Consider the following 60948-nt stretch of genomic DNA (forward strand, 5'->3'; position numbering starts at 1 on the left):
TCAAACATAGAAAAGCAATATGCTATAAATATAAGGAAAAGTAAATGACAGCATGAAAATTATAAAAAAAAATACATGTTAGTTTACTGTAGCCTATTTTCTACATTTAAAAAAAAAGTACATTTATAATCATCATGGGTGCCCCCTGCCGCCACAGCTGGAAAAAATCCTAGAGGAAACACTGAGGTATATAAAAAGTTTAAAAATAATTGTGTTGATAAATATATAACATGTAACAGTTTGCAGGTTGGGTTGTTTCACAATATTATTTTTCTGATTTTATCTAAATAATTAATTAGGGTCTACATAAAACATGCATTAATAAATCCATATTAATATATCCCCAACAACCTGATACTTAACCTGTATGCGTAACCACCACCATGGAAAAAAGACCACCATCACTACCCCAACTACAATACAGTTCTTCTTTTCACCACATTAGGGGGGTGCACCGTTCCCAGAAATATTGCAATACCGGGTCGATGCGTGGAGTGGACGGAGCAAGCCCCTATTCCATCTCCCAATTCCAAAAATCAATTTAATATATGGTCCCCGGGTAGGGGACGTATCAGATATTAAACTGATAAGAACAGATACTACACTTGATCTTAGCCAAAAGGCCGAGAAGCGATACCCACAAATGGTCCGAAGTAGGAACCACACTCTTTGACACAGTAAATAGAAGGACGGTATGGTACTATTACTATTTTCCATTATTTCCATCTTAAATTATTATTTCACAAAATGTGATCACGTGTGATCTAGACTTTCCTATTAACACTTGGAAGATACATTTAAGTTTAAAAAGGCCAGAAGTTTCTTTAATAAAGACTAGAAGGCTGTATGGACACTAAAATGTCAATGCTTCTCCAGACAGAGACACAATTCTCCCAGTGTTATACAAAATTTACCTAAAGTCATCACAAAACATTTACAAGGAAGAAACACTTTGAATGGAATGGTGATACAATGCATCAAAACTATAGCAAATGGACAAATAAGTAGTTGCAATAAAACCTAGTTTTTAATCAACTTAGCTGGCCAATGCAATACCAACCAACTAAGTTAGTTTAAGAAATGTCAATTAATTGAATAATATGTAATGACATACAATTTAAAGTGTTTAATAATTTTTGTATTTTTGTTAATAACAGTGAAATTCAGGGAATTTTGATTTAGCAATGTTTTTATTGAGACCATAAGCTTACATAGGTTTAAAACAATTACATAACCTGACTAACTATTAGAATTATCTATTGTGTCATCTATAAAGGTAATCTAAAATTTAGGACTCAAAGTGGATTAATGTGAAGTTATCCATCAATGTTAAAAAAGAACTAAATAAAAAATACAAAAAATAAGGAAATAAACAAGCCAAAGCTTCAAAGTGGGGGTTTAGGGGAAGCTTGTGTTTATAAAAATAAAGAATCTAAATACACTAATTAAATTACGAAGTAAAAACGTTGCTTGTTAAAAACATACAAAATCTAAGCACAGACTTCATGGGCTAAAAAAGCTCCTGCATAGTTCAAATCTGTATTTAAACAACAAAATCAGGGGAGAGCGCGAACGCAGTCCCCCACTACCACAAATTATGCAGTCGAGATTCCCACATTTGGGGAATTCGCAAAGGTCAACACAGCCGGAGTGCAATGGCTGAGCCTCGCCCTGGGTGAACCACCTTCATGATCATGGTGTCTCCCCTGCCAGGTAAGTATGAGTTGTACATCGACCCTGAAAGGGAGTCACTTAAGGGAACATCAGTTTCAATGATAAGGCGATATGATGAGCCCTACATTTCATTTATACACATTTTAGGGGGCAGTCCCCTAAATGGAAAACCAAGCATTCAACTTTAACAAAGCATTGAAAGAAAGTAACCCTGCCACTCCCAATCCTTCAGTTTTACCAACCTTTAAACCCATCAACATCTCACCCATTGTCTCACTTAGTCCATTTCATTATCATTGAAATGGGTTCACACCATAGGCTTGCCATTCACCTTTGACTCAGACCCAAGGCCCAAACATAAGCAAATGGCCACCAACTCGCACAATGGAACAAAACACAGAAACTTGCAGGAATCCACTTTTATTATCAATTGGTTGGCAACGTTGCTTGTTTTAGCTCTAAGAAATTATAAACATGTAAACATGTAAACAATAAAATAATAACAATGACTTAAAATTATAATTCAACCATACCGTTTCCGATAATTCCTCAAAACTTTGACTATAGACTAGCTTTAACCACCAGTGTTTTACCGCTGCATGTGTCATCAAAACAAAAAGCAGCATATAGGTGACAGCAGCATGTAGGCGACAAAGCAGCAATGAGTTTTATGACAAGGCCGGTGAAGATGAGAATGGGAAAAATCGTAAATTTCTGTGCCAACTTTGCCCGCCGGCTTTCAAGCTGACAATCCATAATGTAGTCACATTCACGGCAAACCTGAAATGGCACAGTGAACTAAAGAGGGTCGCACACCAGAGGAGAAGCGCCGCATCGCGCCATGTATTTAAAACGTCTCTAGACATACACTTTTCACATGCAGCTCTTCATCGTGTTTCTTAAATGTGCATTTATAAGAGAGTGACTAGCCCTTTGCAGTAGCATAGGCTAAAACATCTGCATTTTCATACTGATTTTAAATACGCAATTGCGTGAGAGCGAGAGAGAGTACGCGGTGGGCAAGTTGTGCAGACACGTGTGCCCGCAAGACGGACATGGAAAGTGAAAGTATACCCCGCTACCTTTCACTCTAAATACTGACTCACATGCGTCCTTTCCATATGGATCACAAATCAACAACTATTCATCACGGTACTTTCAAAAGTTCATCCAAATCGATACGGAAGGCGCTGTATCGATGCGTGCATCGTCAGGCGCTTATGACAATGTATCGTCGTATCAATATTTTGAACAGAGCATTAACGTGCGGTGTGTGATACATGCGAGTTGTCCTACACGTGCTGCCGCACAGCACTTCTTGCCTGGTGTGCGACCCCCTTAAAGCACCCGGCTAGCCTTTCAAGGTCGCAGCAGCAGCAGCAGCAGCAGCAGCAGCAGCAGCAGCAAAGAAGTCCACTTAGTATCTTTCAATAGCAGGGGACTATTTTCGGGCACTACATAATATCATTGTTACATTGCCATGTTACAGCAGCAAAGTCCTTAATTTTTATGCCAGAATGAGAGTATAGTTCCTAGCCATATCTGCCTAAAAAACCCCCACAACTTTAATTTTCCGCGGGTCTTATGCTGCGTTCCAGGCAGGTTTTTAAACCCGTGAATTACGACTTCAAAACCACGACTCACGACTCTATGCGTTCCAGGCAGCCTGTAACCCATGTTTTTACAAAACTTCTACCTGTGAAAGTGCACTGAAACGGCAGTCAAACTCGTGACTTCCCACCCGTGAACTCGTACTAGATCGATGTACTCGCAGTTCAGAGTCGTGAGTCGTGGTTTTGAAGTCGTGATTCACGGGTTACCGGTTGCCTGGAACGCAGCATTAGTACACGATGTAACTACAGAAGAGTCAAGTTTTAAATAGGAAACATATCGAAACTCTTAGGTTTGTTTTTAGGTGCTATGCTAATGGTCTAATCAGATTCTATGGATTATGCTAAGCTATGCAAAAAGTGGTAGCGCTAGATCAATTAAATGTATTCCAAAAACACTTGGAAGATACATTTAAGTAAAAAAATGCCAGAAGTGTCTTTGATAAAGACTAGAAAGCTGTATAGACACTAAAATGACAATGTTTCTCCAAAGACAGGCACAATTATTTTCCTGAGAAGCACCTGGCTGCAGCAATCAGATTTGGATAGGGGTGCATTTGCAGCCCCACCCACACTGCTTTTCATTGGTAAGAGGCAAAGTGATGACATCGATCGAGGCGGGGCTGCACGTCTATTCCCATCAACATCTCTTCTAATTAGTTAGTGGCATGATGTCGATTTTAACAAGTTTCCGCTGTTTATCGCTGCATGGTGAGTACAGGCAAGCTACTGTTTTTTGTTCTTATTTTATTTACAATTTTTAATTTTGAAGCGGCGTTTAGTGTGATGTTAAAATTGTTTAAAAATAAGATTGTGGAACTTTACTCACCATATCACACAAATAACTAGGGTAGCGCATGTGCATGCGTGCATTCGTGGTTTGGTGGGATTAGAATATATAGGTTATGGTCGAATAATTAGAATATCATCAAAAAGTTGAAATGTGCATGTGTGAGATACGGCAATGTGTGCAAGGTTTTCAGGAACGTTGTCAGCAAGCCCAAATTCTCGATGGCGAAAGGTCGGAAGACCAAATTATATCCACCGAGGAAATGTTTTTTTCGTGTTGTTACAGTAATACTTGTTTACAGTTTTGCGCTGCTCAGCCTGGGTTAGCATACAACGCGTCCGATTCGCGAACTGACTCCTTTGAACGGATTCGTTTGAATGAACGGTTGAAACAACAGATCTGTCCCAACACTAAACTCACAAGATATCACTGTCAGCACAATCAGTCAATTATAGCACATCAGAAATGAGAATGTAAATGTGTTTAGAAAGATTTGCCCTAAATAACAGTCTCAAATAAAAACATAGACATTTACTATGTTAACTTTATGATGAAAAAATAATTTATCAGGTCTACCAAATAAGGATTTTAACCTACAAAGCAATAAAAGCCATGGTAAACTGATCAAAGATGATGACAGCAGAGTGTCAGGTAATATCGGTGTCTGATAAATGCATGGTGCAGAGGAGGTTGTAAAACTCTTCAGAAAGACCAGTCATAATTTTTTTAAATACTTTGACTTAGTGACTTTTACATTTAAAATATCTGCTAATGATGAGAACATTTTGATTATTATGTACATATAGAAAATCGGCCAAACATATCGGCCATCGGCTGCCCTGATTTCTAAATATTGGCATCGGCCAGAGAAAAAGCCATATCGGTCGACCTCCATCTCAAACTGATACATATGGTTGCTAAGGGTGTTGCTAAGGGCGCAGTGATATATAGAACTGTGATCTTAGCAGTGTTTTATTGTGAATAAAGCACAGCTATTGACCAATCAGAATCAAGGATTGGAACTAACCGTTTTATAATTGCTATTAACCGTATTTTTCGGACTACAAGTTGCACTTTTTTCATAGTTTGGCTGGTCCTGCGACTTATGGTCAGGTGCGACTTATGTCAAAATTAAGTCATACTGACTAACATGAACCAAAAGAAAACATTACTGTCTACAGCCACGAGACGGCACTATATGTTCCTCCTGTAGCCTACCCCTGAAAAAACTGTTAACTGAAACATTAACTTAAATACAACAGAGAAAGACTTAAACAAAATGCCCCCAAAAAGAATAATAATTTTCTAAATAAATGTGACTTATAGTCCAGTGCGACTTAAATATGTTTTTTCCTCTTCATGACGCATTTTTTGACTGATGCGACTTATACTCCGGAGCGACTTATAGTCTGGAAAATACGGTAAGTCATTGTAACACTGCCAATTAATGCATTTTATTGGTTTTCTAGTGTTTACTATATTGTATGTTTATGTCTTTTAAAGGTAATGTAGCTTTGGTCTGTGTTAAATAATCCAGAAAATAAATGGAAAATTTCACAAAGGCCTAATCATTGAGTGGAATCCATATTATATCTTCAAAATTAGTGAGAACCTCACTCCTTCAAGTCTGGTTAAGCGCACAGTCAGAGAATGACAATCTTGATGTTTGCGGGACAAAGAATGATCAGAGAGTTGTGCGCACTCTTTCTATCTCCAAACTATTTCTCTGCTCTCGCACACGTGCGCGCATTTCAACTTTTTGATGACATTCTAATTATATGATCAGTACCTATATCTTCTCAGTGCAACATGTGTTGAAATGTTGTGATGTATCTGGACTTAGGTGTTATTTCAAACTGATGTTAACTTGAGTTAAGATCTAGTTTTGAGAACATCACTGCTCCATTGAGATGTCATCTACTGGTGAAATGTGTCTCTCTCTGAGTACAGCTTGGTTCGCAGTTGCATGTCATCACAAATGCCCATCTTCTCTGAATTCTTGGGCTTGGGCATTGCTATGATGGGTGAGACCCATGGTGTTGGGCCTTTTTCTATAATGCCTTGATCCTCAATAAGCTGTAGTTCTTTCTCCACTTTTTGTGGCTTGATGATAGGTTTGACTGTATCATCGATGTGTAGCTTAACTTGAATGTTTTTCAATCTTCCAATGCCTTTTGTGATGTTTGGGTATTTTCACATGAGCTGGTCAGTGACAGAAAGGGTAGACTGAACTCAATTAAATCCTAACCGAGAAAACGATGTACGAAGAACAGATACCTGGTCTATTGCTGAGCTTTAACTTATCTGTATTGTTCTCACTAGGGGTGTCCATGGTTAACTGATTAAACGATTAACCGTTAAAAATTGCGTAACCAGGTGAAACATTTTGCTCGGTTAAGTGGCGTCAATGCCGTGCATTGAATTTAGTTGTAATACATTTTTGCACCACCAGAAACCGCCATAGCGCTCCTAGACATTTGTAATGTCCACAAGTAGTTATGACCTACCCTGGTCCAATCAGACTCTCGTACAAGCGGAAGCACGTAGGAGGGCGGAGCAAGGCTAGTCAAAACCAGTTTTCTAATATGAAGCGGGCAAAGAAAAGCACAGCGTGGGAGCACTTTAAAATCGAGAATGACGGGGCAAAATGCAAGTATTGCAATGCAGTGCTTAGAAAAACCGCAAGTACAACCTCATTGTTGTACCATCTTAACAGCCAACACCTAGGCATCATTAGAGAGGCGGCCGCAGAGCCTGCAAGTACCTTCGCCCAGCCTACCATCCCGCGATGCTAGCGCAAAACATGTGCAGTGGTGCTAAAGCTGAATCCATAACACAGGGAATTTCCAGAATGATTGAAAAGGACATGATGCCAATTAGAATGGTGGAGGGCGAAGGCTTTAAAGAACTGATGAATATTGTTCAACCCCAATACAGCATTCCCGCGCGTTCAGCAATCACACTCCGCATTAAAAAACGATGAGACGCAAAGAGATTTGCTCAAAGAAGATCTACAGTCACCTGATGTAGTTGCCATCACTACGGATTGCTGGACTGCTCTAAACACGGAAAGTTACATAACTATTACGAGCCGTTACATTGACAAAGACTGGGTTTTAAAATCATTCGTCCTTTTAACCGAAGTCCTGCCCGTTCGCCATACAGCTGATAACCTGGCAGAGAAGTTAAGGGAGTCTGTGGTAAAGTGGGCTCTTACGAGACGAGTGATTGCCTGTGTGCATAACAACGCAAAAAACATTGTGGTAGCTAACAAAGGCGTTGATTGGCATTCTGTGTCATGCTTTGTGCATTCGCTTCAGCTAGCTATAAATGATGGATTTTCTCTTTTTTCGCTATAATTTGACTGCATTAAATTCTAGGGCCTTGTTCACAGGCTGCGAATGCAAAAGTCAGTGTGACATACTTTAACTGCTCTGTCCTTACCACTGCGTTTTATTTCTATAAATGAATTTAGTTTCAAATGTGGTCCAACCAGTTATTAAAAAGGTGTTAAAAATGAACTACCCCTTTCTCGTGTGTGTGCATCTCTGGGTTGCGGCGCGCACAATATGGTTATCAGAGTATTACCCGCTAAGGGTGTCAGTTAACGGTTAATGAAAAACTTGAAAACCTTTGACGTGTTACAGTACGTCGTTTTTGTTGTGATTTTGTATTTGTTCTCTGGTCTTGTTCGTTGAAACATCAATGTGCAGAAATTGCAGAATTTGCATGACAGACCGCTTGCTGGATGTTGACTGTTGTTTTCTTTGCACAGTTTTCTGTTGTTAGCTTTTACTTATCTTTATTTTTTAAGTTTGTCTATGGTATCACTGCAACACTGTCAACATTACTCAATATAATTCTAACACTGTAATTTTCAATGCTGCTTGCATTTCTGATGTTTCAAATGCTCTAGCGAGATCCAGAAGTTGTTTTAATGTCAGGTTTCTGTCTGTAAGTGGGTCCGTGTAACGCTTTGCAGTCATTATTTCAATTTGCACCATTGAAATGATTCAAATGAAAAATTGGTTTCAAACATTCATTTTACTTGTTTCATGAGTATTTCACAAATGGATAATTGTTTCCGTTTAATTTTCAATTATGCACTTTTGGGTTGTTATTTTAGATTTTTTAAATGTGGATTGTGGATTTTTAATTTTAAACAAACACAAAAAGTGACTCAATTTTTCAAGATTAAATGTTATGGTCTCGCTTGTGGTTGCGTACCATTACGCAAGAAGTGGGGGAGTAGCCCACAGGGAACCAAAAGGCTTTCGCATTATGTATAGGACTATCGTCTACTGACCATAATTTATCACCATCATATATGCCATCTATTATTAAATCTATAGTCAATAATACTGTTATTTGTACTTATTTATCCCCGTCTCGGTGGCAGTTCTGGTTACAGTCAGTAGGGGGCGTGCTACAGTATGCCCTTACCAACAGACAGCACGTGTAGTAGACTTGAAAGTTCAGCAAGCACATCAGCTATGATGGATGACCTGTATCAGCCGCAGTTCAGCCTGTATCATGCCACGAAATGGTTAACCATGTTAGCCCAAGATATAACGAGGGACCAGCTGATGTCTATTTTTAAGGTGATTACGTGGTTTATTTAATGCATATGTGTTCAATGTGCATTTCTTCGTTTTCATTTGTAAGATGTAACTGGTAGGCCACAGCATAAGAATGCCCCCGTGACACCTAGCTAACTTTACGCTTACAAAAATAACAATGGTTTTAGTACAAAAAAAGACTAAAAAGCAATGATTACTAAATCCTTGCCATGGTAGCACAAGATTACAGATGTTTTGATGGTAATCAATAAACCAAACCCATGGATAATTTGCGTGAGGGTAACCTAACCAGCATTAATCCATCTTTATTGTTGTCTTCTTTAGGTTGAGCCAGATAGTCTTTATTTAGAGGATGATATTATGCGCAAGACATTTTTCCAGACCAACCAGGACAATTTCAAACCACCCTGATGCGTGATAGGGGATCATATTCCGTGTCTGGAACAAGCAAACAAAGAACAACATGTTTTGACACCAGTTGCAGGTCCTTCAACCACCATCCTGTCATCCAAGAGGAAGCACTGCCTTCCTACACACATCAAACACTTTCCAAAATTCTCTCCGGAGGACTAAATCAGTAAGAAAACAAATATGCGTTGTAGACGTCGAGGACAGCGGAAAAATATCCTCATACAGTATGTATTCGTAGTAAAAAAAAATTTTTAGCTCGCAATATATGCATTATGAATATAATTGCTATGTTAAACTGGATTATAATTTTTTTCTATCATAGCTACAGTGCATGTCACAATACCTAAAGGCCAGGGTGTGCTGGTGGTAGGACAAACAGTACAGGAGTATTTAAAATCTGCTGACAGCTACTCTATATGTCAGGGGTTTTCAAACTTTTTGTGTGTGTGGACCACTATTTGTAATCAAGAATTTTCGCGGACCACCTTATATTACTAATAATATTTTATAATAATAAAATGTGTCCACACAAAGTCCTGAATTAATCTGCACATCTAAATAGTCTTACTAGCACTAAAACTATAACTGGACATCACATCAGTACAACAGGTTTCTTAACCTTATATCATTATTATTTATAAACATATTCTTAGTGTTGGGAAAGTTCACTTTCTACATGAACTAGTTTAGTTCACAGTTCACAAATTTTAAAATGAACTAGTTCAGTTCATAGTTCATATTTGAAAATGTTAAACTAGGTCACAGTTCCAAAAATGAACTAATTTATAGTTATTTTTTTCCCATATTATTTTTTTAAATGATTGCCATTATAGCCCATATAGAACCACCACAGACAGCAATTATTTGATCAGTTTTAACACTGAAGCTAAATGCGTCAGATTCCATCTTTATGTCCAACTTTAAATCCTTATCCAACCAGGGTTTACATTAGCATTGACTGTCTTTAAATTTTTGTATTTGCTTACACATACCTTAAGAAGGCTAGTCGGGTGGGGGTCGCACCCCGGGTGAGCGCTGCGAGGCATTGCGTGTATGACAACTCGCAGGTATTGCACACCACACGTGCACGTTAAATAGCATGAGCTTAGTCAAAGTCTAATTCAAGATCCGGAATATGCGTTAGCAGCCTATGTTAATCGTTAACGATTTAGGACAAATATGATGTTATTTAATGTTAAACTATTTGAGTTGCACGGCAGGAATTTCAGGAGCGTCTGTGTTGTTGTGATGACGCATGCAGCGTGACTGGTGAACACCGAGTGGTGGCGGTGTTGCCAGATTGGGTGTTTTTTCCGCTACACATTAAGGCCTGTTTACAGTGTGTTTTAGTCGGGTTTTCGCCGGGAAGAATATACAAATCTGGCACCCTATTGAACGACGTTAAACTGAGAGAGCGTGCCGTTCACAGGCACCAGAATGAATGAGTTCACAGTAACGTTTATTAGGCAGCAGTACACGTTCGCCCAAAATATGAACGAGTTTGTATATTGAAATATACATATTCTTATTTTGCCTTTTCATGGACCACCTGCAGTACCCTCACGGACCACTAGTGGTCCGCGGACCACAGTTTGGGAATGGCCGCTATATTGGCGCTTTTCCATTGCATAGTACCCCACGGTTTAGTTTAGTTTGGGTCGGGTCAGCTTACTTTTGGGAGCTTTTCCATTGGGTGCAGTACGTAGTACCTGATACTTTTTTTCGTACCACCTCGGTTGGGGTTCCAAGCGACCCGAGCTGATACCAAACGTGACACGAAAACACTGTAGATCCCTGATTGGTCTGAGAGAAGCGTCATCGCTATAATGTAAATATTAGCTTTAGCTTACTGCTAGCTTGCGCTGTCTCAAGCAAACATGTTGTTATCTGTGTTCTGCTATAAGTTTCCAAACACCCTTTTAGCGATGAAAAACATCCGCAGGTTGAGAATCCGGGACACCATAACAAAGACTTGCAGTTTGTGGCAGCACATTCGCGACGTGCACGTCCGCATTATATATGCTTAAATACAACTTGAATGAGGCTCATTGGAGCGTCGTCGACTGACGCCACGGGTCGGGTGTTTGAACAGAAACTGTCATGTGAGACAGAGGTAGTGATAAACGCGATGTGCAAACATCTATTTGTGGTGGCCAATTTTAATTTTGTGGCGGAGTGAGAAATAAATGAATGTATGGGAACAACGCTCTCATGTGTATGATGTCACAGCAGTAGGCAGCATAAATATAACGACACGCCTATAATCCCTCCCACTCCGAAGTGATACTAAACTCGATGGAAAAGCTAACCACGCCAAAGTGAGGTGAGCTGACCCGACCCAAACTAAACTAAACCGTGGGGTACTATGCAATGGAAAAGCGCCATATGTGATGCTAAAGGTCTGGCAATTGCAGATACATCAGAGACCAAAGGTATTTCACTGCATACATTCACATGCTTATCCCCTAAACTACCATACATGTTTACCATCCACTAAAAGTATTCTCTTTTTAAGAGAGAAAACATTGGTCACCCTTCTTAATCATGTTTTTGTGTTAGTTATTTGTGCAAGTCACCAAAATCAAACCTTATATTATTTTAGTCAAATCAATATAAATATCATTCAAATGATAGCTACAAAATGATATACAATATCAGGGGAAATAATATATTTTTTGTCTTAATTGTGCAGCCCTTTAAAAAATATCTAACAATATGCACTGTGTGGTGCTCTCTGAAGACTCTCCTGTCCCCCAGTAGTCATCATTTACGTTGGGGTGGTCAGCTTGTAAGGTGACTTTGAGCTGTTCAAGCAAGGGACGAATGTCTTTTCTGTTGCGACGGTATTTCTTGCCTTTGACTAGCAGTATGTATGACCGGTCACTGAGCTGATCAATGCAGAAGCCAAGCGCCCATGTACGGTTGGGTTCTTGGGGTTAAGAAAGACCCGTACTGTCTGCCCTTGAATTATGCTTGGGATGTCACGTGCTGTTGTGTCATAGCGTTGCTTCACTGCTGGTCACTTGGCTATTTTTCTTGTGACAACATCTTGCACCACTTTTGGATGTAGAAGGGCCTCTCCAGTAAGCAGTGTGGTGGGTGTTCTCCTTGACATACGCCTTTGAATTGGAGAGCTATCGAGGCCTTCCTTTGGGGAGTTTCTCCATGCAAGAACTGCTTTCCAGAGGTCTCCTCCCAAAGCGAACTTTTTATCAGTGTTTTTGCTATTTTTACAGCTGACTCTGCTTTAAAGGAGACATATCATGCTAAATCCACTTTCTTGGCTCTTAAATGCATTTTGTTGTATATTTGTAGTGTTTATAAGTACATAAAAGTTGAAATTAGTCTCTTCAGGTGCTTTGTTGATATCTTTATATTCTGTTTTGGTCATATTTTCCAACCGGTTCTGATTTTTCTATTATCTATTACGTTTTTTGAACAATTACGTCACAGTATTTGCAGCGGAACTGCTAAATAAGGACATCGACTTCCAGCCCAACACTACGAGCAATCCGCCATTTTATATTTCTCGCTGCGATATTGTAGTCCAAGCTCAAGGATGCAGAAGTTACGAGAGCGTAAGAAATGTACTCACATCTGTGGGTAAAGTCATTTTTGTGTGCCCGAGGCACTTTAAGGATAACTACTTCACCAATCTCCGCCAGTATAAAGAAGGATTTGCCGATAGACTTCGTCTGATTGAGGGGTCAATTACTTCTTTCTTTGGAGACGACGAGCAGAGCACTTCGTTAAGCAGTTTATAACTTAAAGTAAAAAAGTAAAGTACACGGTGGTCATGGTTTAGCAGTGCTGTTTCTCACTCCGAAGGCTGCAGCCTGCGGAGATCGCTTTTGGGCATCAAGCCTGGTTTAAGTTAACTGAGCATCACATTTGCAAGTCATGAGCATATTACAACAACTTACGATTAACTAAGAATAATAGTAAACTTTATAATTGTTAATATTCTGAAATAAGACCGTCTTGATGACGTATGCAGCCTAGATATGCCACCTCCGGAGGCTGCAGCCTCACACCATTGCGATACCTCCATATGAAGACGTTGTTCTGCAGGTTCGTCGTCTTCATTTTCCTCTCATTCCGTTTCCGACTCTGGCGCGAACATATAAGGCTGGATGGACAAGTCTTCCGTTGTTGACATTTTGTGAATAACGAGTAAATAAAAAGTTTCTGTGCAGCTAGATAATCGTATCTCTGCTATAAAACTACAAAAATGGCCGAACGCGGTGGAGTTTAACCGAGTGTCACCTCTGCAACCTGGAGAGGGGGCAGGGTATGACGTGCATTTAAAAAGACAGTACCAAAACGAGTTGCTCTCAGATGCACATCAGAAAAGGGGTAGAAAGGGGGCCTGTGGGGCTATAATAATGAGGAATTCAGACCCAAGCATTGCAGTTTCGCTTTACATAGACCACAAATAGATGATTTATATGTAAAAAGGACAGATTTAAAAGCATGATATGTCTGCTTTAACATTGCTCTGGCTGTGATATGGTGATGATGTGACATGGTTAAAGTCCCATTCCTTTGCAAATTCTTGAATTCATGCCACTGAATGGTGGTCCGTTGTCTGTGAAAACCTCAAGGGGATGCCAGGTCTGCTGAACGGTCATTTGCAGCATTCAGTGACTGTGGATGATGTGTAATCTGGAATTCTGTCTATCTCCCAGTAGTCAGAATAGTAATCCACCATAATTAGGAACATGGAGTCGTTTGCATTAAATAGATCCATTCCTATTTTAGACCATGGAAGGGGAGGTATTTTGTGTGAAATCAATGTTTCTTTTTGCTGTTTCACATGGATAGTGTTGCAAGTGGCACAACTGCTGACAAAGTTTTTGACTTCATCCGTGATGCCAGGCCAGAAAACTGCCTGAATTCCAGAGTGTCCAGTGTGGATTTTTTCCAAAAAAACAGGCCGCAGAGCTTCAGGAATGGGAATCCTCGGTCCTTTGAATATTAAACCCGTCACTGGCTAGTTCCTCCTTAAAAGTCCAGAATGGTCGCAATAAACTTGACAGCACATTTATGGTTGGGCTACCCGGTTTTAATGCAAGCGTGTAGCATTTGGAACAGCGTGTCTTTGGCATTGTGTTTTGATGGTTTCCAGTGTCTTTGTGAAGATATTGATATCGCTGGAATGGTTAACTTGTTCAAAGTCATGTGAGGTAAGACCCATTGCGTATACTGAGGCTGGCGTCTGCATTTGTGAGTGTGTCATGCTCATCTGAGGCGCTCTAGAAAGGAAGTCAGCGACATGCAAATCCTTGCCTGGTTTGTACTGCAGGTGTATCTGGTATCTCTGTAGCCTTAATAGCATCATCTGTAAACGCTTGGGAGCTGTCAGCAAAGGTTTTTTGAAGATCGCTTCAAGTGACCTGTGATCCCTATGTACAGTGATGTGCTCTCTTCCATGCAGATACTGGCCAAATTTATCACACGTAAAGACAATGGCAAGGCATTCTTTCTCAATCCGAGCATATTGTTGTTGTTTTCTTGGGGTCATTGTCCTGGACGCAAAAGCTACAGGTTGTCCATTCTGCAGAAGGGCTGCCCCTAAGCCTTTCATGCTGGCATCACATTGCAGTGTGACCTCCTCTTTGATGTCATAGTAAATCTTTGATTTTCTCCAGAGCAGCATCATGCTTTTGTAGCCACGTACATTCAACATCCTTGTCTGTCAGTCGTCTGAGAGGTTCACATATATCAGACAGACAGGGCAGGAACTTTGATAAGTAGTTTACAAACCCCAAAAGCCTTTGGAGGGATTTAACGTTGGTCGGATGTTCTGAATTGCAGTTATTTTCTGCGGGTCTGGGCGTAAGCCTTCATTTGTGAGGAGGTGACCCATGTACGTCACACTAGGGAGCTTCAGACGAAGTTTCTTTCCGTTCAGCTTCAAGTTCACTTCTCTAGCTCTCTGTTGTAAAGCTGAGATGTTACTGTCATGATCTGCCATTGCGTCTTTTGTAGTGTTGCCGCACCCATAGACCAGAATGTCATCTGCAATCACACTGACTCCTCTGAGGCCTTGAAATGATTCATGCTGTCTCCTTTGGTACTCTTCAGCTGCCGGTTTTATACTGAATGGCATCCGTAGCCACCTGTACCTTCCTTCAGGTGTCCAAAATGTGGTGAGGTAGCTGCTGGCCTCATCCAGCTTTATTTGCCAGTAGCCATCCTTAGCATCAAGAACTGTGAATATTTTTGCATTGGTTATTTCTGAAAGGATTTCTTCAATTTTAGGAATCTGGAAGTGTGATCTGAGCAAAGCTTTGTTCAATGGGGCAGGATTGATGCATATGTGCAGCTTATCATTCTTTTCTATAACAACTATGTTGCTTATCCACGGAGTCGGTTCTGTAACTTTGGAAATGACCCCTTTTTGCTCCATTTCCTGAATGGCTTTGATAATTTTTGATTTGATGGGAACAGGAATCTGTCTTGGTAACTTCTGCACAGGCTGGGAGGCATCCTAATCCTTCAAACACATCATCATACATGGAGATGATTTCATCCGTTGTGTTGGGAGCCCTTGACACCTCTTTCGTGTCAATATTGTGTATTACATGGTTGATGTTTATTTGAAGTAAATTGAGTTTTTGGCAGGCTTCAGCTGAAAGCAGGGTTATGTGTGATGTCTCCATTACTTGAAATCTGAGGATGTATTTTTGCCCTTCATGGACTGTTTTGAGGTCACATTCACCCTTAGGCTTAATAAGTGTGCCATCATACAGCTTGAGTGTGGCTTTGCTGGGCATTAAAGCTGGATTCCAGTCTTGCAGTAAGCGTTGGAGGTCACGAAAACCAATTACATTGACTGTGGAGCCTGTGTCGAGCTGGCACTTCAGGGTATGATGAGAATCTGCATTAAATGATTTGGCATTATGTGGGGTCAGCTTCAGATTTATAAACCATTTACTTTGGTTGGCTTGCATGCAGTTTACATGTGAGATGTACCACATTGCATCTGCTTGTTCTTCAGATCGGATGTCATCCTCTACTAAATTCAGCTGTGGTTTGTGTTGTATTTGTTTGCACACTCGTGCGAAATGATTTCGCTTGCCACATGTTTTACAGGTTACACCATAAGCGGGGCATTAAGCTTTTGCATGCAGTGATACACAGTAATGGCGTGAGTTGTTATGTTGCCTTTTTTGTGATCTTCAGATACATTTGTCTGTTTGTACCCCTGTTTGGCGTGTTCAGAGTAGTTTTCTCAGGAAGTAAAGTTGATGACGTCATCTCGCTCCGCTTATTTTCTGTATTTGCGCCGGTTCACTTGCGCGACACATGTCTATGGCCGTGTTTAGTGTGAGCTTTGGTTCACGTAACATCCGTGATTGTGCACTTGAATCTTTTGAACCTATGACCAGCCGGTCAGGGATAAGCTCTTCTCATAATTCACCAAATTCACATGTCTCTGCTTATTTTCAGATCCTCCCTGTCTGCCGAATGCATGTGTAGATGGCGTTGAAGTTGATGGCATTCTTTTCCCATCACTGTCAGTAGCATAGCAACTCGAATTGTGTTGTTTTTTTATCCAGGCCCGTAGCAAACTCATAATTGTCCCATTGTGCTTGAAAAAATGCCCAGTTGCTGTATGTATCACCTTTCATGTCCATGGGTTCTGGAACCGGGATGCTGTATGCTATGGCTGGTCGCTGCTGATCTGACTTGACTGAATGAGTAACTTAATTAACGTTGTCCGTCAGTACGTCTACTATTTACTTGCTAGTTCGGCTTGAGCGGTCTTTGTTGGTTCTGACTTCTGACACCATGTTTCATGTTCAATAAAGAGACTTGTGATGGGTCAAACAACACTGGCTTTTATTCAGCTCACTTGCTCTGGCTACACTGCTGTATATGCCTTTAGTAACACTTCAGTATGGGGAACACTTATTGATTATTAATTATGACTTTTGCCTCAGTAAACTCCGTATATACGACACACGACGTATATATACACACAACACACCGATTGGTTATGAGCTACGTACAGGCGCATTTGATAGACTTTTGAAGCACCCAAAAAATGGCTCTGGGCATTCGTAAACCACGCCTCAAATACGAGAAAATGAACACACAGAATGAGACAAGTGGTCTGGGAACCATGAGACTGTTGTCAGCCAGGCTACCTTTATACAGGTTTGTAGCAACATGAGAGTGGGTAAATAATTTTCATTTTTATATTGCGATTTGTTCTTTTTGCAGAGGACACAAATTTTTTTAGTTCTGGAAAAAATAATATAATACTACTGACAAAAGTTCAAAGTGAAATTATATTAATTCAGAAATGGTTCAAGAATAATAAACTTACATTAAATTTAAGTAAAACAAAGTTTGTGCTGTTTACAAATAAAAATTGTTCTGAAAAAATCTAATTGTGTTTAAACGGAACTAATATTGATAGAGTTTATGAATTAAGGTTTTTGGGGGTTCTCAAAGATGAGAAATTAAAATGGAAGCCACATTTTTCTTATGTAAAAAAGAAAGTATGTAAAGTCCTTTTGAGTCAAATTAAGTATATATGTTAAATTACACTGCAATGCGAACTTTGTATTGTTCATTAATTTTACCATATTTTATCTACTGCTTGGAAGTGTGGGGTAACTCATAACAAATGTAATGCCTTATTACTTTACAAAAAAGAGCTATAAGAATTATACATAGAGTTGCTCCAAAAGAACACACCTCTGAACGGTTTTTGAAGTCAGGACTACTAAAATTGAAAGATTTGGTTGTTCTGCAAAAATTATTAATAATGCATAAAGCAAGATTTAGTCTGTTACCATGTGGTCTGCAAAGTCTTTTTGTTAAAAGCGAAAGCCAAAGGAAAAATCATTATTTTAAACAACCTTAAGTGAGAACTACTTTAAAACAAATGTGTATTTCTGTTGCAGGAGTTAAACATGGGTACTTCTTGGAAGGAGATTTAAAAAATGGTTCAAACATTTTACAATTTAAAATGCAAACAACTAATGGTGAAATCTTATGAAATTACTAGATGATAATTGTGTGTATGATTGTGTATATTAGGCAATTGTAATTGAAATTGATTATTGCCATCTGTATTTTTTGTTACTTTTTCTTTGAAAAAAGATTGGGGTAAGATTGAGTCCCAATAATTTTTTTTGGCAAAGCATCTGTCACAGTCAGAGCCCTGGGTCTCTCACATGCATGCACACACGCACACACACAAACCAGATCCACAAACATCAAGAGAGGCTTGTGCACGTTTCATCTTGATGCAGAGCTGTGCAGACTAGTTGTTGCACTGTATGACAAAACGATGTAATCTTTCAAAACACTTTCACAGATATCCCCCCACATGCCAAACTGTCCGTGCACAGGGGTGGTAAAAGTACTCAAAAGTTATACTCGAGTAAAAGTATTTATACCCAAATAAAAAATGACTCCAGTAAAAGTAGAAAGTCCTCCAATCAAACATCACTTGAGTAAAAGTACAAAAGTATCCAATTTAAAATGTACTTAAGTACCGAAAGTAAAAAAGTAAATATTATAAATAAAAGTATAGCAATAATAAGGCAGATCAATTGTTTTGGCAGCATGCAGGGAGAACCAGTTGTGCTTACTAGCTTCCAAGCAAACCCATAACGTTCCCCTAATGTTCAAATATGGTTTCCATTTGGTTATTTATGGGAACCAAATAAGAACGTTCTGGCAACGTTCCCTCCAAGTTATTTTTAGGTTTCATTTTATAACCTAGAGAGAACGCTCATTCCCTGCAGGTTATTTTTAGGTTTAATTTTATAACCTAAAGAGAACCTTCCCAAAACATTTCCTGTAGGTTATTTTTATTTTTTATAACCTAGAGAGAACGTTTCCTGTATTCTATTTTTATTTTTTATTTTTATAACCTAGAGAAAAGTCCTGCTGCTCCGTATGTATTCACTTCTGCTGCTATCCATCCATTTTTTTTGGAAATTAAGTGAAAACATCATTAAATCCATTGTATTCTTAGTGCGTAAGTTGTGCGCGCTCCACTACTCCAGCATGCGCTTCTCTGTTCCTCCAGCATGCGCTTGCGAACTTAGTTTAATTTTACCTCAGAAACAAACATTATTTTACTGATTTCTTTTCTTTCTTTCGTCATTAAGTAACTTAAATATGAGAGAACAAATATTTACTTTAGTGGTTTTCGATCGTTTTTAACGTCTACATGAGGAGAATATGATGTTAAAAGAAGCTTTTGATTGATGTGAAACGGAGATAGCTAAAGTTAGGCGGATAAACTGTGGTAAGATTTGTTAAAGTGAATGAAATCTTTTTATCTGAGAGAATACATTATTTTAGCAAATTCTTTTATCTTTTTCCTCATTTAGTAACGTTAACTTAAATATGTGTGGACAAAAATATATTTTTATGATTTCCAATTAATTTGACACGTCTTAAGAGAATATGATGTAATGGAAAAGCTTTGAATATTTTATCTAAAAACGGATTGGCGACTAGCTGCAGTGGTAAGATCTGTAAAGTATTTATTTATCTGTCAATAAATATCTGTTTTAAGTCCTCTATATTGTGTGAAGTTATTATTTATATATTTTATAAAATACAATATAATCTAAAAACAATATGTGATGCTGAGTTTTTTTATTATTAAAAATAAGCTCCAGTTCATGTTTTCTGAACAATAAACACTGTTTCACATGGGCGCGGGAAGTGGGGGTGCTGCAGGTGCTGCAGCACCCCCTGGTGGCAAAGGTTGACCATAAAATGATAGCTTATAAATATCTCTGATTGTTGTTTGTTACTGTTCCAATACATTGTGTATGTCATGTTTGGGCTGTGTGATGAAGATAGAATGATTAATTTAGTAATTTTAAAATGATTTAATTTATTTCAGTGTGTATTAGCCAATCAGATTTGTTTTTTGACGACGTGAATGCGATTCAGCCCATACGCTGCGTCTGAACATAACAAACAAGCACGCACACTCACAGCCACATAGAACAAATTACTAGGCTATCTGTAGCCTATCTATCAGCTTCGCAATGTCTCAGAAGAGAATTTTGGATTTTTTTTTTCAATAAAACAGCCCAAAAGTCCCGAGGACTAGCGTTTTTTGTCCAAATGACTCACATATCAGAAAAAGTTTTTTATTCCAAAACTATTTAAAAATATAGCCAAATTGTTTCGTGGTGTTTAACGCACATGTAAATGTAAAAGAACATTCAAAGTAAACATTTAAAGTAAAAAAGATTGAATTAAATTATTAAAACGACATGAAAGGAACTAAATTGTATAATAAGGAACATGCGCATTTAAGAGTGGTGGGTATTAAAAAATGTATATAAATTATTACCATGCATCGATTTTAATGTTAAACATCTATAAATCCAAATTAATACATATGAAATATATTCCAACAATTTAGGATATGATGTTTGAATTTTAAAGTCGAAAAATATCTTATTTTTACACCGCCGTGCAGAAGGCATGCAGGCAAATTGAAACAAAACTTAAGACAAAAAATATTACATTTACGTTTAAAAATAGAATTAAATGAAACCCGTGAATTGAAAGGTCCACTAATCGCCTTAACTCGAGTGATGTCAATAAAGTTTCCATGTTAGAATTTATATATACATATTAAAAACTTAAGCAAAAGAAAACAAAGAAGGCATAGGCTACTGGCACGAGTGAGAATGTATAACTGGTTCCATTCCTCCGACTTTCCTCCAAACTTGCTTAAAGTTAATTCTCCTGTTTTTCTTTTTTTCTTTACATCTTCAAACTCCATGTTGCACTTAAGCTTGTGTGATGCGTGCCAGAGGAGACTCCGCACATGACTCGCGTTGCATTTTGTAACTTTTACAAATCATTTTGTAGTTTGTGTAACTTTTTGGACACATTTGTTACTTTGGCCTTAATATAGTCTATATATAATATTTCTGATTATATGGCATAGTTTTCTCCCCACCCAATGAGGCTAATAAAGTAATGCTTAAAACATATGCTTAATCAACGGCCGGCCCGGCCAGAGGATAGTAGCAGAAAATAACGACCCTGGCAGAAAATCTAAACTTTACTATGTTGCAATAGGCTATAGGTTGTATGCACCGTCAACTCAGCTTTACATTATGGATGGGAGTTGCAAGTGAGTTTTTAAAAGAAGACATAGGTGGAGTGTTCTGCAGAATAAAAAAGCTTGTGAATAACTTTGAAATTCTATAACACTACACCCCCCCCCCCCCGGCCGCATCCGCACCCCAGCACCCCCTACCGAAAATATCTTCCCGCGCCTCTGCTGTTTCATGATTTTTAGTCTGATTATTTCCATTGATGCATATCACAATATAAAGGTTAGGGGAACGACAGTGAAAGCTGAACCTTCACCTGTTTCTGCGGTCATCTTCCACTTTGCAATGCGCGCCGAACTGACTGCTGAGCGCTGGCAAAGAGCTTGTGCGCGTTCTTTTTTTTCAAAAGAAAATCCAGTTTTTCATTGGTTTGAAAAGCCAGTGTATATACTTGGAGCGGGCATGGGGAAATGTATCGGAGTAAAAAGTAAACTTTTTCTTTAATATTGTAGTGGAGTAAGAGTAAAAGTAGATGCAAATAAAACATACTCAAGTAAAGTACAGATCCCCAAAAAAGTACTTAAGTAAAGTAACGAAGTATTTTTACTTCGTTACTTACCACCACTGTCCGTGCATTACTGAAAACGCTTTAATCTGGGCACAGTGTTGGTGGCCTGGCTGCAAGTACCAGAAGGCCTGCACAGGCATACTGTGCTAGTGCAATAGTCTACACCAGTGATTCTCAATCCTGGTTCTGGAGGCTATGCACATTGTGTACATCATTAAACACAGCGAATTCAAACCATTAGCTTATTAGCAAATATTAGGGGTGTGACGAGACACTTAATCCACGAGACGAGACACGAGATTGGGTTCACGAGAACGAGACGAGACGATATTTTTACACTTTTTAAGAAACCCTCGATGATAAAATAAATGAATAAGAAACTGAAATCATGTTATTTTTAAATGTTTTAACTAATCAAGGACTGCCCCTAACAATTATTTTACTAACTGATAATGAAGTAATTTGTTATTTTTGGGTAATAAAAATAGACCCAAGTGAGCAGTAGCCTTTAAAATTACATAATAACGAAGATGCAATAATATAATTGGTTCAAATAAAGTATTAAAACCAAGTTACATTAAACAACATTACATTAACAAACACATTACATTTGTGGTCTATAAATAAATAGCATTATGTATATATTATAACAAATGCCTGCAGGGGGCGATAGTAGACTCGTCTCGGATGCTATCTTCACTTTCACTTTCACTTTAGACGGAAAAAAAACGCTTATTTTTTAGCCAAACAATGTTTAAATCCATTTGAATATTTAATATACGTCCATTTCTTTACAATAGAAATGAACATGCAGACATTAAATCATGTAAACTCTGTGATGGTTTAATCTGCTGAGATTTCACATCTGACACTGATCTACAGAAAAACACAACACGTCTCAGACTTCATACGAGCTCCCAAACTAACATTATTGGAAACCCAAACAAAAAAGCAAATGCAGTAAAAGACAGAATATAATGCATGCACTGTAAGAGGCTAATTATACCAACCACGCTTTAAACGCTTGGAAACGCAAGGCGCGACGCACTGCCTTTTAAAAAAAAAAGAGCAGTGCGTGTCGACGCGGCTTTTAATATTGCTAGGCAACCACCTAGTCAGCTGTCTTGTCAATCAAATATTGAAGCGTGCGCTCTTTTGCTGTTGACTGTCATATTAGCAGAAACTTTAAAAAGAGGATGCTTGATCTGACCTTGTTTGAGGGTGAGAGGTGCACAAACACGCAGGAGAGAGTGAGCGAGTGGAGTCCGGTTCTTCAAAGCAACTGTAAACTTCCCTCACCACAACGTAAGGCCCGCATCTCCCCTCATTCGAGTGAACAATGGAAAGACGCGAATGACGTCGGGCGCTTCTCCGCTCTCAGCGTTCCTTCAAAGGCGCGTGCTGCGTCCGCCGGCAAAAACCGCAAGGCGCTCAGCGCGCATAAACAGCGCGCAAACGCTCCATGCCCATAGAATATCATTTTAAAAAGGCGCCTGCAACTGCCTCCTCTGGAGGTCGCATATGCAGGCTGCATACGTCATTAAGGTTTATTTCAGATCATTAACTGAGCATTACATTCGCAAGTCGTGAGCATATTACAACAATTTGCGATTAACTAAATTATTAGTAAACTTTATAATTGTTTTTATGAAGTAAATGCAGTTTAAAAATGCGACCTCCGAAGGATGCAGCCTTTTGTTTGAGAAACGGCCAGAATTTCACCTACACAAGAAATCTCGCGAGACACACTTAATCTCGCGATACACATTTAATCTCGCGAGATCTCGTTGCACGAGATCTCGTCACATCCCTAGCAAATATCTTAATTAATTGAGTTTGTAAAGTTCCAGGACCAGAATTGAGAACCATTGGTATCCGCAAGGTTATTTTAAAAGTAACATTTGTAATTATTGACTGATGATAATTACCTCTTGATAATTTTGATGTGTCACACATAGACTGCAGTAAATTAAAACACTGACTTTTTTGAATGTCTTTCCCACTTTTGTCTTGCAGGTTGGAGCCTGAAGAAAATTAAGTCCTTGAGGGCCTGCAAGGTGTGGAACTTGAAATAAAAAACTCTGTGTGCAGGCTAGCTGAAAACAAATAAAAAATTCAGTGAGCTAACCATTTCGGTTAACCACATCAATACCAATGTCCTTCAGCTTGTGCAACAGATTGATGTGTTAGGAGAGTTAAAAGATAAAGTTGCTGAGGTGTCAAAGTTACTAACTATTGCTTCCTCTCTGAAAGATGCATTGATGTGTAGGATGTGCACATTCCCAGTTCTGTGCTCATAATAACTGCATGCTGTGGGCAGGCGGCAGGGTGTGGCCCCTGTATCCAAACATATCTTAATGAAAATGACAGCTGCCTTTTATGCAAAGCTAATATGTTTGCTGGCAAACTGTTTTTTTAAGAGGTCTAGGAGAGGTCTTGTCAAAATTGTCAAGTGAAGCAACTTAAATGCAGTTTAGCTGACAGTCTTCAGATGTTAAGAGTTTCTTTTTTTTTGGAAGTGCACTTTAGGCCTGTTTTTATGTGTTTGTTTATTTTTAAGTGCCGCTTATTTTGTGAACTTCAGGCCTGTGTTTATTTTTTGCTGCTGGTTTATTTTCTTTACGTGCAATATTGCATACCTTTTCTCATTTGTAATTTACCAGCCTGCATTATGGTTACTGTTTAACTGTACTGGTACTTATAAATACAGAAAGTCCTACATGGATAAAAAATATTTTTTTTACACCGTTTTGTGAAGAACTGATGTTCTAAGGTGGTAAATGTAAAAATAAACCTGTTGAATTTGCAGAAAGACTTGTCATTAAACCCTATAACTGTCACTGTCCCACATGTGGGGCGTTTGGCTTTACATATTTTAAACAATAATTTAATAGTCTAAACCTACACCAATCTTTTTGCAAAAAACTTGCGACATTTTAGAAAATGACTCTTACTACGCAAGCCAACAGGTGGGCCCAAGGTGTTAAAACATTTTTGTAAATACCCTATAAACTTGAAATAATCTTGACAAACTATATATTGTTGGAAAGCTCTAGGATTGTAGTTTTCATATTTCAAGGCTATTTGATGATAGAAATTGTATAGAGACAGTAATTTTGTTAAATGTCCCTGTGGAATACTTATGAATTTGTATATTCATAATTCTAATATTCATCAAATAAATCTATGAATCTTCAAAAATCTTGACAACCTATATATTATTGGATGGAAAGCTCTAAGAATAGTTTTATATTTTAAAACCTAACCGAAATTAATAAATTACTGTCTCTGCATTGTTTTTAATGCAAAAGCATTAACTTGAAATTTGGTTAATAACTACTTGATACTTGTGCCTTTATTCTTGTGGTGTTTTGGGAGAAAAACCTTTTAATTTTATGTACATTTGCTGGGCATAAAGCCAATTGTTCATTCAACTGAACACACACACACTAATGCAGCAGTATTTTATTAATCAAAAAGTAAAACCATGACAGGAAACATTTTTCTGCAATAATTCTTTACATTTTAAACTTCCGTGTTTTTATTTTTCTGTATTCTGATTTTAAATGGTTAAAATTAATTTCAGTAATCAAAAAGAATATATTATCAACTGAAAACTTTAAATGAATACAATTTACCAATATTTTTTGAAGTTTTAATTAAAATTACACATAGGCCAGTGTATTTTGGCTGTCACAGTGACCGCAATGTTACTGACTAGCAACCAAATGTTTATTTTTTTCATTTAATCATAAGACTATACTCATCTTGTTTTACTTTTCAGGCATCTGTATTACATGTTAATATATTAGATATGAAATTGTCTTTCAACAAACAGAGCTATAAATACAAATAAAACACTGCACAGTCCTCACTGTATGTACAGCTGCAAAAGTTGTTCGGTTTAGAGTACTGAACGATTTTCATTTTTGGTGTGCAATAGACAATTCTGACACAGAAAGAAGCAGGCTACTGACAATTTAAGACCCAAAACAGACTGCACTGTTTCAATATAATAATAAACATCCAGCCGTTTATGTTCACTTAAACAAGAAAGAAGACTTAGTTTAGTGATTACGGGTGTGTTGACTGCCGGTGGCGATGCTACTGTGTGCAAGCTACATGAGCCCTCATGATAAACATATATGAGCCATACACGCTGGTAAATAAATGTAAAGAACGCTGCATTGTGCAGACGTGTGCGCAAGCAATGCGGACGTGGGAAGAAAGAATATGTATCTTATATATCCGCTGATTGCACGTGTGTCTCAACAAACGGATGAGACGTTTACAGTTGACATGCTCGCTGTTGCACTATTCTTTGAACTGACGGGGGCAAACTTGAGTCAAAGAGAGTCTAAAACAAACACAAAGTAAAGGATAAAATTTGTTCACTGAAACAATCCTGGTGCTTGTAACATCAAAGCTTGATTAGTCTGCTGTGTTCCAGGCTTTGAGGAAACCTGCTTGTTCTCTAGAGGCCACTAGAAATATTTCTTTAGGTCCAAAATTACACAAAATAAAAATTTCATACTCAAAAACTCAGCATCCTGGGAAATCTATTTTCTTAAAGGTACATTACACTAAATTAATGAACACTATAGTGTAAAACTACCACACAGGAATTTCGACCGTGACGTCCAAACAAAACCAAAAGGAAGCAACTTATAACTGAGGATTCACCAAAGCACATAACTTCATTTTTCTTAATGAAACCACACATAAAGCAAAAAAGGAAAAGATCTAGTTTTCTATGTTCAAATTAAAATGTAGAAAAAGGACAAGCACTTGCAATTCATTCTGATTTTATTGCTAGATGCCATTAGCTTGACCAGAACTACCTGAGTCAGTGTGTTCTGCAAATTTGGCAAAGCAAACTGTTGCACATGCCAGTATACTTTTCTCAACTACTATTTTCCTGTAACATTACATTTCCAGGACAAACAAAAATGTTGGCCCTCAACAAACTCATAGGGTAAAACATTACTTTCATAATAATAGCTTTAACAACAACAACAACAATTTGTGTCTCTTAGTACTTACAGAATAATACAACTTTGATAAATAAAATGATACAGGAAAACACTTTTTAAGAGATTCAAATGGCCCTCCTACAAAATCCTGGAGGACATAGTAGGCTTTAATATGCCTTGTACAAAATTTTAGTAACCTTTTAATGTTACGTATGCTCTGTTTGAAATCGTAACATGTGTTTTATATGTAAGCAGAGTCCATTTAAAAAATAAACTTTTCTATTTAAAATATATAAAACAGTAAACGTTTACGGAATATAAAAAGTTACACAAATATGTGTGTTGATAAATAAATAACATGTAAAAAGTTTGCAAGTTGGGTTGTTTCACAAAAGATCCTTATTATTTTTCTGATTTTAGCTACATAATCAATTAGGGTCTACATAAAATCATGCATTCGTTAATGCATATTAATATATCCCAACAACCTGATAGTTAACCTGTATGCGTAACCACCACCATGGAATAAAAAGACACCCAACATCACAACCCCAACTACAATACAGTTCTTCTTTTAACCACATTAGGGGGGTGCACCATTCCCAGAAATACTGCAATACCGGGTCGATGCGTGGAGTGGACGGAGCAAGCCCCTATTCCATCTCCCAATTCCAAAAATCAATTTAATATATGGTCCCCGGGTAGGGGACGTATCAGATATTAAACTGATAAGAACAGATACTACACTTGATCTTAGCCAAAAGGCCGAGAAGCGATACCCACAAATGGTCCGAAGTAGGGAGCACATTCTTTAAAACAGTAAATAGAAGGATGGTATAGTGTTGTTTATATTTTTGCTATTTTCCATCTTAAAATATTCTTACACAAATTGTGATCAAGGGTGATCTAGACTTTCCGATTAAGACTTGCAAGATACATTTAAGTTTAAAAATGCCACAAGTTTCTATAATATACACTGTTAGATGTCGCTGTAGATTTAGCAGCACTGTACTGTAAAAATCCACAGTACTATACTGTATGTGTACATTACAGTACAGTACTGCAGTTCATAATGCATTCTGGGTAAATTTGTTTGAGCGGGAACATTTTACAGTATATTTTGGTCTTGATGTAACCTTGCTGTAGCCATTGCTGTAATGTGCCAGGTGTACTTGCAATAATCAGAGAAAGTGCGCCAACGTCAAATCACACAGACAGAGGGAGCGCACAACTCTTGGCTGCAGCTGAAGGAGGACGATTGATTTCTGTCAGTTCGGTAAGTTTGAAATATTTCTGTTTCATGAAAACTTAATTTTTAGTTTAAGAATGTTGTCAATAGTTTGTCACAATATTGTTTTAAACGTGCAATGAGAGAGAAAAACGGTCGCCAACAAAGTTTCAATCTCCCTCAGAAAGTAAGCTCACGTTACACACAGATGTCTACCGCTGCTTTAACTCGCTTTACACCTTTTTTTAATGAATATAGGGTTGTTTTAACTAAATTATGACGGTTTGTTGAGTTTATATTGTGTTGAAAGTGTGGTGACAATGAAACTATTTTTAACGAAATGGACAAAGACAACCCGCCAGCGCGGTCTTGCGGTCCCAGCATAACGGTCGTTTATCTCGGCGTTTCATCCGTTCAGTTAACGTTAGCGTCAGAGAAAAGTATTAAGTTCGACTGTTTGGCAAGGCTGACTCGTGGTTGTAAACAGATAGGACTTGACACCCCGTACACAGCATAGTACCGAACTAGTTACTCCACAGAAGTGAAAACAAGAAACCTCATATTTAACTGGATACATGCATCGAACTCATCGCAGCTTTAACTTCGACCAAATATAATTCAGACCTGGGCTCATCTTAATATCAGATGAACGAAAGGGATTGCCGCGCTTATTGTTGTTGTTATTATATTACGTTATATCAGCAAAAGCAGAGAATATCTTCTCTTAAGCGTTTTACACGCCCAGTAAGTTGTCCAATACATTTTTATGGCATATTGTTTCCACCACTTCAGATGCATTACACGCTGTATATAAGTTTCCAAAACGCATCAAATCAATGCACGAAAAGAGAATGGGCTCCGCATTTACGTACCTTTGTCTTCTCGTCTCTGTCATCTGATCCTTCAACTCTGGATGTAAAATAGTCCATTATAACATCGTGTAGGAAACTGGCATCACCAGGATTGCTCAGATTTAGGCGATCATGTTTATCTTTAAAGTGAGCAGCTAGCTACTAACTTGTTAAAAAACTTTGCGTGAAATAGTGTTACACCGCAGCCGTCCGGGTAAAACATTAAAGGGACAGTCCTTTTACCTTGTCACTATAAATCGCTATTTTCTGCAGTAAACGAGACATTTTCAGAGATTTTCTGTAGACAAGATGTTATAGAATAATAATTAAAAAAGACTTATTTAGATATTTATATATAATATAACAACTAATATATATATATATATATATATATATATATATATATATATATAAAATGTTTTACAACTTAACACTTACAGTAATGTTTTATTTGTTAGCATAGCATGATATTAGATTTAAACACTTAATACATTTTTAAATCAATCACTTTGTCTCTGCACAATGAACATTTTCAAATATTATTAATGTTGTAAAATATATTGTTCATTGTTAGTTCATATTAGCTAAGGCATTACCAAATGTTAAGGAATAAACTCTTATAGTAAAGTGTTACTAAGTTTTCTTTTACCATTTCCTTCACAATGTCTACTTATTTCTATGGCTAACAGATTTTGTAACATTTGTCTTTTTTACAGTCTTACCATTGCTTGTAAGTCGGATTGGGTAAGATGGATCATCTTTAAAGGCACCAGGCAAGTACATGATGTACAGTTACAAGTCATGTATTTTTTGACTGCAATATTAAATGCTTTCACGTCACATGTAAAAGTACACAGGAATGTGCTGATCACTTTTTATTTGTAGTTTACATGAGTGTCATTGCACTTTTCAGGAGTTAAGGCAGATGTGGAGGCACAACGGGTGACACCAGACACACACCAAGCACATTGTTCGGTAAGTTTGCACTTTACCACTACAGTTTCTTTAAATACCCATGTATACACTCATTCACAATTCCCACACACAACACTGTAACACGACCATACACAACATGTACACAATTGTCTTAGTTTGCCATGTAGAAATATACAAACAGAAATATTCAGACTTTGGTTATAAGAAATTTAATTTAATAGTTGTATTTATTTAGCAGAGGTGTCCCTGGACTTTATTGACAAAAGATTTTGTTTTCAGAATAAAAAGTTGTGTCCAAATCAGTAACAATTGTACTTTCTGTTCAGGACATTCAATCATGACATGATCCATGTGGATGCTGTCCATTGAGGAAAGAGTTTGTTCAGCTGTAAGTGAATCTTCTGTATTTTAATGTAATTAGGTGTGGAACAGTAGAATAAGAGCAAAAGGTTTCAGAATAGGAGTAAATTCAAGGCTGAGTTTAGTTTTTTAAGAATCTTTTTCTATCTTATATTTGTTGACTTAATGTTTATGATATTTCTAACAGGTTTCTGGATATAATTAATTCCAAAGATGGGAAAAAGTGCACATCCAGACAAGGAGCAAGCAAAAAGACAAGGAACTTGGTGCAGAGAAAAGCTGTGGCCATTAACCCCCATGTGAACAGCTTCATGCAGTCCCTGATTGAGTTCGAATGGACGACTTCAAAGTAAAGGCCACTGTGGTCTGTCTGCCACAGTTTAATGCATTTATTTTTAGTGTTAAATGAAATTCAAGTAGAATATTTAAAACTATGAGCCAGTGTTCTTTTTACCACAGTGAAATGTTACCTTTTAGTCGATGATGGACTTTAAACTGAAAACTTCAAACTATGGAAGAGTGTTCTATTTGCCAGAGTTAAATATGTTACAGCAGGGGTCTCCAAACTTGTTTATACTTGTTGATTTTATTTTATGTTACTTGATTATATGTTTATTATTGTTTAAAATCTTGTTTTAAATATGTTTTGTTTCGATTAAATGTTTTTTAAATAAAATTTTGATACAAACATTGCTTGGATTGCCTTTTAATTCATTATGTCATGTCAAGGATAGCATTTTTACCATATTAATAACTATAGATTTAAACCTAAATATCTAGCTATTTTATATAATATTATTGTATTAACTGTAATAAGTAATAAATAGTATTTATGGGTCAATATAGACATTACAGTAAATTACTGTAAAAATAGACTACTGTAATAAAATATTGTAAAATTACAGTACAGTACTGCTTTGTAACTATACAGTACTAGTTTGTGTACTGTAAAATGGTATTACAGTACAGTACTGTAAAACCAAAATACAGTAACTTACTGGCAACCGTGCTGCCAGTACCGTACTGTAAAAATACAGGGAAATCGTTAACAGTGTAGAGTAGAAGGCTGTATGGACACTAGAATGAAAATGATTCTCTTAACACGGACACAATTTTCTAGGTGTTAAACAATTAACCTAAAGTCATCACAAAACATTTACAAGGAAGAAACACTTATAATAGAAAAAGGATACAATGCATCAAGATAGCAAATGGACAAATAAGTAATTGCAATAAAACCCATTTTTCAATCAACTTAACTGCCCAATGCAATACTAAGAAAAATGTCAATTACTTCAATGGTAATGGCAGCAATGTTTTGTTTAGTCCATATGCTTGCATAGGTTTAAAACAATTACATAAACTGACTGACTATTAGAATTATCTATTGTGTCATCTATAAGGTAATCTAAAATTTAGGACTTTAAAAGTGGATTCATGTGGCCATGTTAAGTTATCTGTCAATGTTAAAAATTAATAAAAAATACAAAAATTAAGAAAATAAATAAACTGAATAATCTACATAGTTAAAATCTTTATTTAAACAACAAAATCAGGGGAGAGCGCGAACGCAGTCCCCCACTACCACAAATTATGCAGTCGAGATTCCCACATTTGGGGAATTCGCAGGGGTCAACACAGCCAGGGTGCAATGGCTGAGCCTCGCCCTGGGTGAACCACCTTCATGATCATGGTGTCTCCCCTGCCAGGTAAGTATGAGTTGTACATCGACCCTAAAGGGGAGTCACCTTAGGGAACATCAGTTTCAATGATGGAAACCTTTTTTTAGCGAAGACCAGGAGACTTGGATTTCTTCAAGCAGTAGTCTTTACTGCAGAAAGCGATCTTCAAATCAGAGCATAGAGCTCGGTCGCTGCAGTCACCAAGTCTGACTTAAGGGCGATTTATAGTCGTGCGTAGGTCCTCGTAGCCTGACACGCACCTCACAAAATTTCTAACAGCGCGTCGGCTCTACGCGGACCGCAAGCGCTGCGATTGGTCCACCAGAACCCCTCCCGTCAGGTAAAAAAACTGCGTCATAGGTATTTCCGTTTGAGACAGTGAAAACAAAGATGAGCCAAGTTGAGGAGTGATTTAACTCAAACTGCAACATACGTCGCTGTTTATTTACTTCCATCATTGCTGGTCTTCTCAAATTATACACAACAAGTTGCTATTTCTTCTTCGTTTGAGGGTTAACTTGCTTAGCTGCTTCTTCTGTGACGACTTCTGCTGCTACTGTGGTTACACGCGTGATTACTGCCAACCAGCGGTTTCGCGTGTTTGCACGTCAACGCGGACGGCGACGCACAAGTATAAATGAAAATCGACGCGGAACCTACGCCATCGCTGCTACGCCGTAGGACCTACGCACGACTATAAATCGCCCTTTAGAGTAGAGCCCTACTTTACATTTATACACATTTTAGGGGGCAGTCCCCTAAATGGAAAACAAAGCATTGAAAGAAAGTAACCCTGCCACTCCCAATCCTTCAGTTTTACCAACCCTCAATCCCATCAACATCTCACCCACTGTCTCAATCAGAGCATTTCATTATCATAGAAATGGGTTCACACCTTAGGCTTGCCATTAACCTTTGACTCAGACCCAAGGCACAAACATAAGCAAATGGCCACCAACTTGCACAATGAACTCTGTCTGCAGAGTAAACAATGTGAATAAGTCCAAGTTCTGAAGCTGTTTAGTAACTGAGCAAAGAGCCATGATCTTATTGAACGTTGCCTCAGTGGTTCTCTTATGAACTTATAATGCATGAGCAAAAAATACAGTTCATTCCAGGGCTCAACATAAAGGACTTCCTGGTGGCTCGGGGCAAGCGTGAGAGATGTTCGAGCCAGTAAAAAGTATTGTCACTTGCCCAATCGGGCCAGTGCTTCACCCCCAGTCACTAAAATATATTTTTACTAATGTATATTATTTAACATCTTGGAAGCAGACATTTACTTGGGTAAAACATGACGGAAGAAAAAATTCAATATTTTGCACAGTTTGCTGTCAGTTTACATGTAAAGCAAAACAGTTGGGAACCTTTAGAATTATATTTGACTTTTGAATTATTATTTTTAAATATGTGACACTGGCATTTTTTATTGGGGCCAGTGAACATTTTGGCAGGGCACTAAAGACATTAAACCACTGGCCTGCCCGGGCCAGTATAAAAAATTATTTGCTTTGAGCCCTGCATTCAGTATATTATCCTCCTCTTTGTAAAGGTTTTGTTTGTATTGCCATTGCCCTGCTTATTATTTGAATAACTTATTTGTTAAATTACTAAGTTACAATTGCAAAGGTTGACTCGAGGAAAAAAAATCCATTTTGGATTACAATGTGATAATATCCATGTTGGAGCTATTTGGAGACACTGGAGAACATTTACAGATCATACAAAGATTTGTTTAAAAAATTTCTAAGAAACACACAGTTCTTCTTTTCACAAAATTTGGGGGGGGTGCACCGTTCCCAGAAGTACTGCAATACCGAGTCGATGCGTGGAGTGGACGGAGCAAGCCCCTATTCCATCTCCCAATTCCAAAAATCAATTTAATATATGGTCCCCGGGTAGGGGACATATCAGATATTAAACTGATAAGAACAGATACTACACTTGATCTTAGCCAAAAGGCCGAGAAGCGATACCCACAAATGGTCCGAAGTAGGGACCACATTTTTTCAAACAGTAAATAGAAGGATGGTATAGGACTGTTTTTATTCTCCATTACTTCCATCTTAAAATATCCTTGTACAAAATGTGATCTGTACTTTCCTATTAACACTTGGAAGATACATTCAAGTTTAAAATTCCAGATGTTTCTTTAATAAAGATTAGAACGCTGTGTAGACCCTAAAATGCTTCTCCCAGTGTTACAAATAACCTTAAGTCATAAAACATTTACAAGAATGAAGAAACACTTTGAATAGAATAATGAGACGATGCATTAAGACAATAGCAAATGGACAAATAAGTAATTGCAATAAAACATTTTTCAATCAATTTAGCTGGCCAATGCAATACTAACCAACTAAGTTAGTTTAAGAAATGTCAATTAATTGAATGGTATGTAATGGCATTCAATTTAAATTTTAAATATTTTTTGTTAAAACAACACTATGTAGTTTTTTAACCTTTAAATAATGTCTCTAAAATTATTTCAGGGATAGAACAACTTTTAACTGGACAAATTGTACTGTTGCTGCAAGCTCAGCAGCCTCCTAGCTGCTACAAGCACACTCTGAAAGTGGCGGTGGAGGGTAGGAAACACAGCCCCGCCCCTCCCCCTGCCTGCAGAAGAGTGTCTGATACCAGGCACTGTTGCGCTTTTCAACCACATGGGGGAGCTGTAAGTCATTTTTACATGGAAACTACATAGTGTTGCTTTAATACAGTGAAATTAAAATAATTTAGCAAGGTTTTATTTAGGCCACAAGCTTACATAAGTTTAAAACAATTACATAAACTGACTGACTATTAGAATTTTCTATCGTGTCATCTATAAAGGAAATCTAAAATGTAGGACTTTAAAGTGGATTGATTCTATGTGAAGTTAACTATAAAAAATACAAAAAGTAAGGAAATAAACAAACCTAATAATCTAAACCATTAATTGGTCAAATCAGTGTTACAATTCAACATACTAAATGACTAAAACTATTGTCATGTGCAAAATTCAAAGATTTATAAAGATAAATATCAAAGTTAACTTTATTGTATGTCTGGCACATTCAGTAGAATTGACAGAGTATAGAAATATCGTTCCCTCAATCCCTGCAGTGTAAAACGGCAACAACAACAACAGCAGCAACAAAAAGTTTCAAGAAATATAAAATAAATATACAATAGTATATAATAGTATGCAGACATTTTCGGCACATAAGAATAGTGTCTATACTCCGTATATTTACATAGTGTAACCAATGATGTTGTAAGCTGGATAGCAGCATTTATGTTGAAAAGGCTGGTGCAAAGTGTGATTAATTGTTTGTGCAATTTGGGGGGGATGCTACAGTTTGTTGCATTTTTTGAGGACAGATAGGAGGGAGAGGAGAGAGTTCAGCTTCCCAACATCCTGGTGGATGAAGCCGTTTTCAGCCTTGTGATTCGGGCCTGGAGGTTCTGGAACCTCTTTCTAGTCAGTGATGCAGTGTTGGTGGTCCAGGAGAGGTCCTCTGTTATATGTACACCCAGGAACTTGGTGCTGCTCACCCTCTCTACAGCAATGTTGTTGATGGTCAGAAGAAGGTGTTGGCTGTAGGCTCTCCGGGAGTCCACTACAATCTCCTTTTTTTTCTACGTTTAGAGAGAGATTGTTGTCACTGCACCATCTGGTAAGTTGGTCAACCTCATTTCTGTAGTTTGTCTCATAATTGTTTCTGATGAGACCCACCACAGTTGTGTCGTCCTCAAACTTTATGAACAGGTTGGACCTGCACATTGGTTAGCAGTCATTGGTAAGCACGGTAAAGATCAGGGGCTTACAAGAAAACAACATATTAATTTAATAATTGTGAACTAAACTAAAGATTCAGAGTGAGGGTTTAGGGGCACCCTGTGTTTTATAAAAATAAAGAATCTAAATACACTAAATAAATTACAATTAACAAACATTTCTTGTTAAAAGCATACAAAAATCTTCAAACCACAGACTTCATGAGCTGAAAGAGCTTTGAACAAATCAAATCTGTATTTAAACAACAAAATCAGGGGAGAGCGCGAACGCAGTCCCCCACTACCACAAATTATGCAGTCGAGATTCCCACATTTGGGGAATTCGCAGGGGTCAACACAGCCGGAGTGCAATGGCTGAGCCTCGCCCTGGGTGAACCACCTTCATGATCATGGTGTCTCCCCTACCAGGTAAGTATGAGTTGTACATCGACCCAGAAGGGGAGTCACTTTAGGGAACATCAGTTTCAACGATGATAACTCATACTGTTGGAAACTTTTTTAGTGAAGACCAGGAGACTTGGATTTCCTTGAGCAGTAATCTTTACTGCAGAAAGCGATCTTCAAATCAGAGCATTGAGCTCGGGCGCTGCAGTCACCAAGTCTGACTTACAGTAGAGCTCTACATTATTTTTACACAAATTATAGGAGGCAGTCCCCTAAATTGAAAACAAAGCATTCAACTTTAACAAAGCATTGAAAGGAAGTAACCCTGCCACTCCCAATCCTTCAGTTTTACCAACCCTTAATACCATCAACATCTCACCCACTGTCTCACTCAGACCATTTCATTATCATATAAATGAGTTGACACCTTAGGCTTGACATTCACCTTTGACTCGGACCCAAGGCCCAAACATAAGCAAATGGCCACCTGTCTGCAGAGTAAACAATGTGAATAAGTCTAGGTACTGATGCTGTTTAGTAACTGAGCAAAGAGCCATGATCTCATTGAAGGTTGACTCAGTGGTTCTCCTATAAATTTATAATGCATGAGCAGTGCATGAGCAAAACACACAGTTCATTCCAGGGTACAACATAAAGGACTCCCCGGTGCCCCGGGGCAAGCGTGAGAGACGTTCGGGCCAGTAAAAAGTATTGTCACTTGCCTGATCAGGCCAGTGCTTCACTTCAAGTCACTAAATATATTTTCATCAATATATATTAAAACATCTTGGAAGCAGACATTTACTTGGGTAAAACATGACGAAAGAAACAATGCAATATTTTGCACAGTTTGCTGTAAGTTTACATGTAAAGCAAAAAAGTTGGGAACCTTTACAATTATATTTGACTTTTGAAATATTTTTAAATATGTGACATTGACATTTTTTATTGGGGCCAGTGAAAAATTTGGCAGGGCAAGTAATATTTTTTAATATACTGACCGACCAGGTCAGTATAAAAAAAATTTGCGTTGAGCCCTACATTCAGTATATCATCCTCCTCTTTGTAAAGATTTTGTTTGTATTGCCACCTGGGAAATGCAAGACACATTATATAAAACTTCTATGGTTCCAGCTGGAATTTTGACTTTCACGGCATGTGGAAATTCATACTGGCCATGTGATGATTTTAATGTTATGTTTCCAGTTAGGCTGCCCTGTTTATTATTTGAATTACTTATGTTACATTACGAAGTTACAATTGCAAAGGTTGACTCGAGAAAAAAAATCTGCATTTTAGATTAAATGTGAAAATATCCATGTTGGAGCCATTTGGAGACACTGGAGAACATTCACACACCATCCAAAGATTTGTTTGAAAAATCTCTAAGCTATATAGCAGTTCTTCTTTTCACAAAATTAGGGGGGTGCACCATTCCCAGAAGAACTGCAATACCGGGTCGATGCGTGGAGTGGACGGAGCAAGCCCCTATTCCATCTCCCAATTCCAAAAATCAATTTAATATATGGTCCCCGGGTAGGGGACGTATCAGATATTAAACTGATAAGAACAGATACTACACTTGATCTTAGCCAAAAGGCCGAGAAGCGATACCCACAAATGGTCCGAAGTAGGGACCACATTCTCTAAAACAGTAAATTGAAGGACGGTATGGGGTACCATTATCATTACTAGAGCTGTAGTCAACCAAAGAAATGCTTAGTCGACCAAAGTCCTGTCCTGCGCATCGATTAGTCGACTAAAAATAAAAAAAGACGCAATTTTTTTGCATTTTGATTGAACATGTATTAAACAATTGTCATAGAAAATTTATAAAACAACAACGAAAAAACATCAATAATAATACATAAAACTATAATAACACAATTCTTTGAAAATTAAGTGATTTTTTAACTGCAAAGTGAGGAGCTCTGTACTAGGTCTATAGTGACAGTCACAATCGCGCTCCTGACCACACCCGCACGCTACAAAAAATATAACTGCTAAAACTGCCAAATAATGAAAACTCCTAAAGCTCTCGTTTATACAAGCTGTATATTCTTCTTTAATTTGAAGCTGTGGGTAAACTTTTGTCCAGCCGATCTAGGTGTTTTAAAACAAACACACACACAAACACATACAAAAATAGCCTAAAACAATCCTAATAATAATAGGCTGTATAGTAGGATGGACCATAGGTTTATTTTCGTTTTGTTACATTATTTAGGCTATTTTCAAACGCGTCAACTGTACAAATAAATAAGTCCAGCAAACGCCGAATCGGAGGACAAATGGCTCCTTAGTTTCGAAATGGTTTGGGTACGAGGTGATCGTGTTGAAAATAAAGGCATTTGTCTAGCGTTAGAAGCACATTTGAAACATTACCGAAGCTCATTTAAGAAAATGACAGCTGCGAAGAGACTCCGCTTTAGTTTGAGGTAGTGCTACAATAAAGAAAGAAGATGGTCACCGTATCTGTTACCACTGAAATGTAGATGTAATATATTTCCAAATCTAAGCCCGTTGTATGCGGAATGTTGTCTTATAGACTGCACCCGATAAAACTAATGGATACAATAGGCACCTTAAGAATGCGTAAAAAGACGCACCGGCCAAGGCGGGTCTAACTCACTGTGTGTGAGAAAGCCCTTGTCATCTTCTAGAACGAATACAGCAAAGATATTTTATGCTGATGTATGAGGCATATAGGGATACGCGGAGTTTTATTAATTTATAATGAGGTGTGTTCTAGTTAACAATGCAATGCAAGTGAACGTGCCGTGCCGGCGCCTCCATGCGCGGTTATTATATTGTCTACTATATTTGCTTTTTATTTATTAAATAAATGCAGTTGGTTGATGAAACATTTATTAAAATAAAGAAACAATTTATACAAAACGAAATTCACTTTTAAAAAAATGCTTTCTATAAAGCAAAACTTCAGTAAGTGGTAAAAATAATGTCTGAGGATTTACAAAAACAAAACTTAATCTGCAATTTACTTATAGCCTAAAATACATAAATGTTAATAATTTGGAACACAATCAGGAGAGACTTTCATTTTAATTATTTTATTGTTCTATTTTATTTACTATTCGAATGAAAGAATTGACAAAAAAATAGACTGTATCATTTACTTTATGCAAACCTTGTGAGCAGGCGAACTCAAACTCCGTGACCTTTTTTGTAAAATGCAGCCAGACAAAAGATTTAGATTTCTTGGACATTTTGCTGACTAAAGCCAAAACAGGTAGTGTTTGAACTGAATGAATACAGTAGAACTACCTGTATTCCTTTCTGAGCGAAGTAGCAGTGCAGCCAGCCACAGGTGCAGTTTCAGAGTGTTCTACGTGGTGCGCTAAACTGTGGCGTTTAATTAAAGCATTTAAAGTTTGGGATAAAACATGGGCTAATTATATTTAGAATACAGTAATATTTAATTGCTTATAAAGGAATAAATATCAAGGAGTAAATCAATGAAAATTTATTTTTTGGGGAAAATAAATTAATTATGCAACTGGTCGACCAATAAAAATGTCAGTCGACCAAGACGGCATCGACCGATTAGTCGACTAAACGACTAAAGTTGACAGCCCTAATCATTACCCATTATTTTCATCTTAAATGTCTCTTGCAAGTGTTAATTGAAAAGTCTAGATCACCCTTGATCACATTTTGTGCAAGAATAATTTAAGTTTAAAAATGCCAGAAGTTTCTGCAATAAAGACTAGAAGGCTGTATGGACACTAGAATGAAAATGATTCTCTAAACACGAACAATTTTTTAGGAGTTAAACAATTAACCTAAAGTCATCACAAAACATTCACAAGAAGGAAGAAACACTTATAATAGAATGGTGATACAATGCATCAAGATAGCAAATGGACAAATAAGTAATTGCAATAAAACCTATTTTTCACTTAACTGGCCAATGCAATTCTAAGAAATGTCAATTAATTGAATGGTAATGGCAGCAATGTTTTATTTAGTCCATATGCTTACTAGAGCCCGACAGATATATCTGCCGGATGATATTAATGGCCGATATGAGCTAATTGCAGTTAAATCAGCATCTGCGTTTATATCGGCCGATAAACATGAGAAACAGAGTTTCATGCTTCACTCACGTTATGAGTGTTGCATAGTTTGCCCACCAGAGGGAGGTCTGCAACTCCCCAGTTGACAACAGCGCCAGAAATTCACTACAGAAGCTATCAGCCAGTGGCAGAGCATTACACCCGGGCGGCATTTGATGTACTGTTTTGACGGCGAGTCTGTCGTTCGTCATGTGAAATGATTGTAGATTAAGTTCATATAGTGCTGTGACGGATCGCAGTTGATCCGTTATCTGCAGTTCGGCTCGCAAGTGATTCGCGGATCATGCAAATTTAAATCAGGGTTGCTGCAGGTTTTACCAAGTCAAATTTAAGACTTTTTAAGACCTTTTTAAGACTTTTATGAGTGAAATTTAAGACCAACGCGACAATGATCTCAGAAAATCTCAAAACATAATATTTTTTATTTTTATTATATCTTTTTTTTGACAAATAAAATCCACTAATATGGGAAGATCAGTATGGTCAGCTGCTGATATGTGCCTTGTTAACATGTTTTACACTTTCACCACCCATACGTTATATACAAAAGCTTCCTAAGTGAAAACTGTGTAACACTGAAGTTGACTCATCGTTGGTGGCTCGGGACTCAACGGCCTGACTGTTTAAGTTGATTTTCAATAAAGCAGTGTTGATTTTTTCGCTTGTGGGTCCTCTGTTTCAGCCACGGGCTAGTTGGTTAAATTAACACAGAAAAGATTTTTGCTTATACAAAACTGCATTTAAGGTTTGTTTCTCGCCAAACCTACAGTATACAGTCAGATCACAACACCTGAAATATAGCTTATGGCATGAATTGCGTGGATTATAATAGCCTACATTTGTATCCTCTTTAAAAAATAATGATTAAAAACTGGATTGAAGTGTGATTCAGTGACGCGTGAAGTGCAGAACTTTTCTTTTTAGCGGCCCGCCCATCAAACACCTTCTTCCTCCATCACTGATTAGTTCTACATAGGGATGGGACGATTATCGGTTTCACGATTAACCATGATAAAATGTCCTGACGGTTAGTATTATCATTTAAAATGTAATTATAACAACCGTGTTTGATTACCGTGATTTTGAAAACTCGCGGTAAATCCTGTCCAGCCAGAATCAGCTTGACACAGGCGCGCGCTTGCAACATTGGTTTTTGCACGAGAAGGCGTGGCGGAAGGCAGTAACAGATGCACTGTTTTAATGCGTTGCTTATATGTGCATTTGATGTTCTTATTTAAGGTACTGTTCATTAAAACAGGTTCATACATCTCAGGGCTCCATGTTAATGTTCATTTAATGCAGGGGTGTCCAATATGACCAGTCGATCGCAAATGCAATGCTGGTAGATCACACAAGTTAATAACTGTGTATGCTGCTCCACGCCTCCACGAGCTTTGGAAAACAAAGTGCCAAATTGGCATTATGGTTTTAGCAACAAGTCTTTTTGCGTTGCTGCGCATTTCTTCTCAAGTGTGTTTTTATAAATCTTATGCCTGCCCGCTGCAGCGGAGTTGTCTAACTTACGAAATTTGGATGCACATTCTTGCCTTCATGCAGGAGTCACATGCACGGCGTATGTGTGCGCAATCGATCGACCGACCGAACGAACGAACGAGAGAGAGAGATGCTTCTGATAATGTTGTCATTTCTAGTTTATTTCATCAAAACCGCATCTCCGCTATTCCACTATAAGGAGTACTCGGCATGTACTACAAGGATTTTTTTAACTCCTCAAAAAGAATGGAGTAATGGTGACAGCCCTAAATTCAACATAGCGATAGTCCTACTAACACACATTTAAAGTGTTATTAAAAAATGTAACAGTGTTTTGTTAAAAAAAATGTTTTTTAGCAGGTAGGTCTTTTCGGCTTTATCATTTTAAAAGTAGATTGCCACACAAAATAGGCTGGACACCCCTGATTTAATGTTTATGCTTAAAAAAGTGCATATAGCTGCTAATTGTATTTGTTGTTTGCTGATTTTCAAAAATAAAACTTGTTAAAATGTTTTCAGTGTGTGTATCAGTTCTTTTTGAACATTTCCATCTCAATTTAAGAAAACCATGATAATATTGATAACCGTGATAACTTTGGTCACTATATTCATGATATGAAATTTTCTAACCGTCCCATCCCTAGTTCTACAGCATTTTAAATTACTATATTTTTTGCGGACAACGCTTTTTGGGAATAAACGGAGGTAAGAAATGTAAGACTTGGGCTAATTAAATTTAAGACCAAGGATGAAAATCTGGCCGTTTTCAAGACTTTTTATGGCCTTAAATTTAACTTTCTGAATTTTAGACTTTAAGACTTTTTAAGACCCCGCGGGAACCCTGTAAATAGGGAAAGTTTATCATTTGTACACGTTTCTAAGGCTTGCAAATGTTAACATTCAAGTGATTTAAAACAATTTAACAGCAAAAAGGCGCTAAGTGAGCAGATTTCTGTACGCACATGCGGTTAAATGTGTCCGGTCCAGCTCCAGTCAGACGTAATTCCCTTCAAAGATCAGAACTCCTCATGTGTGAACTATAGAGTGAGTTGCGCTACTCTGTCTCATACTGTAGTCAATTAACATACATTTGCTGAATAGAGCAATGAAAAACAATGTAACATTTTATTTGAAGCGACTGTTTAGGCTGCATCTTCTTCCTGAAGCACCGTTTGGAATACGCCCTCCGGTGTGTGTGTGCACGCGTTTAAGTGTCCTCAGTAGTGCACATACGGAGAGACATGTTAAAAAAGTAAGCCAACATAAAATCTTTCTGTTCTTGACAGGGCACATACACACAAAATGATCTCACAGTATTCTATTTCTAATAAAAAAATTGTTTATGTCTTAAGTGAATTATAGAATCAGAAACCAGTCTGCTTATTTGTTCTTAAAGAGACAGTAACCTCAGTTAACCTACTTAAGTCGGCTCTAAAGGCTCTAAAAAAGTAATAATATATAATTCGTACAATAAAGACAGTGTTATTATTTAGTTATTCGATTTCTGTACCTAATGCTAAATTTAGACCTTACTTAATGAGTAACTTTGTTCTTTTTTATAAATGTTTGTAATTTCTTTATTTGTTATTAGATTTTTCCCACCTTTTTTTGCTGATCCGAAAAAGGATAAGGTTGTGAATGTGTCTGTGAGAGCAAATGTAGTTACAGTTACTACAGTAGGTGCGTCAGAAATGATTAAACCAGAGGGGACATGTATTACAATTTATTTACAGTACACAGACTGTTAAAACCAGCTTCAACTGGAAGTAAGTAAAAGTATTAAATGTTTAAAACCAGACTGTTTTTTAATCATTAAACAATATATATACTCTTGATGTGCAATTGTTTATTCATTGAGACTGTAATCTAAGGCTTCTGTATAATGGTTTATACAGCCCACATACATAGAACAGGCAGATATTTTGCTATTGAATGTTGTGTAAGTGCCGTTTATAGGAAATGGGTCTAATACCCAGTTTATTTTCAAAATCAAAATATCGGCTTATAAATCAGCTTTTTCGAGTTAATATCGGCACTCAAAAATCCATATCGTTCGGGCTCTAATGCTTAAATAAGTTTAAAACAATTACATAAACTGACAGACTATTAGAATTATCTTTTGTGTCATCTATAAAGGTAATCTAAAATGCAAGACTTTAAAAGTGGATTCATGTTGCTATGTGAAGTTCTCTCTCAATGTTAAAAAACAAATAAAAAATAAAAAAATTAAAGAAATAAGGAAAAAAATAAACTAAATAATCTAAATAGTTTATCTACTGAATAATCTGCATAGTTCAAATCTGTATTTAAACAACAAAATCAGGGGAGAGCGCGAACGCAGTCCCCCACTACCACAAATTATGCAGTCGAGATTCCCACATTTGGGGAATTCGCAGGGGTCAACACAGCCGGAGTGCAATGGCTGAGCCTCACCCTGGGTGAACCACCTTCTTGATCATGGTGTCTCCCCTGCCAGGTAAGTATGAGTTGTACATCGACCCAGAAGGGAAGTCACTTTTGGGAACATCAGTTTCAATGATGATAAGGCTAGATCCAACTCCTCCCATTTTATATACTTTGTTCCCCCAAATGAAGCAGTATATTTGCGTTGTTGCAGCCCGCAATTAGTTGCAACCTGTGGTTGCCAATTGCTCTTATCAATTTAAGTGTACGTTTGATTAATAATATAGTTGAGAAAGATTCATAATTTAGAAAGTATCACAGTTAGGTGTAAGGAGAGGTACGGACACGTTCCCGACAGTTTGATATCACTGAAGGGATTTATTTGTACATTATACCACTTATAACACAGCTATTCCTATACGAGTAAATATAAAAAAAATGTATTTGATATCTTTTATTAGCAAATAAAAAAAGTAAACCATCTCGAGGGAAACTTCTTTCCTAATGGCTGTAAGCAAAGACTCGTTAAAACAAGTTCAAAGTCCATACAAGATAAACATTCAATTTATTAATTTCTAAATAACATGCCATAGCCTATATATTTTAATAATTATGCATATTTATACTGTATCCATTAATAGGTCTGAAACTGCATGTGGTAAGATTACTCATAGTAGGCTTACCCGAAATGTTTTACTCCAAAACATTATAGCAAAAAACGTACATTTCACCCTAATGGCACTTATTGTAGTCATAAGTAAAGTTAGTTTTTATGTCAAAATAATAACTTAGTTACGACTTAATGCGGAACTGGTAACGCAGCAACACGTGTATGACGTGTCTTGTGGTAAAACTGCCGACCAATGGGATCTGTGGATCGGGATCCAGCTCCGCCCCTGGATCTAAATCCAACCCCGCCCCCTGGATGTCACGTTCTGCAGTGAGGCGCTACTGGCTTTTCGTCATATCGTACAGCCCTATTGGAAACCTTTTTTTTTAGCAAAGACCAGGAGACTTGGATTTCCTCGAGCAGTAATCTTTACTGCAGAAAGCGATCTTCAAATCAGAGCATAGAGCTCAGGTGCTGCAATCACCAAGCCTGACTTACAGTAGAGCACTATATTGAATTTATACACATTTTAGGGGGCAGTCCCCTAAATGGAAAACAAAGCATTCAACTTTAAACAAAGCATTGAAAGGAAGTAACCCTGCCACTCCCAATCCTTCAGTTTACCAACCCTTAATCCCATCAACAGCTCACCCACTGTCTTACTCAGAGCATTTCATTATCATAGAAATGGGTTCACACCTTAGGCTTGCCATTCACCTTTGACTCGGACCCAAGGCCCAAACATAAGCAAATGGCCACCAACTTGCACAATGAACTCTGTCTGCAGAGTAAACAATAGGGGTGTAACGATTAACCGTGCAAATGCGCGTTTTCTCAATGAATGAATTTGAATGAATGACGCCAGAGGGCGCTCTCATGCAGAAACTCCCTTTGTGCCACACAAGAAGTATCATTGCAAACACTATTCCAGGAAATGTCTACACAGGAATATTTATACGCTGTTCTTCAAATTGTTTCAGGTATTTTCACGATAATAAAGAATATTTTGAATGATTTTGCTTAACGAGTGTTGCTTTTTTAAATGCACATTATAAACGACTCCGACTCAATGATTTTAGATTGATAAGGACTTCCTACTGACCAAATGCTGTAGTACATGCACAAGCTGTGCATGAAACACAGAATCGCAGCCTTGCGATTCAGAATCTATTTCAGACAGGCATTTTTAATGGGGACCGCGATTGAATCGCTACATTCCTAGTAAATAATGTGGATAAGTCCAAGTTATGAAGCCGTTTAGTAACTGAGCAAAGAGCCATGATCTCATTGAACGTTGCCTCAGTGGTTCTCTTATGAACTTATAATGCATGAGCAGTGCATGAGCAAAAAAACACAGTTCATTCCAGGGCTCAACATAAAGGACTGCCAGGTGGCCAGGGGCAAGCGTGAGATGTTCGGGCCAGTAAAAAGTATTGTCACTTGCCCAATCGGGCCAGTGCTTCACCCCCAGTCACTAAAATATATTTTCACCAATGTATATTATTTAACATATTGGAAGCAGACATTTACTTGTAAAACATTACGAAAGAAACGATGCAATATTTTGCACAAATTTGCTGTCAGTTTACATGTAAAGCAAAAAAGTTTGGAACCTTTACAATTATATTTGACTTTTGAATTATTATTTTTAAATATGTGACATTGACATTTTTTATTGGGGCCAGTGAACATTTTGGCAGGGCAGGTAAAAACATTAACCACTGGCCTGCCCGGGTCAGTATAAAAAATTATTTGCGTTGAGCCCTACATTCAGTATATTATCATCCTCTTTGTTAAGATATGGTTTGTATTGCCACCTGGGAAATGCAAGACACATTATATAAAACTTCTATGGTTCCAGCTGGAATTCAGACTTTTTCATGGCATGTGGAAATTCATACTAGCCATGTGATGATTTTAATCTTATGTTTCCAGTTAAGCTGCCCTGTTTATTATTTGAATTACCTATTTGTTACATTACTAAGTTACAATTGCAAAGGTTGACTCAAGAAAAAAAATCAGCATTTTGGATTAAAATGTGAAAATATCCATGTTGGAGCTATTTGGAGACACTGGAGAACATTCACACACCATCCAAAGATTTGTTAGAAAAATCTCTAAGCTACAACACAGTTCTTCTTTTCACCACATTAGGGGGGGTGCACCATTCCCAGAAGTACTGCAATACCGGGTCGATGCGTGGAGTGGACGGAGCAAGCCCCTATTCCATCTCCCAATTCCAAAAATCAATTTAATATATGGTCCCCGGGTAGGGGACGTATCAGATATTAAACTGATAAGAACAGATACTACACTTGATCTTAGCCAAAAGGCCGAGAAGCGATACCCACAAATGATCCGAAGTAGGGACCACATTCTTTGAAACTGTAAATAGAAGGACGGTATAGTACTTTTTTTATTTTCCAATATTTCCATCTTAAAATATCCTTGTACAAAATGTGATCTAGACTTTCCTATTAACACTTGGAAGATACATTTAAGTTTAAAATGCCAGAAGTGTCTTTAATAAAGACTAGAAGGCTGTATGGACACTTAAATGCTTCTCCCAGTGTTACAACTAAACTTAAGTCGTCACAAAACATTTACAAGAACGAAGAAACACTTATAATAGAAGTGATACAATGCATCAAAACTAAAGCAAATGGACAAATAAGTAGTTGCAATAAAACCTATTTTTCAATCAACTTAGCTGGCCAATGCAATACCAACCAACTAAGTTTGTTTAAGAAATGTCAATTAATTGAATGGTATGTAATGACAATTTACATTTTAAAATAATTTTTGTATTTTTGTTAATACAGGGTATTTGGATTTAGCAATGTTTTTGAGGCCATAAGCTTACATTAGTTAAAAACAATTACATAAACTGACTGACTATTAGAATTATCTTTTGTGTCATCTATAAATGTAATCTAAAATTTAGGACTCAAAAAGTGGATTCATGTTGCTATGTGAAGTTATCCATCAATGTTAAAAAAAAAACTAAATAATAAAAAAAATAAGGAAATTAACAAACATAATAAACCAAAGCTTCAAAGTGGAGATTTATGGGCAGCCTGTGTTTTATAAAAATAAAGAATCCAAATACACTAAATAAATTACAATGTAAAAATGTTGTTTGTTAAAAACATACAAAATTTTCTAACCACAGACTTCATGGGCTTAGAGCTTTGAAAAAAATCAAATCTGTATTTAAACAACTAAATCAGGGGAGAGCGCGAACGCAGTCCCCCACTACCACAAATTATGCAGTCGAGATTCCCACATTTGGGGAATTCGCAGGGGTCAACACAGCCGAGAGTGCAATGGCTGACCCTCGCCCTGGGTGAACCACCTTCTTGATCATGGTGTCTCCCCTGCCAGGTAAGTATGAGTTGTACATCGACCCAGAAGGGGAGTCACTTTAGGGAACATCAGTTTCAATGATGATCAGGCGATATGATTAAAAAATTATTCATACTGCTGGAAACCTTTTTTAACGAAGACCAGGAGACTTGGATTTCCTTGAGCAGTAGTCTTTACTGCAGAAAGTGATCTTCAAATCAAAGCATAGAGCTCAGGTGCTGCAGTCACCAAGTCTGACTTACAGTAGAGCTCTACATTGCATTTATACACATTTTAGGGGGCAGTCCCCTAAATGGAAAACAAATCATTCAACTTCAAACAAAGCATTGAAAGGAAGTAACCCTGCCACTCCCAATCCTTTAGTTTTACCACCCACTGTCTCACTCAGACCATTTCATTATCATAGAAATGGGTTGATACCCACAAATGGTCCGAAGTAGGGACCACATTCTTTGAAACGGTAAATAGAAGGATCTTGGATGAAGCTGTTTTTCAGCCTTGCGTTTCGGGCCTGGAGGCTCCAGAACCTCTTTCCAGAATACATGGATTAAAGTGAAAAAAATTCTTCTGACTGAAATTTTTTTCAGGCCAAGTCATATTCCTTTAACTAAAACTAGGCGAGACCAATAGCATTTTAAGGGGAGATTTTTTGACATTAATTCCATATTAAAGTCTCCTGTGGCATAGGTAGCTGTAGTTTGCATGGCATTTAAGATGAAGGCGAAACAGCTAAATAACTCACTATATAAAAAGAAAACATAAATATCACCACCTTTAATGAATCTTTTATTAATTGTAAATGTATTTATTTTAGCATTTACTAATAATCAAAGTTGAAACTGTTACTTTATTACTGTAATGACATAAACAAGAATTAATTAATGCTTATATACTCTATATTTCTCATTGTTTGTTCATGTTATATAATGCATTTACTAATGTAAACAAATACAACTTTTTAATATTATATTATTCAGTACACATAAACGAATAATGTATGAATATAAACCCTGAACGAGTAACTAGAGTTAAACTCGTGTACAATTCGCACAGGATGTCTGTAACCATAGTGACAGTTGTAAATTGAATGACTGTACCTTTATCAACAAATTATTATGTTACAATAGAGGCAGCGCTGATGTGCTAGTTTATGCGCAATGTTTCTGCTGTTTACTTTCTCCTAAGACCTATGAGGATACTTGCAAAGACTGGATTTTTGACGCATATTTGTATTTAAGGCCAATAAAGTGGCAAAATACTCACAAGCTCATTGAGAAGCGAATGCGCGGCTTGCGTGTTCAGCTAGCCCTGTTGTTTGTGTTTGAATGGCTTAAAATCACTTGTTTACTGAAAGTGAAACTGCAAGAACCGACAGGTGGATGACATCAAAGTGTCGCGAGAGCATTTCGGAAGCAGTCTCCTCTTATGATTCCTCGAATCGCTTTAACGGGATTTGGATGTCATCTGCCTCTTGGTTCTTGTGGCGCCACATTAAGTTTACCCACGAGTTTAACAAACCCGTTGTATCAGCAACTGGCCTGATGAGCAAAGCAGTCAAAAACGGGACGCGGGTGATCACTTTCGTGAGAAACGTGATCATTTACCCCCAAAATACAGGACCCCTATTCGCAAAGACACGTAAATTACCTGGCTGTTTGGTTTTCTTATCCCACGAACTGAAAGGCTTGCCAATCTTCATCATTTCGCTAAGCCAAGTCAGTCTCCATTGGTCTTTTACACCTTTATCAATCGCCAAAACATCGGAGCCTTTCTGCATTTTAAGTTTGTCCATGCTAGCTGAAATAAAGTTTTACCTCAGCTTAACGTGATACAGCCAGAAAACCCGGAGTGGATCCGGTGCGTAGCGATTAAAGAACACTTAAAGTGGAGAGAGGAACGCGATTTGGCTCCACTCCAGGCTTTGATCACATGCAACTTAAAAAAGGTGAATACACGTCGTCTCTATGAAAAGTGAATTTAATAATTTTGCAAGTGACGGAAATCCGTCTAGCGACGGAAAACTTTAATCCATGAGAATAGAGGAGACTGAAGAAGCAGTGTGAGGGATGAGTGGGGTCACCCACTATGTTGAATGATTTCCAGGTTTGTCTGTTATTGTACAAGTCCAGAAGAGCAGGAAGTGTAGCACCAATAATTTTTTCTGTTGTCCTCACTATGCGCTGCAGGGCTTTGAGGTTGTGGGTGGTGGAATTTCCAAACACCACATTGATTCAGCTGGTGATGATGCTTTCAATGGTGCCCCAGTAGAATAAACACATGACGGGTGCTGGGGCTCTGTCTCCTTTCAGTTTATGGAGGAAATAGAGCCGTGTTGGGCTTTACTAGTCAGTGATGCAGTGTTGGTGGTCCAGGAGGGTCCTCTGTTATATGTACACCCATGAACTTGGTGCTGCTCACCCTCTCTACAGCAATGTTGTTGGATGGTCAGGGGAAGGGGTTTGGTGTAGGGTCTCTGGAAGTCCACTACAATCTCCTTTGTTATCTCTACGTTTAGAGAGAGATTGTTGCCATTGCACCATTTGGTAAGTTGGTCAACCTCATTTCTGTAGTTTGTCTCAATGTTTCTGATGAGACCCACCACAGTTGTGTCGTCCTCAAACTTTATGAATAGGTTGGACCTGTACATTGGTGAGCAGTCATTGGTAAGCACGGTAAAGAGCAGGGGGCTTAGGACACATCCCTGAGGGGCTCTCGTCTTTAATGTGATGGTAGTTGATGTGTTGGAACCGACTCTAACAACTTGTGGTCTACCAGTGAGAAAGTTCAGCAGCCAGTTGCATAAGAAGGTGTTTAGACCAAGCCGGTCCAGTTTCTGAATCAACTGTTGTCAGATGATGGAGTTGAATGCAGAGCTAATATCCTCATTTACAAGAAAACTATATATTAATTTAATAATTGTGAAATTAACTAAAGCTTCAAAGTGGGGGTTAAGGCAGTAGCGCCTCACTGCAGAACACGACATCCAGGGGGCGGGGTTGGATTTAGATCCAGGGGCGGAGCTGAATCCCGATCCAGAGATCCCATTGGTCGCCAGTTTTACCACAAGACACGTCATACACGTGTTGCTGCGTTACCATTTCCGCATTTAGTCGTAACTAAATTAAGTTATTATTTTGACATAATAACTAACTTCACTTATGACTACAATAAAAGTAGTGCCTTTAGGGTGAAATGTAAGTTTTTTGCTATAATGTTTTGGAGTAAAACATTTTGGGTAAGCCTACTACGAGTAATCTTACCACATGCAGTTTAAGACCTATTAATGGATACAGTATTAATATGCATAATTATTAAGATATATAGGCTATGGCATGTTATTTAGAAATTAATAAATTGAATGTTTATCTTGTATGGACTTTGAACTTGTTTTAACGTCTTTGCTTACAGCCATTAGGAAACAGGTTTACTTTTTTCTTAAATTTGCTAATAAAAGATATCAAATAAATAAGTTTATATATTTACTCGTATAGGAATAGCTGTGTAATAAGTGGGATAATGTACAAATAAATCCCTTCAGTGATATCAAACTGTCGGGAACGTGTCCTTACCTCCCCTTACACCTAACTGTGATACTTTCTAAATTATGAATCTTTCTCAACTATATTATTAATCAAACGTACACTTAAATTGATAAGAGCAAACGTTGGTGACCACAGGTTGCAACTAATTGCGGGCTGCAACAACGCAAATATACTGGTTCATTTGGCGGAACAAAGTATATAAAGTGGGAGGAGTTGGATCTAGATCCAACCCCGCCCCCTGGATGTTGTGTTCCGCAGTGAGGACCATCTCGGTTAAGGGGCACCCTGTGTTTAAAAAAAAAAAAAAGAGAATCTAAATACACTTAATAAATTACAATTAACAAAATTGCTTGTTAAAAAGCATACAAAATCTTCAAACCACAGACTTCATGAGCTGAAGGAGCTTTGAACAAATCAAATCTGTATTTAAACAACAAAGTCAGGGGAGAGCGCGAACGCAGTCCCCCACTACCACAAATTATGCAGTCGAGATTCCCACATTTGGGGAATTCGCAGGGGTCAACACAGCCGGAGTGCAATGGCTGAGCCTCGCCCTGGGTGAACCACCTTCTTGATCATGGTGTCTCCCCTGCCAGGTAAGTATGAGTTGTACATCGACCCTAAAGGGGAGTCACTTTAGGGAACATCAGTTTCAACGATGATAACTCATACTGTTGGAAACCTTTTTTTACCGAAGACCAGGAGACTTGGATTTCTTAGAGCAGTAGTCTTTACTGCAGAAAGCGATCTTCAAATCAGAGCATAGAGCTCAGGTGCTGGAGTCACCAAATCTGACTTACAGTAGAGCCCTACATAACATTTATACACATTTTAGGGGGCAGTCCCCTAAATGGAAAACAAAGCATTAAACTATTATTAATTGAATTATTATTTTTAAATATGTGACACTGACTTTTTTATTGGGGCCAGTGAAAATTTTGGCAGGGCAAGTAAAGACATTAACCACTGGCCTGCCCGGGTCAGTATAAAAAATTATTTGCGTTGAGCACTGCATTCAGTATATTATCATCCTCTTTGTAAAGATTTTGTTTGTATTGCCACCTGGGAAATGCAAGACACATTATATAAAACTTCTATGGTTCCAGCTGGAATTCAGACTTTTTTCACAGCATGTGGAAATTCATACTGGCCATGTGATGATTTTAATCTTATGTTTCCGGTTAGGCTGCCCTGCTTATTATTTGAATTACTTATTTGTTAAATTACTAAGTTACAATAGACCTCTCACAACGTCCGTATTTATGACCGGAAATACGCAATCGTCGCGGAAATCTACTTCCTCCGCAGTCAAGGCAATGTAAAAAGCCGTATCTGTTCCATCAATTCTCTGTTGATGATGAAGTTAGACAGAAGTGGATTCAGGCTATTCGGCGAGACTTATAATGTGTCGTTTTAGTTAACAGTTCAGTAACAGTTAGACTCGCTATCTACTTACCTAGAAATTTATGGACAAATTCTTCATGGAAAAAGTTTTCCTCCATTAGTCGTGTCACATCAGCAAATATAATATTTGGCAAATCCGTTAACGAAGTTGTGTGGACTTTTTGATCCATTTTAAACTTGCCCGGGTTTATGTTTTTCTAGTGTGTTGACGCTTGACAGGAACTCCGCTTACACGACAATTACGTATTTCCGGTTACTGTGAGAAAGGTCTATTGCAAAGGCTGACTCGAGAAAAAACATCAGCATTTTGGATTAAATGTGAAAATATCCATGTTGGAGCCATTTGGAGACACTGGAGAACATTCACACACCATCCAAAGATTTGTTTGAAAAATCTCTAAGTTACATAGCAGTTCTTCTTTTCACAAAATTGCAGTAGCGCCTCACTGCAGAACGCGACATCCAGGGGGCGGGGTTGGATTTAGATCCAAGGGCGGAGCTGGATCCCGATCCAGAGATCCCATTGGTCGGCAGTTTTACCACAAGATACGTCATACACGTGTTGCTGGGTTACCATTTCCGCATTAAGTCGTAACTAAATTAAGTTATTATTTTGACATAAAAACTAACTTTACTTATGACTACAATAAAAGTAGTACCTTTAGGGTGAAATGTAAGTTTTTTGCTATAATGTTTTGGAGTAAAACATTTCGGGTAAGCCTACTATGAGTAATCTTACCACATGCAGTTTAAGACCTATTAATGGATACAGTATAAATATGCATAATTATTAAAATATATAGGCTATGGCATGTTATTTAGAAATTAATAAATTGAATGTTTATCTTGTATGGACTTTGAACTTGTTTTAACGCGTCTTTGCTTACAGCCATTAGGAAACAGGTTTCCCTCGTAGATGGTTTACTTTTTTAATTTGCTAATAAAAGATATCATATAAATTTGTTTTTATATTTACTCGTAGGAATAGCTGTGTTATAAGTGGGATAATGTACAAATAAATCTCTTCAGTGATATCAAACTGTTGGGAACGTGTCCGTACCTCTCCTTACACCTAACTGTGATACTTTCAAAATTATGAATCTTTCTCAACTATATTATTAATCAAACGTACACTTAAATTGATAAGAGCGAACGTTGGCGACCACAGGTTGCAACTAATTGCGGGCTGCAACAACGCAAATATACTGGTTCATTTGGCGGAACAAAGTATATAAAGTGGGAGGAGTTGGATCTAGATCCAACCCCGCCCCCTGGATGTTGTGTTCCGCAGTGAGGACCATCTCCAAAATTGGGGGGTGCACCGTTCCCAGAAGTACTGCAATACCGGGTTGATGCGTGGAGTGGACTGAGCAAGCCCCTATTCCATCTCCCAATTCCAAAAATCTATTTAATATATGGTCCCCGGGTAGGGAACGTATCAGATATTAAACTGATAAGAACAGATTTTTTCTTTTTCCAAAGTTTATTGTCACAAGGGAACATTTAAGATGCAATAGTCTGTTTTACATATACATAAGAATCAGCAACGTTTTATTGATAAAAACCAACATCAAAGAGAGACACAAGGTCAGTTATTTTAAAATCAGATAAAATTAATAAATACAAGTAATTTGTTAAAAGCTCCCACTTCTGTTGTGCACAAAAAAGTAGTGAGTCCTTATCAAGTTTTGCCATCACGTAAACTCCCCGGAATATAACCATAACCCAACGTCTCGGGTCCCAGAGGAGACCTGGAAGATACATTTAACCCAGAGGGTTAAAATCAAAAAAATTCTGTATTGAAACACAGGCGATAAACAAATATGTGATGTTTTGTGATGTTTGGGTATTTTAGCATGAGCTGGTCAATGACAGAAAGGGTGGGCTGAACTCTGTCTGCAGAGTAAACAATGTGAATAAGTCCAAGTTCTGAAGCTGTTTAGTAACTGAGCAAAGAGCCATGATCTCATTGAACGTTGCTTTAGTGGTTCTCTCCTATGAACTTAAACATCCGTGTTTAGCTTTCCCAGCAATGGAAGATGGTGTTGTTTGCCATATTGTAATATTTTAGTTTTGTTGACATTTTTACTTGGTCATGGGCGTTTTGTTCAAGAAGGTTGCCTGTGGCTCTAGTGTAGATTAATATGTTGTTTGAATGGTTGCTTGCATGACAGAGATGAAATGATTTATGTCTGTTTTTAGCTGGCTCATTTTCAATAATTTTCTTTTATGTTCAATTATTTTTGTATGTTTTTAAGCTGTGCTGACAGGGAGTATAATAAAGTTAAAGGTCAGAAATGACATGGCAACTGTTAACATGAAGTATCTTCCAGTAGTTGGCAGTATGAACTACTTCAATGGTATGCTTGTAAGAAGTTGTTTCTTTTCTTCAAAATAAATGTGCTGATAAAATTGTGATATACATTTTTAATAAAATCATCATTGTCATTCATTCTAATATTAAGGGCTGGGTTACACATAAGGAGATAAAACAAATTGCACATTTTATACAAAGCTATGATATGTTATAACAAAACTACAAATTACAAAACAATAACAAGACCTATAGTCAACCTACACTATTTAATACAGGGGTTTTCAAACTTTTTGTGTGTGTGGACCACTATTTGTAATCAAGAATTTTCGCGGACCACCTCATAATACTTATTATAAAATATGTCTACACAAAGTCCTGAATTAATCTGCACATCTAAATAGTCTTACTAGCACTAAAACTATAACTGGTCATCACATCAGTACAACAGGTTTCTTTAACCTTATATCATAATTATTTATATACATATTCTCAGTGTTGGGAAAATTCACTTTCTACATGAACTAGTTTAGTTCACAGTTCACAAATTTTAAAATTAACTAGTTCAGTTCATAGTTCATATTTGAAATTGTTGAACTAGTTCACAGTTCCAAAAATTAACTAATTTATAGTTATTTTTTCCCATATTTTTTTTTAAATGATTGCCGTTATAGCACATATAGAACCACCACAGACAGCTATTATATGATCAGTTTTAACACTGAAGCTAAATGCGTCAGATTTCATCTTCATATCCAACTTTAAATCCTTATCCAACCAGGCTTTACATTAGCATTGACTGTCTTTTAATTTTTGTATTGGCTTGCACATACCTTGAAAGGCTAGTCGGGTGGGAGTCGCACCCCGGGCGAGAAGCCCTGCGAGGCATTGCGTGTATGACACGCAGGTATTGCACACCACACGTGCACGTTAAATAGCGTGAGCTTAGTCAAAGTCTATTTCAAGATCCGAATATGCGTTAGCAGCCTTAGTTAATCGTTAATGATTTAGGACAAATATGATGTTATTTAATGTTAAACTATTTGAGTTGCGCGCCATTTCAGCAGCGTCTGAGTTGTTTTGATGACGCATGCAGCGTGACTGGTGAACACTGACTGGTGGCAGTGTTGCCAGATTGGGTGTTTTTTCAGCTACACATTAAGGCCTGTTTACAGTGTGTTTTAGTCGGGTTTTCGCCTGGAAGAATATACAAATCTGGCACCCTATTGAATGACGTTAAACTGAGAGAGCGTGCCGTTCACAGGCACCAGAATTAATGAGTTCACAGTAACGTTCATTAGGCAGTAATACAGTACGTTCAGTTCACGTTCGCCCAAAATATGAGTTTATATATTAAAATATACATATTCTTATTTTGCCTTTACACGGACCACCTGCAGTACCCTCACGGACCACTAGTGGTCCGCGGACCACAGTTTGGGAATGGCCGATTTAATATTTTATTTATTGCAGGTGATGGGACAACTCTTCTCTTTCACTATAAATCTTTGTCTTCCACATTAAAAATTATACAAGGTTATTAAAAAACAAAATACACTTATTTTAACTCAAGATTGTATAATGGAAGTGTCAGAGTATCACTTGTATTTTAAAAACAGTGAACTTGAATGTTTGGGCTTAAATTAGGGATGTTAACAATTAATCAATCTTCGATCAATTGTTGATAAGAATTAAATCGATTAAACTTAACGATTGTCGAAAAAGCAAGCGTGTGTGTGCAGCGCCTGCGCAAAGCACATACAGCCGGTGAAAGAAATTCAACATGTGCGCAGAAGATAAACTAGCCATGATCACAATGATGCTCAATTCCAAACACACACCTGGGCTTTTTAACATCATGCGAGATGAGGCTGGCTGCTAACGCAACAAAATTGCATCCGCAGTGGATCTGATAGGGTCTGATACAGAAAGTGAAAATACGGTTAGGATACTGAAATCAAAGACCATCTTCAGGGAACCCTTAAAGCTTAGCAAGGCAACGCTGCTATACACAGGGAAGAGAGCAGAAGCGTTTTTAATGAAGAAACTAAAATATAAACTGTAAATGACTGTCGTTATACTCTGAACACTTGCAGCATACATCACTGATAATCATTTTTTTTACTGGCTGAGGCGCTACACGCTAGCCAAGTTGACTGTTCCAGGTTTTCTAATGGAAGGTTGAAGTCTTCATAATATAAGCATCTTTGCTGAAAGTACGCCGCAGGTCTAAGCTGAGGTGACAACGGGAAAAGTGCCCTTCATGTGCTTCTTGTATAAAATTGCAACAAATGGTGTATCAATGACTCCGAAAGCGAGGTTAACAAGTAGAAAAATAACACTTGATAATGAAACTTATTTTGTCATGTACTCACTGCCTTTCATACGACTGTGCAGAGTGCCCATATGAGGTGGAGTTTACTGTGTCTATTAGTCATATTTTATTAAAATGTATTATTATTATTATTATCAAAGGCTTATTACAGTATACGATTATTCGACGATTGATCATTAATTTAAACAATCATTGAATATGGGAAATTGCATAAATTGACATCCCTAGCTTAAATATTATACTATCACCCCTAATGTCTTTTATGATCATTGTGGTATGCCCCCCTCTTCTGAGGTCATTTTTTATAAAAAGTTTGAAAAAATACTGAAAGAATTTAATTTAAATAAAGAGATCATTATTTTGGGGGATATCAATATATAAATTGGGAGAATACATCTTGCAGAAAAAAGCTTAAAAAATAACTGACAAATTTGATCTAGTACAAATGATCAAAGGGCCCACAAGAATTACAACATCAAGCAGCACCCAGATTGATTTGGCATGCAACAACCAAACTGAGAGAATATTGAAATCAAACAATATGTTAACTGGTCTTTGATCATAATTTGATCCTTGCGGCCAGAAAGCCCTCAAAAAATGAGATTTGATTATTCTTTCAGAGAGCATACGTTTGTTGGAATTTAAAAAAGACTTACTAATAAGGAAATAAGGATTTACTACTGGTGACAACTGAGAGAACAATTAAAGATTTTAGCTTAAAGTCTTAAATAAAATATACTTCACTGGATGAACAGGAACATACTCAAACTAATGAAAGAGGGATCTTGCTTTAAAAATGCAATTAAATCCAAGTCAGCTAGTGCTAAAATCTATTTACAACACTGAGGAATAAGATTGTTAAAGCTATATGTAAAGCCAAAGCAGATTTTTTGGACTATAATAGAAAATGCAAAGGGGATCCCAAACTGATTTGAAACCAACTGAAAAAACTTGTAGGACAGGACAGGACACAAAAAGGAAACAACTTTTAGAAACTAAGACAAATGGAAATATAGCTGCAAGCAGCAATGGCGGGCCCTCGCACGTTTTTTTACCGCTACACGGTGCGTCCGAGAAAACGATGCACGGTGGGCAAGGGCCTCAAGTGGGTAAATATCAGTGGGCTATTTAATGTTGTTACTGAGCAATTTGGGGACTGTAGGTAAAAGAAACTCCACATTTTAGACAAACGGGGGCACTAGTGAGCCACTTAAGAGACACGCCTATGTCTGACCTGTTTGTCAACACTTAACAGCCAACAACTCTAATGTGTGTGCCACATTTAAAGTTCAACTAAGCACGCCAAGAGCCTTAAACATGCCTAAAATTAAAGTAAAGTTTGACGCGTTGCCATGGGAACAGCGTTCAAGATATCAAAAATCCCTTTGCAATTTATCATCTACTATGTCTCGGCATTATGTTGACCACTTTTGGTGTCAATCGCATGAATAGTCTAGGAGTATTTAAAAGAACATCGGCGTCAAGTGAAACGCTTAAATATGCCTTTAAAATGAAAGTAAAGTGTGACGCGTTGCCATGGGAACAGCATTTGAGATATCAAAAATCTCTTCGCAATTTATCATCTACAATGTCTCAGCATTATGTTGACCACTTCTGGAGTCAATCACATTATTTCCTCAGGAGGAGTATTTAAAAGTTTACCGCATGCAGCTGTAAGGCTTAAATATGCCTTTAAAATGAAAGTAAAGTTTGACACGTTGCCATGGGAACAGCGTTCGAGATATCAAAAATCCCTTCGCAATTTATCATCTACAATGTCTCGCCATCATGTTGACCACTTCTGGTGTCAATCGCATGAATATCCTAGAAGGAGTATTTAAAGGAACATCGGCGTCAACTGAAAGGCTTAAAAATGCCTTTAAAATGACAGTAAAGTTTGAAGCGTTGCCATGGGAACAGCGTTTGAGATATCAAAAATCCCTTCGCAATTTATCATCTACAATCTCTCGGCATCATGTTGACCACTTTTGGTGTCAATTGCATGATTTTTCTAGAAGGAGTATTTAAAAGAACATAGCATGGAACGGTCAAAAAAAATCCAGCTTTGTGACTGACACACTTCCTGGCGCCTGGTGGTGGCGCTATATCCGGGAGTCACAATAGGCACAACGATGCGATCGGAATCTTCAGACGAACAAACCCTCCGCATGGCATCACAATAAGATATTTTTTGCCTTAGATATTAGACACTTCCTGTTTCTCTGAATTCGCCATAAATTCGTCGCCTCGCCATGGCAGAACCGTTCGAGATATCAAAAATCCCTTCGCAATTTAACAAGTACAATGTCTCGGCATCATGATCACCACGTTTGGTGTCAATCCCATGAATCCACTAGGAGGAGTATTTAAAAGTTCAACAAATGCATTTTTTAAACAATCCAAAATAGCGGACTTCCTGTTGGGCGGAGCTTAAATGTTAGAGGGCGAAAGTTGTTCGGGTCGATGAGATCTATATGCGTACCAACTCTCATACATGTGCGTACATTTTTGCCCGATCTGTGCATCAATGTTTTTTCTTGCATTACAGGGGGCGCTATAGAGCCCCCGTGCCACGCCCGTGTTCCAGCCTTTGGATTTCTGCGATGACGAGCGACTCTGACGTCTGTGCCAAATTTCAAGAGTTTTCGAGTATGTTAAGGCTCCCAAAAAGTCCAAAAAAAAAAAAAAAAAAAAAAAAATTAATCCGAGCAAAAACAATAGGGCTTCGCACCTACGGTGCAGGCCATTCTGGCCATCCTGCTCCTCGGTGCTCGGGCCCTAAAAACTATAAATAATACGAAGTTGCAGATGTCTTCAATTGTTTTTTTATTGAATCTGTATCCACTATTGCCCAAAGCACACCATCTAAATATTTGTCCGATAAATAACTCCGAGGCAACTTTCAATTTGGGCAGTGTCACAGAATCTAAGGTCTTACAGACAATAAAAACATTAAAAGCTTCTAGAACTAGAGACATATTTGGCATAGACGTGCATGCGGAAATAACTCATTAAATACCACTAAATTTCTCTTCATTCAATGCAATTTGGTTTCAGAACTCAACACTAGGCTTGGGCGGTAATACAGTAATATGGTATACCGCGGGATCTAAAAATAGCAAAGGTATCAGTTTCTATACCGCCATTTAAAAAAAACAATGAACTTATATAGCAGACAAGGATTAAATATTAAATTAGGGATGGCTAAAACTAAACATTTTCTTCACCGACCACTGAGCCATTAACCGATTAGTTTAAAACAAGTTACGCTGTTTGAAATAACAGCCATTTCGAGCCGCGCCTGCAATTTCGCAACTCTGTCGCATCTCTCTGCTGCTCTGCCTCCGGCTCATGCGAAACATGATTCCCGCAAACGCGTCGCCGAGGATCTTGTATGCTGCTTGTATGTAATCAGAGGACAAATGACTCCTTAGTTTCAAAATGGTTTTGGTAAGGTGATCGCGTGGAAAATAAAAGTGTTTGTCTTA

At 37.7% G+C, this 60948-nt stretch overlaps 1 long non-coding RNA gene, 11 other non-coding genes and 1 pseudogene across 12 annotated transcripts; 1 reads left to right on the plus strand and 12 right to left on the minus strand.

Moving 5' to 3' along the window:
• Positions 1–444: 444 nt before the first annotated feature.
• On the minus strand, positions 445–635 carry LOC135730929 (U2 spliceosomal RNA). Its single transcript, XR_010526141.1, has one exon. It is a non-coding gene; the product is annotated as a U2 spliceosomal RNA (small nuclear RNA).
• Positions 636–1557: 922 nt separating this feature from the next.
• LOC135730917 (U1 spliceosomal RNA) lies at positions 1558–1721 on the minus strand. Its single transcript, XR_010526129.1, has one exon. It is a non-coding gene; the product is annotated as a U1 spliceosomal RNA (small nuclear RNA).
• Positions 1722–27257: 25536 nt separating this feature from the next.
• LOC135730932 (U2 spliceosomal RNA) lies at positions 27258–27448 on the minus strand. The gene has a single exon (XR_010526144.1). It is a non-coding gene; the product is annotated as a U2 spliceosomal RNA (small nuclear RNA).
• A 199-nt stretch (positions 27449–27647) lies between these two features.
• Positions 27648–30734, plus strand: LOC135730723 (uncharacterized). Its single transcript, XR_010526059.2, has 5 exons — positions 27648–27947; positions 29467–29523; positions 29664–29725; positions 30013–30074; positions 30234–30734. It is a non-coding gene; the product is annotated as an uncharacterized lncRNA (long non-coding RNA).
• An 865-nt stretch (positions 30735–31599) lies between these two features.
• LOC135730910 (U1 spliceosomal RNA) lies at positions 31600–31763 on the minus strand. The gene has a single exon (XR_010526121.1). It is a non-coding gene; the product is annotated as a U1 spliceosomal RNA (small nuclear RNA).
• Positions 31764–33511: 1748 nt separating this feature from the next.
• LOC135730931 (U2 spliceosomal RNA) lies at positions 33512–33702 on the minus strand. The gene has a single exon (XR_010526143.1). It is a non-coding gene; the product is annotated as a U2 spliceosomal RNA (small nuclear RNA).
• A 2061-nt stretch (positions 33703–35763) lies between these two features.
• Positions 35764–35927, minus strand: LOC135730914 (U1 spliceosomal RNA). Its single transcript, XR_010526126.1, has one exon. It is a non-coding gene; the product is annotated as a U1 spliceosomal RNA (small nuclear RNA).
• Positions 35928–37316: 1389 nt separating this feature from the next.
• On the minus strand, positions 37317–37507 carry LOC135730935 (U2 spliceosomal RNA). Its single transcript, XR_010526146.1, has one exon. It is a non-coding gene; the product is annotated as a U2 spliceosomal RNA (small nuclear RNA).
• A 6299-nt stretch (positions 37508–43806) lies between these two features.
• On the minus strand, positions 43807–43970 carry LOC135730897 (U1 spliceosomal RNA). Its single transcript, XR_010526110.1, has one exon. It is a non-coding gene; the product is annotated as a U1 spliceosomal RNA (small nuclear RNA).
• A 2683-nt stretch (positions 43971–46653) lies between these two features.
• On the minus strand, positions 46654–46844 carry LOC135730930 (U2 spliceosomal RNA). Its single transcript, XR_010526142.1, has one exon. It is a non-coding gene; the product is annotated as a U2 spliceosomal RNA (small nuclear RNA).
• An 882-nt stretch (positions 46845–47726) lies between these two features.
• Positions 47727–47891, minus strand: LOC135730916 (U1 spliceosomal RNA). The gene has a single exon (XR_010526128.1). It is a non-coding gene; the product is annotated as a U1 spliceosomal RNA (small nuclear RNA).
• Positions 47892–51847: 3956 nt separating this feature from the next.
• Positions 51848–52011, minus strand: LOC135730899 (U1 spliceosomal RNA). Its single transcript, XR_010526112.1, has one exon. It is a non-coding gene; the product is annotated as a U1 spliceosomal RNA (small nuclear RNA).
• A 2111-nt stretch (positions 52012–54122) lies between these two features.
• Positions 54123–54326, minus strand: LOC135730938 (U2 spliceosomal RNA; annotated as a pseudogene).
• Positions 54327–60948: the final 6622 nt, after the last annotated feature.

This window comes from Paramisgurnus dabryanus, chromosome 2 (genome assembly GCF_030506205.2).
Source record: "Paramisgurnus dabryanus chromosome 2, PD_genome_1.1, whole genome shotgun sequence".
Lineage (NCBI taxonomy): Eukaryota > Metazoa > Chordata > Actinopteri > Cypriniformes > Cobitidae > Paramisgurnus > Paramisgurnus dabryanus.